The 71,566-nt window shown below is 40.4% G+C and overlaps 3 protein-coding genes across 9 annotated transcripts; all 3 read right to left on the reverse strand.

Annotated features, from left to right (window-relative positions):
- Window positions 1–7,157: 7,157 nt before the first annotated feature.
- On the reverse strand, window positions 7,158–14,482 carry LOC127556754 (zinc finger protein 345-like). Its single transcript, XM_051990165.1, has 4 exons — window positions 14,323–14,482; window positions 13,332–13,471; window positions 11,670–11,796; window positions 7,158–9,926 (listed from the first exon to the last, which is right to left on the reverse strand). The coding sequence occupies exons 2-4, from the start codon at window positions 13,362–13,364 to the stop codon at window positions 7,669–7,671; spliced, it is 2,418 nt and encodes an 805-aa protein (XP_051846125.1). The 5' UTR covers window positions 13,365–13,471; window positions 14,323–14,482; the 3' UTR covers window positions 7,158–7,668.
- Window positions 14,483–16,152: 1,670 nt separating this feature from the next.
- On the reverse strand, window positions 16,153–49,661 carry LOC127556776 (zinc finger protein 664-like). 7 transcript variants are annotated; one of them, XM_051990203.1, is made up of 4 exons: window positions 47,897–48,572; window positions 42,930–43,056; window positions 24,038–24,102; window positions 16,153–16,251 (listed from the first exon to the last, which is right to left on the reverse strand). In XM_051990203.1, exons 1-4 carry the CDS (start codon window positions 47,927–47,929, stop codon window positions 16,186–16,188), a joined length of 291 nt encoding a protein of 96 aa, XP_051846163.1. In that variant the 5' UTR covers window positions 47,930–48,572; the 3' UTR covers window positions 16,153–16,185. The 7 variants fall into 7 exon arrangements, with proteins under 7 accessions (XP_051846163.1, XP_051846164.1, XP_051846161.1 ...); XM_051990204.1 differs by lacking the exon at window positions 16,153–16,251 and adding an exon at window positions 16,278–16,374; XM_051990201.1 differs by lacking the exons at window positions 16,153–16,251; window positions 24,038–24,102 and adding exons at window positions 34,134–35,789; window positions 48,952–49,661 and having other exon boundaries at window positions 47,897–48,031.
- Window positions 49,662–59,400: 9,739 nt separating this feature from the next.
- LOC127556760 (zinc finger protein ZFP2-like) lies at window positions 59,401–68,037 on the reverse strand. Its single transcript, XM_051990171.1, has 3 exons — window positions 67,593–68,037; window positions 64,157–64,283; window positions 59,401–61,571 (listed from the first exon to the last, which is right to left on the reverse strand). The coding sequence occupies exons 2-3, from the start codon at window positions 64,278–64,280 to the stop codon at window positions 59,485–59,487; spliced, it is 2,211 nt and encodes a 736-aa protein (XP_051846131.1). The 5' UTR covers window positions 64,281–64,283; window positions 67,593–68,037; the 3' UTR covers window positions 59,401–59,484.
- Window positions 68,038–71,566: the final 3,529 nt, after the last annotated feature.

A 71,566-nucleotide genomic window follows, 5' to 3' on the forward strand; every position in this document is an offset into this window, starting at 1 on the left:
CCCCAAGCAGTTAATCTATCTGGTGCCTCCCATTCACCACTTTCAGCATCTCTCCACATGATCTAGAGATTATATTGGAGCTGCTAGCACTGGACACTGCCCTTCTGTCGAGTTAAAAAGCTTGTATTCTCCCCAATTGTAATCCCTTTCTCCCCTCTGATTGCTTCGCTGCTGATTGATCATATCAGGGTATGAATCTTCTAAAGATTCTTTGGGAGTAACCTTGACTGCCATCATGCCCCAACTGTTTTTGTTTTAAGGTCTTGGAGCTGGACCCTACCTCTCATTTCCCTGGGTCAATCTACAATCTTAAGCCCAGTGGAAGCCCTTATTGCATTTTGGACATAGGGTTTTGGGTCTTGTTCTTTTACCCTGTTTTCTCACTCTATCTCTTTTCCTTTTCCCTTTTCCTCTCCCCCTTTTTAATGAGGTGAGAGAAGATTTTCTATAAAACAATATGTCAAATATTTTCTCTTTGAGTCAACTCTGATGAGAGTAAGATTCACACAATGTTTCTCCCCCTCTCTAAATTCCCTCAGATATGATCATTTTCCTTTGTCTCTTCATGGGATGTAGTTTCCCTCTTTTTATCCCCCTTTCTCCTTTTTCTGACAGTATCCCTTTTCCATTTCTACTTACATTTTTTGTTATATCAGTAAAATTAAATTATACGTAGTCTTTTTGTATACCACAACAGAAATACAGTTCTCAAGAGTTCCTTTTACCTTTTCTGCTTCTCTTGAGTCCTATGGTTGGAGATCAAATTTTTTGTTTAGTTCGGGTTTTTTCCTTAGAAATAAAGGGAATTCATCTGTTTCATTAAATGTCCATCTTCTTCCCTGGAAGAAAATGTTCAGCTTAGCTGGGTAGTTTATTCTTGGCTAAATTCCAAGTTTTTTTGCCTTTCAGAATATCAGATTCCAGGCCCTTCGATCCTTTAATGTTCTCACTCTATCTTTATGCCAATGTTGAGCTTTTCGATGTCCTACTTTACCACATTGAAAGCATTGGTGAATCTCTCTGGAAGTCCCTTGCCAAGAGGGATCCTCTCTTCCCCGGTTCTGCTTCATAACCTGGGTATAAAAGACATTTGTGCCCACTATGGCATAGAATCTTATGATCTCCTATAAAAGAGCATCCTTATATAGTCCCAGAATAATTCTTGTACAAACCTCATTAGCATTTTCTCTAGCAAGTTCTCTAGCATTATTCCTGTTGCTGCATTTTCGCCAATAGTTCATATGACAGCTGTCTGCAGATGTCCCACGAAATCAGCAAAGGGTTCATTTGGATTTTGCTCTATTTTCCTGAAGGCTTCCCCTCTATCTTTTTGGCCTAGAAGGGAGCTCCATGCTTCGATAGCAGCAGCAATTTTCTCATATTCTATCAGAGGGTAATTAATCTGTGTTAAAGTGTCTGCATACTGACCTTTACCGTTTTCAAGTGTTTAATGATTTCCAAATCAAAAGGAGTGTATCTTCTCCTTTCTTGACTTGAAGTGTCAAACTCTTGAATAACAGGGTATGCTTCTATTCTTAAACCAGATATATCCAGTCCTTCTTTTTAACTTTAACTAGTGCCTTTATCTCTCCTGTACATATTTCCAAGTCAATTGTTTTTCTGAGGAGATTTTAAATTGTTTTCTTTTTTTTCCCTTCTTTTGTTTTATTGTTTCTTGATTTCCTATAAAGTCATTAGCTTCCAAATAATCAATTCTAATTTTCAAGGAATTCTTTTCTTCAGTCAACTTTTCTATTTTTTTTTTTCCAATTTGGCTATTTCTGATTTTTAAGGAATTCTCTTACCCATCAGCTTTTTGTATTTCTTTTTGCACCACTCTCAATTCTCTTTATTCTCAATTCTCTGTATTCATCCTGCTGGCCATTTCTTACAGAACAATAATATTCCATAACATTCATATACCACAATTTACCCAACCATTCTCAAATTGATGGGCATCCATTCATTTTCCAATTTCTAGCCAGATGTCCCATGTCCATCCATACAAACAGGGCTGCCACAAACATTTTGGCACATACATGTCCCTTTCCCTTCTTTGAGAAATAAGCCCAGTAGAAACACTGCTGGATCAAAGGATATGCACAGTTTGATAACTTTTTGGGTATAATTCCAGATTGCTCTCCAGAATGGTTGGATTCGTTCACAACTCCACCAACAATGCATCAGTGTCCCAGTTTTCCTGCATCCCCTCCAACATTCATCATTATTTTTTCCTGTCATCTTAGCCAATCTGACAGGTATGTAGTGGTATGTCAGAGTTGTCTTAATTTGCATTTCTCTGATCAATAGTGATTTGGGACACTCATATGAGCGGACATAGTTTCAATTTCGTCATCTGAAAATTGTCCTTTGACCATTTATCAATTGGAGAATGGCTTGATTTCTTATAAATTAGAGTCGATTCTATATATATTTTGGAAATGAGGCCTTTATCAGAACCTTTAACTGTGAAAATGTTTTCCCAGTTTGTTGCTTCCCTTCTAATCTTGTCTGCATTAGTTTTGTTTGTTCAAAGGCTTTTTAATTTGATGTAATCAAAATTTTCTATTTTGTGATCAGTAATGGTCTCTAGTTCATCTTTCATCACAAATTTCTTCCTCCTCCACAAGTCTCAGAGATAAACTATCCTATGTTCCTCTAATTTATTTATAATCTCATTCTTTATGCCTAAATCATGGACCCATTTTGATCTTACTTTGGTATACAGTGTTAAGTGTGGGTCCATGCCTAATTTCTGCCATACTAATTTCCAGTTATCCCAGCAGTTTTTGTCAAATAATGAATTCTTATCTCAAAAGTTAAGATCTTTGGGTATGTTAAACACTAGATTGCTATAGCTGACTATTTTGTCTTGTGAACATAAGCGATTCCACTGATCAACTAATCTATTTCTTAGCCAAATACCAAGTGGTTTTGGTGACTGCTGCTTTATAATATAGTTTTAGGTCAGATACAGCTAGGCCACCTTCATTTGATTTTTTTTTTCATTAATTCCCTTTGAGATTCTTGACCTTTTGTTCTTCCATATGAATTTTGTTGTTATTTTTTCTAGATCATTAAAATATTTTCTTGGAAGTCTGATTGGTATAGCACTAAATAAATAGATAGTTTAGGGAGTATTGTCATCTTTATTATATTCGCTCGGCCTATCCAAGAGCACTTAATATTTTTCCAATTATTTAAGTCTGACTTTATTTGTGTGGAGACTTTTTTATAATTTTGCTCACATAATTCCTGACTTTCCTTTGGTAGATAGATTCCCAAATATTTTATGGTATCAACAGTTATTCTGAATGGAATTTCTCTTTGTATCTCTTGCTTTTGGGTTTTATTGGTGATATATAAAAATGCTAAGGATTTATGGGGATTTATTTTGTATCCAGCTACTTTGCTAAAATTATGAATTATTTCTAATAGCTTTTTAGTAGAATTTCTGGGGTTCTCTAAGTATACCATCATATCATCTGCAAAGAGTGATAGTTTGGTTTCCTCATTGCCTACTCTAATTCCTTTTATATCTTTCTCGACTCTTATTGCCGAGGCTAGTGTTTCTTTTTTTCTTTTTTTTTTTTTTTTTTTAAATTTTTTATTTAATAGTTACATTATATTGACACTCATTTCTGTTCCGATTTTTTTTCCCCTCCCTCCCTCCACCCCCTCCCCTAGATGGCAAGCAGTCCTTTATATGTTGGATATGTTGCAGTATATCCTAGATACAATATATGTTTGCAGAACCGAACAGTTCTCTTGTTGCGTAGGGAGAATTGGATTCAGAAGGTATAAATAATCCGGGAAGAAAAACAAAAATGCAGATAGTTCACATTCGTTTCCCAGTGTTCTTTCTTTGGGTGTAGCTGCTTTTGTCCATCATTTATCAATTGAAACTCAGGTCTCTTTGTCAAAGAAATCCACTTCCATCAAAATATGTCCTCATACAATATCGTTGTCGAAGTGTATAATGATCTCCTGGTTCTGCTCATTTCACTTAGCATCAGTTCATGTAGGTCTCTCCAAGCCTCTCTGTATTCATTCTGCTGGTCATTTCTTACAGAACAATAATATTCCATAACATTCATATACCACAATTTACCCAGCCATTCTCCAATTGATGGGCATCCATTCATTTTCCAGTTTCTAGCCATTACAAACAGGGCTGCTACAAACATTTTGGCACATACAGGTCCCTTTCCCTTCTTTAGTATTTCTTTGGGATATAAGCCCAATAGAAACACTGCTGGATCAAAGGATATGCACATTTTGATAATTTTTTGGGCATAATTCCAGATTGCTCTCCAGAATGGTTGGATTCGTTCACAACTCCACCAACAATGCATTAGTGTCCCAGTTTTCCCGCATCCCCTCCAACATTCATCATTATTTTTTCCTGTCATCTTAGCCAATCTGACAGGTGTGTAGTGATATCTCAGAGTTGTCTTAATTTGCATTTCTCTGATCAATAATGATTTGGAACACTCTTTCATATGAGTGGTAATAGTTTCAATCTCATCCTCTGAAAATTGTCTGTTCATATCCTTTGACCATTTATCAATTGGAGAATGGCTTGATTTCTTATAAATTTGAGTCAGTTCTCTATATATTTTGGAAATGAGGCCTTTATCAGAACCTTTAACTGTGAAAATGTTTTCCCAGTTTGTTGCTTCCCTTCTAATCTTGTTTGCATTAGTTTTATTTGTACAAAGGCTTTTTAATTTGATGTAATTGAAATTTTCTATTCTGTGATCAGTAATGGTCTCTAGTTCATCTTTGGTCACAAATTTCTTTCTCCTCCACAAGTCTGAGAGATAAACTATTCTATGTTCCTCTAATTTATTTATAATCTCGTTCTTTATGCCTAGGTCATAGACCCATTTTGATCTTATCTTGGTATATGGTGTTAAGTGTGGGTCCATGCCTAATTTCTGCCATACTAATTTCCAATTATCCCAGCAGTTTTTATCAAATAATGAATTCTTTTCCCAGAAGTTAGGGGCTTTGGGTTTGTCAAACACTAGATTGCTATAATTGACTATTCTGTCTTGTGAGCCTAGCCTTTTCCACTGATCCACTAATCTATTTCTTAGAGGCTAGTGTTTCTAATACGATATTAAATAATAATGGTGATAGTGGGCAACCTTGCTTCACTCCAGATCTTACTGGGAAAGGTTCCAGTTTTTCCCCATTGCATATGATGCTTACTGATGGTTTTAAATATATGCTCCTGACTATTTAAGGAAAAGTCCATTTATTCCTATGCTCTCAAGTGTTTTTATTAGGAATGGATGTTGGATTTTATCAAATGCTTTTTCTGCATCTATTGAGATGATCATGTGGTTTTTGTTTGTTTGGTTATTGATATAGTCAATTATGCTAATAGTTTTCCTAATATTGAACCAGCCCTGTATTCCTGGTATAAATCCTACTTGGTCATAGTGTATTATCCTGGGGATGATTTTCTGTAATCTTTTTGCCAATATTTTATTTAAGATTTTAGCATCAATATTCATTAGCTTTCACAGACTGAGGAATATACTGACAAAAGGCAGAAACTAACTCAAAAGAAGCTGAACGAACCTGGGATGAACTATGTATTCCATACTTCCAAAATTTGTTGTGTGGTAGAAGAGGTTTAAGTTTCAGCTCTACAGAGGAAATCTCACTAGGAGGCAACATGCAAAGCAGTTTCTTTAAAGCCAACAGGGAAGAAGTTAAAATTCGAAAATATTTGGCTTCTCTTTCTTCTTCTGCAATAGTTTGCGGGTCACTAAGTGTATCTGCTGTTTCTTTTAGAAGATGATCCTGTAGCACATTAATAATTTCATCTTTACAAAACACTAATACTTCGGACTGCTTGCTTGGAGGGAAAGCTGCTTCAAATGCTATTTTTGCCGCAATTACAGCTGGGGCAAAAGTATCACATTGTGCTATTAGCCAATATCCCATAAGACTTTTTAAATGAGGTGCCAAGTGTTTCTTTACTTTTAGGACAAGTTTTTCAAAAGCTATTTGTGTGGCTTCTTGAACTCGATGGTCATAATCAAGAGATATTTTGCAATAAATTCTTGGTCAATATGGAAGAACACCTTTTACAATCTCTGCATCTCTTATACCGCACATTGCCCCAAATTCTTGCATAGCTTTTAATTTTGTTGTGACATCTTTCTTGGAAAGTTTTCGTAGGACCATCCGGAAATCAGAATCTACCAGGCTGTCTATTTCAGGATCTGAGATCAGGATGGCTACACCTACTTTTTTGACTTCACCTGAAGCATAGTAGATTTTGCTCCAACCTTTTATCTTTAACCTGCATGTATCTCCCCGCTTCAGGTGTGTTTCCTGTAAACAACATATTGTAGGATTCTGGCTTTTAATCCATTCTGCTAACCGCTTCCTCTTTATGGGGGAGTTTACCCCGTTCACATTTATGGTTAGAATAACCAATTCTGTATTACTTGCCATCTTGTTGACCCCGGTTTATGCTTTTCTCCCTTCTTTCCCCCTTCCCCCTCTTCCCAGTATTAAGCTTGTGAGCACCACTTGCTTCTCACAGCCCTCCCTTTTTAGTATCCATCCCCCCGCCTTAGAGTTCCTCCCCCTATCTTACCCCTTTCCCTCCCAGTTTCCGTATTCCTTTCCACTTAGCTTATTCCTTCCCTTTACACTTTTCCCTTCTCACTTTTCACTGAGGTGGGAGAAGTTTCACCATAGATTGAATATGTCTAAAATTTTTCTCTTAAAGCCAATTCTGAAGGCAGTAAGATACCCACTATATTCATTCCCCTCCATTCTTTCTCTCAGATATAATAGGTTTCCTTTGCCTCTTCATGAGATGTAGTACCCCCACTTTACCCTTTTTCTGGTACAATATCTTTCCACATCTAGTTTCTAGAACAAGGTATACATGTATTCTTTATACATCTTTATAGCCGAAATATAGTTCCCAAGATTAATCTTTAAAAAATATGTTTTTAAAATAAAAGTAAAGCGTTAGGTATAATCTATAAATGTAGCTAGGAGAACTATTGATTCAAGATCTAGATTTAAAAGATAGAAAATGTCATGAAAATAATGTTATGATTTCATGTAATAATTTTTGTAATAATAGCTTCAACACTGGTGAAAATAACAGGAAACCATCAATATCTGATTTCTTTTTTAATTTTGAAATTCATACAAATGAAATCAAATGAACATTTTAAATTTACAGAAAACAGAAAAATATGTCAAGAAACAAATCTGCAAACCCTGAATTTCTTTTTTGAGTTATAATGAATTTAATAAACCATTTTTCAAGGCTTTCTCAGTCCTTCCGTTCTATTGCATGTATCACTATTGAAATAATGCATTCCTTATTATTTTAGATTAGAGGATCAGCGGAGGAACAATCCTATAGCTAGTATAGTTCCCACTGCTAATCTGTCCTATCCAAAATAGAAAAAAAAAAAGCATCAAAAAAAAAGTTTCACAGATACAAAGGCCTTTCTGCATTGATTACATTTAAAAGGTTTCTCTCCAGTGTGGGCTCTCTAATGTCTAACAAGATAAGAGCTGGACATAAAGGCCTTTCCACACTTTATATTTAAAAAGTTTCACTCCAGTGTGTATTCTCTTATGTCTAGCAAGACTGGAGCTGGATGTCAAAGCCTTTCCTCATTGATTACACTTAAATGGCTTCTCTCCTGTATGGATTCTCTGATGTGCAGCAAGACTGGCACTACATGTGAAAGTCTTTCCACACTGATTACATTTAAAAGGTTTCTCTCCAGTGTGGATTCTATGATGTCTAGTAAGATTGGAACTGAATGTGAAAGCCTTTCCACACTGATTACATTTAAAAGGTTTCTCTCCAGTGTGGATTCTCTGATGTCTAGCAAGATCGGAGCTGGATGTGAAAGCCTTTCCACATTGATTACATTTAAAAGGTGTCTCTCCAGTGTGGATTCTCTGATGTCCAGCAAGACTGGCACTACATGTGAAAGTCTTTCCACACTGATTACATTTAAAAGGTTTCTCTCCAGTGTGGATTCTCTGATGTCTAGCAAGATCGGAACTGGACGTGAAAGCCTTTCCACACTGATGACATTTAAAAGGTTTCTCTCCAGTGTGGATTCTCTGATGTCTAGCAAGATCAAAGCTGGATGTGAAAGCCTTTCCACATTGATTACATTTAAAAGGTTTCTCTCCAGTGTGGATTCTCTGATGTGCAGCAAGATTGGCACTCCGTGTAAAATCCTTTCCACACTGATTACATTTAAAAGCTTTCTCTCCAGTGTGGATTCTTTGATGTGCAGCAAGATTGGCACTTTGTGTGAAAGCCTTTCCACACTGATTACATTTAAAAAGTTTTACTCCGGTGTGTATTCTCTTATGTCTAGCAAGATCAGAGCTGAATGTGAAAGCCTTTCCACAGTGATTACATTTAAAAGGTTTCTCTCCAGTGTGGATTCTCTGATGTGCAACAAGACTGGCACTGCATGTGAAAGTCTTTCCACACTGATTACATTTAAAAGGTTTCTCTCCAGTGTGGATTCTCTGATGTGCAGCAAGACTGGCACTGCATGTGAACGTCTTTCCACACTGATTACATTTAAAAGGTTTTTCTCCAGTGTGGATTCTCTGATGTGCAGCAAGACTGCCCTTCATTGTGAAAGCCTTTCCACAGTGATTGCATTTAAAAAGTTTCACTCCAGTATGTGTTCTCTTATGTCTAGCAAGATCAGAGCTGGATATAAAAGACTTTCCACACTGATCACATTTAAAAGCTTTCTCTCCAGTGTGGATTCTCTGATGTAAAGCAAGATAGGACCTCCATGTGAAAGTCTTTTCACACTGATTACATTTAAAAGGTTTCTCTCCAGTGTGGATTCTCTGATGTGCAGCAAGATTGGCACTGCATGTGAAAGTCTTTCCACACTGATTACATTTAAAAGGTTTTTCTCCAGTGTGGATTCTCTGATGTGCAGCAAGACTGGCACTGCATGTGAAAGTCTTTCCACACTGATTACATTTAAAAGGTTTTTCTCTCATGTGGATTCTCTGATGTGCAGCAAGACTGGCACTGCATGTGAAAGTCTTTCCACATTGATTACATTTAAAAGGTTTCTCTCCAGTGTGGGTTTTCTTATGTTTTGCTAGATGGGAGATATTATTAAAAGTGTTTCCACATTGATTGCATATGTAAGGCTTTCCACACTGAAGACTTAAATAAGGCTCCTCTCTAGGGTAGATTTTCTGATAGTTAAGCAGGATTGATCTATAATTGAAAGCTCTCCCACATCCAGTACATTTATGAGTCATCTCTCCAATATGAGCCTTCTGCGGGCTAGCAAGAGCTGGATTCCAACCAAAGACTTTCCCACACTGATCACATCCAAATCTTTTAATTCCAGGACAGTAAAGAAGAGATGAGTGATAAGATGAGGATACTTCACATACATTATGTTCCTCAGGTTCTTTACCAATATGCATTTGCTGATGAGTAAGGAGATTAGAGTTTTGACTGACAGCCTTCTCATCATTACTTATGGAAAGCATTTCTTCAGTATCACTTTTCTGATGGCCATTGAGGCCTGAACTGCACTTCCCAGCTATATCCCATTGATTACCTGGAATTAAAGGCTGTACCTCTTCAGTGAAGCCTTTCTTGTATTCACTACCTTGAAGGTAATCACTTCCTGAGGTCATTTTCTTCCCGTGATTTAGAACAGAAGTCCATCGGAATCTCTTTCCAATTTCACACTGTTTACAATCACTCTTTGGATATTTATCTTCTTTGAGAATAAAATCATGGAATTCCTTGAAATTGAAGTCAAAGGGACCATCATCCATGAATCTTCGCAGGTTGTGTTCTTTCACAAAAATTCCCAGCTTTTTACTCATCTCATTTATTCTGAACCCAGTTTCTACATCTGAAGAAGACAAACATATACACAAACAGACATACACACATGTATAAACACAAATAGGAATGTAAGAATCACTGCAGCTTGTGACCATAGTAAATATACAAAACTTCATAGGTGTACTCACTGCAAGCAATGCTTTTTAATAACCCAAGTCATTTTTAAGAAGAGACAGACTGGAGGCAACTAGGTGGTACAGTGGATAGAGCACCAGCCCTGAAATCAGGAAGATCAAATCTGGCCTCAGACAATTACACTTCCTAGCTTTGTGACCCTGGGCAACAAACTTAACCCCAATTGCCTCAGCAAAAATGATGATAATAATAATAATAAAAGAGAGATAGATAATATGTGACACATGAATCTCAAAGTACTGGACTAATCAGAGAATTATCCGCTCCCAATGAAATATACACATTCAGCAAAGGCAGGGGCCCAAGGCCAAGATGGCTACCTAATACTTAATGACGTACATTAGAATCTTCTTTGTGCCGAAATAGTTTTTCCTAATAAGAGGGAACTCAGCCAAGGCACAGCTGAAAATTATTATAGAGCAGATAAGTAGTCGATGGCTTTTAGAGATATGCTGGATAGTACCACATTTACTCATCTGGGAAAAAAGTAAACATCCAAATGAGTTTGATGAAAATAATGGGGAAATTCAGAAGGTATTCAATGAAAAATGAAAACTCTAAAAGATTTACAAGATTATAAGTAGTTTAGATTACCCATCTCTAGGAAGGCAGTGTTTAACTCCCCTAAAACTAGCAAAGGTTATGGACATGTTGTTTTTTTTGCCCCAGTAAATAAAGACAGATAAAGTTCATTTTTCTTTGCTTTTTTCCCTAAATATCTTAGCAAATAGACCTAATAGTGTACATCCAAATCAAAGGGCATATATAATTTTGTAATTCTTTTGTCATAAATCCATACTGTTTTCCAAATTGAGATCATTTCATAATTTCAGCAACAATATATTATTGTCCCGAACATGATATTAAAATAATCTTTTTGCTTTGCATGTCCCTAATCAATAATAACTTAGAATATTTTCTCATAAGGTTGTAAACAGTTTTAATGTCTTCATCAAAAACTACCTGTTCCTATCCCTTTGAGTATTGAGATGTGAGATCTTCATCTGATAAGTTTTGTCTAGAATAGGGCCCTTTCTTTTTCTCTTTCAATTACCTGCTCCTGCCCCTCACTGTGCCAGAGGTGAAAGTTTTGGAGGCTGAAACCTCAGGCCAAAGCAATGCACCTGGAGCTTGCTCTTGGCTAACTTAACAAAGTCTCCATAGAGTGCATAACCCTTTATTTGAGTCAAATCTCTGTCTAAGGAGATGAGATCCCTGCTAAGATTCTATTAAGGTCTGGATAACTTCTGGAGTTTTATTCACTTTTGCTGCTCAAAATGAATGTGAGACATTTATTTTTTGTTTTAGGGGAGATTATTAGGGAGCTAAGTATTTCCTGTCCTATTGTGCCATCTTACCAGAACCCTCTTCCATTCTTTTAAGCCCATTTTCATGGAATTTATCTAACAAATGTGGCAGTAAAATCAGCTACCTGACTGAGAGTTAATTATATAACTCAAAAAAGTGCAGCCAGCACCATAATGGATGCAGACATGGTACCCTCAGATGATTGAACACCTAATCCAATTTCTAGGATGCAACACAAAATGGATTACTTCTGTGCTCATTTTGAATTAATGAGGAACACCAAGAAAAGAGAGGAAATGGTCCTTACCCAGGGACAGCAGGCTCTGGACATTCTCCAGTGTGACCTCCTTGTACAGCTCCTTCTGTGAAGGGTCCAGGAGCCCCCACTCCTCCTCAGTGAAGTCCACCATAATATCCTTGATTGTCACTAATTCCTAAACCATCAAAAGTCACTTGATTTAGTGCTGAAAGATCCTCCAGAATTCATCTAGTCTAACCCTCATCAAGATAGAAGAGGAAGTTGAAGCAGAAATGGGATTTGCCTCATATATATCAGATGAACTAATAAGACCAAAAATGATCAGTGATGGAAAGAATGTGGGAATCCTGGGACACTAGTGTCCCGATGAGGAAATGAGAAATGATCGAAGGTTTCTGGAGAGCAACTGGGAACTATGAACCAAGGGCAACCAAACTGTGTAAATCTTTAGATCAAATATAGCACCACTAGGTCTGTAATATTCCAAAGAGATCATAAAAAGAGATAAAGGGCCTACACGTGCAAAATTATTCATAGCAGCCTTTTCCTGGAGGCAAAATTGTGGAAAATGAGGGAATTCCCATCAAGTGGGAAATGGCTGAAGAAGCTGTGGTATATGACTGTAATGAAATAGTATTGTAAAATAAGAAATGACGGACAGGCAGATTTCAGAAAGAACTACAAAACCAAATTAATGGAAAGTGAAATGACCAGAGCCAGGAAAAGATTGTATATAGAATCAGCAACAAAGTTTGGTGATCAGTTATGAAGGACTCTGCTCTTCTCAGGAGCATGAGGATCTAAGGCAAATACAAGATTCAAGAAGGAAAAGACTTTCCACACCCTAAATAAAGAGCTGATGGGCTCTACAAGTGATTGAAGAATCTATCTTTTAGTTACTTTATTCTTTTTTTTCTTCTCTTTTGATCTATTTCATTTTAAACAACTCTGATTAATAGGGAAGTATGATTTAAATGACAGCACGGATATACCTAGATGAAGTTGCCCACCATTTTATTAGGAAAGGAGGGAAAGGATGGTGAAAAATTTACAACTCCAATTCTTATAAACATGAATGCTACAATTGGTCATGACATAAAACTGAAAATAATTTAGAACAAACAAGCAAATGTACCTTTGTGTATCTGGCTCCTAACTTCTTTTTACTCTCTCTGAGAAACAACAGATGCTACCCAAAGCCCAGGTCAGGTAAGGAGGAGAGACTGTGTCTGTAACATCTGAGGAAATGTAACCCCCCATTCGCGGAGTCTGTCACACCCTCGAGTGGATAAATAACCCACAGTTTACTCTCGGGCTGGACCCTGAGCTCCCTGACTTTCCCTACCAAGGACCCTGACAATTCCCACAACAGGATCAATGAGATGATCTTTATGTGGCCCCTGGCACACGGCAGACACCACAAGCTCCAAGCTTCTGTCCCCTGTCCTTGGGCCTTTTCACTGGCTTCTCTTCTCTTTGCACCGGCCTCCTCCCTCCCCTCCTGCTTCCTTCCCATCTCAGCTAAATTCTATTTCTAAACATTTATTGACTTGATCTGGGACCTGGCAAAGCAGAGGGACTCAGAGCCCTGGGGGCCGCCTGAGAGGCAGGAAGTGGGCAGCGCCAGGGGGTGATTCCTGCCCTGCCGGGGCCCCTCCCTCTGACAGGAGGAAGCTCCCTGGGCTCCCCCTGGGCAGGGGCCGCACTCACCTGGGACGAGGGGCTCCGGCTGCCGGGGGCCATGTCTCTGGTTCCGGGCTCGGGCGCTCTGCCGGCCGGGCGGGGGAGGGAGAGGGGCCCCAGGGAGGGAGGCCGGGGTCTGAGGCTTCCCTTCCCGGGCTGGTGCTGACCTGCCCACAATGAGAGAGAGAGAGCTCTGAGGGCAGGGAGGTGGGGGGCGGCTGCTCCCCGGGAGGAGGAGGAGACATCTCAGCTCAGAGGAGACACAGAGATCTCGCCTGTGGGGGCAGGGAGACCCTCCCACTACCCCGCCCCCACTAAGGAGCCTGAGCCCCACGGGGCCTTCACCCAATCCCTGGAAGGCCCGTGTGACCTGACCAAGCCCTTGGTCCCTGCCTCAGTTTCTCCATCTGTAACAGGGACCCCCACCTGCCCAAGTCCCAGAAATGACAGATGTCCCAAGACCACCAGGAGGGTCATCGGTCAAGGCGAGGGGCAGGATGGGAGCCCAGTCCCCCTCCTGCCAGGAAACCTCCTCTACCCCCGGCCTTCCAGGCAAAGGCAAAGGACGGGACAACGTTCACACTAAGCTGCAGGTAGAGAGCGCTCCCCGTCCCCCAGGCCCGGCCCTCAGTGCCTCATAGAGAGATCTCCCGGAGGGGAGGGGCTGCTCTCACCGCTTTTTGCACTGGAGGAAACTGAGGCAAACGGTGTAAAGCTACAGACCCTCCTCCCTCCCCCAAGTGTGCAAACGGCCACTGGCGGCTGCTGAGGAGACCCCGCAAAACTGGGGGCTCAGTGGGGGAGGGGTCAGTTGGGTTCCGCAAGGAACACTCAGCAGTGCCCGCCCCCTCCCCCCAAGCCACAGGGATGCACAAGCACGCCCCGCCCCCCTCTCAGCCCATGCAGGTGAATTAACTCAGGGCCAAGGCCCCAGGTACCCCCCCCCCCACGCGCACACGCAGCTCAGTTACACGCCCACGCGCAGCTACCGCACTTTTGCACCTCCCCCCACGCGCACCCGCACTCGGAGCCTGAACAAGCGCACCCCGAGCTGCAGACTCCGCCACCAGACCGGCCCGGAACGGCCGCGGAAGGGGAGGAGCCTCAAGAATGGAAGCAGAAGTCCCGGCCCGCGCCTCCGAGAGACGCCCTCCTCCCTCCCCCTCCCAGCCCAGAAAGAAGAACCGAAATAAACCTGGGAGCCGGGAAGCAGCGCCTGCGCCCCAGGGGACTCCCGGCATGCCCTGGGGCTCAGCAGCCCGGGGGCGGAGGCGGGAGTGACGTCACCAGGCGGCGTTCTTTGACGCCGCGAAGACTTTTTCCCGATTCCGTTTTTTCCTGGCTCCGTCCCTCCTTTTTTCCTGGAGGTTCCCAATCCTTTGGGGAGGAGCGGGGGATGGAACGTGGGGCTCCGTACAGGAAAGAGACCCGGATGTGATCGGAAATTCCCGATGGGAAAGTGGACATAGAAGTTCTGTGTTCGATCATTTGCATAATTCCAAATGAGGGCTCGGGCCCCCCCTTTTCCCGGGAGGGGCCACGGGACCTGCGCCCTTCCCCCATCCCGCCCTTCAGTGAGGGGCACAGGGAGAGACCCTGCCCATGCTCAGCCCTCTCAGGCCCCGCCGCGGGTTTGATGCCGTTTCTGTTCCTTTGGACATTTCCCCCGGGGCAGCCGCTCATCCCTCCGTCCGTGGGGGGAACTGAGCCTCCCTCCAAGCTGCCCCCCTGAAACGCGGGTCTCTGGCCCCCCTTTAAGCGCCTCCTTCAGCCCCGTTGAGAAGGGGGTAAAACCCCCACGCGTGTTTTTACTTTTCACGTCCGCGCCGGCGCTTTTAGAGCAAAGTCCTTTCCTCAGCGCGGAAGATCCGGGGCTAAGAGGCTGTATCGGCCCCTCCCGCTTGGGGGAGCCAGGAGCTCCTGGGAGGGGGGGGAGGTTTCTGGCTAACTGCGAATCTCCCGCAAATGCTTCTTTCAAAGCCCGTCCGGCAAATCCCGGCCTTGGCGCGTCCGGCGGGTGGTGGAACCGGTGGGATCTGTAGCAGGGACGTCCTTGTGCCTCCGCCCAGCGCCGGGGCAGGGCCCGCCCGTGCCCAAGCTCCTCGGCGGGAAAGGAAAGCGGGCCCTGAGACCGCCCGGCTGAGGCCTTCTCCTAGGCCGGGAGCCCCTGACTGGGATGGGGCCATTGCAGAGCATTTCCTTGAGACTGTAACTAATATTATTTCTCCAGTTTGAATCCGGGGATGGACGAGGACCAAGAAGAACCGGAGAACCACAAATGCCCGGGCCCCCATTACACACTTTCTCCACCCACTTCTACAAATGTCACCTCCCTCCAAGCCTCGGGGTTGGGCTGGTACCTGATTAACCCCCTGGGCCCCCCCATTTCCCTCTTCTCCCCTCAACATCCGGATCCTCATGGGAAGGGGAAGGGCCCTGAGGCACAAGGAAGGCAGGAGATTAGGAAAGAGGCCAGGGGAGCACTGAGGGGGGAGGCTGTGGGGGAGGTCACACCAAAGCCCAGGATGCTCTGGCTTTTTGTTTTAACATCAGTAAGGGCGGCCCCACCCTCCTGGAACTTTTCCAGCTGCGGGGACGGGTGGGCAGGGAGGGGCTGCAGGGTCCAGGAGGGTCCTGGGCTGCAGAGTGGGGCCTTAGGGCGCAGACTGACACCCGTCATCCAGATGCTGGAGCACAGTGGGAATCACCTTGTTCTTGGCCCCTGAGCTGGAGAGGAAAGTGATGGGGTTCTAGTGGCAGTCAGAGAGTTATATGAAGCCTTCTTGTCAGTGCACGTCCTTCATGAAAGAATTCACCAATCCCAAGAGTTTAAGTGGCAAAAAGGGAAGTTAATTGTTGGCACTGCAGGAATCTGCTTTTGCTAGGAAGACTCATTTCCAAGTGACAAAGTCCTGCCAGGGAGATAAACAAGGGGAGTAGAGAAATCCTGGCAGAGAGATAAAGAGGGGTTAATGCTGATGAGACAATGTCTTCACAGGGGGCAGGGGCCTTTGCAGGCAGCTTATGCAGAAGAGGTTCATTGGCCTGCCATGGTCCTGCTTTTGGGCCTCTGCAAAGAAATGAGCCCCAGATTGCCCCTTTTAAAAGGGATCTGAGACTGAAGGTTCACTTGAATGAGATCACTGCCCCTAGGCCTAGATTTCTGGTTGAATGAGACCACTTACTGGGAGTGGTCCTGGACTCAACTCAATAGAGGGTGCAACTAGACCCACCAAGATAACACAGTGAAAACACTTTATCCTGATTCCCTGAGATGGGCTTATCCCAGAGGAGAATTTCTCAAAAGGGAACATTTTCAATGAAAATGACCCCAAAAGGCGTGTGCACAAATGCGCCCAAACTAGCAGCCCTGCCTGCACAGATGTGTGAACACACACACACACACACACACACACACACACACACACACACACATATATATAAGTACTCAATGCCAAAGTCTGTCATATCACAGCCAGTCAGAGCCAGGAAGAGTTTGGCTCCTGCAAGGCTGTCACCGGGTGGGTCCCATCATCCCCAGAGTCGATCACAACCCCAGGGGTACGGCCAGAGGCAGAGAGGCAGCCAGGCGGGATGGCAGTGAACGAGACAGGGGGCTGAAGGTCTCAAACATGATCTGTGTCATCCTTTCTTTCCTTTGGGCCAGGGGCCTTCTGTAAGCAGCTCAGGGGGCTCTTTGGTGGTTTCATGGAATATATTATAGAAAGCATGGCCCCAGCTCTCCACACCCCTCCAGTTGGTGATTATTCCCTGTTCACTGGAGTATTTCGGGGTCAGAACTCCTCCCGGCTCTCAGCCTAATCCTCCACTGAACTTCTTCCCGGCCCTCACCCACCATGACATCCTGATGTCTAGGGTGCCCACAATGGAAGCAGAGACATGCTCAGGGGCACTGCCTCCTTTACGTGCCGACTCTGCCCATTCTGGAGCCAGGGTCAGCAGTTGGAGAGCAACATCCTCACCCATGGGGAGCCTGGAAGGGCCAAGTTAAAACCCTGCAGAGAGAAGTGGAAGGCACCTCCAGGGAGGGAGGAGGCAGGGAAAGGCTGGAGAAAGGGCTCTGGGATCTCTGAGGTTCTGGAAGGGCACCTTGGAGAAGGAAAGCCTGGCATGGGAAAGCTCTGCTGCTGCCTCCTGAGTGACTGTCATTCCGCTTTCATATCCCTTTCATGCCTTTGGAGAAACCATTTCTTTCTCAGTCCCCTGTTCCTCAGGAGTTAAGCTGGGCCCCCGAGCGCTCCATCCCCACAGGGGCCATTTCTGTTCTCTGCCAGGCTGCTTTTTGCTGTTTCCAACCCTGAGTAGTTCTTAGTAAGTACTGGCCTCCTCGGGGAGGGCTTTGGAGTAAGTGACCACGAGTCACGCCTCCCGTCTTCCTTGGTCCTTCTCATACCCAATTCTCTCTGTTGCCCAAGACCTTTCTTCCTCAGTGTTCTGCCATAACTGTAGATCTGGTTCTGGGATCTCAGTCCCAGAATATAGGGAGAGTGTGGGGGTAAAGGGCACAGGGCTCTGCTGTGGATGGGAGCACTAACTTAGAGGGGGAAGGGCACAGGGAAGCCCCTGAGGCCCCCCTCTCCATTTCAGAGAGGAGGTGAGGGAGACAGACTTGTTCCTTGCCCAGAGTTACAGAGTATGAAGCATCAGAGCCAGGATGGGGCTGCAAGTATTGCCTGATCCAGTTCCCTGTTCATTCAAGTAACGGCTTTCTTCAGAATATCAATTAGACTCAAATGTCCTCATGTTTTAGCAACTCTGAGACCAGGGACCCAAGGAAAGAGAATCATAAAAACAGCCAGGATTTCCATAGTGATTTCATGTTTGCAAAGTGTTTCATAATTACTGTCCAATGTAATCCTCATCTCCACTCTGGGAAGCACAGGCCCTTGTTCTCCCCATTCTACAGATGGGAAACTCGGGCAGGATCAGGTTACATGACAGACCTACATACAATGTGCAGCCAGGAGGGGCCAGAGAAGGAACTGGAACTCGGCCCTTGGGGATTCAAACGCAACATTTAATCCAGGTTGCCACTGAGTGGTTTACAGATTACAGAATTTCATGTCTGGTTAGCAAAGCATTTTCACAAGGATATTTTGTGGCAGAAGCCACAGAAAACAAAGCAAACACCAAGTAATTGGGGAATGGCTGAAGGAATCATAGTTTATGATCATCAAGAAGATTGAAGAGCGATGACAAATATTAGGATTTGAGACAAAAACCATTATATATACGGAGTTTTATGCACAGTGAGAAAGCTTACTGAGCACCCCCCTTCAACCCTGCATCAGTATTAATCAGTCCATTATGATTTTATGGTAGCCAAGGACTGTTCCTGATTTTTCATTTAGTAATATTTAATAGTCATTTGATAGTAAGGACAACGATGAGCAGTTCACTGTTGTAGGAATTATGTAGGAATGGACCTTCTATTAGAGGCTTTGGGCAGGCTTCAGGCTTGTATAATAGAAACTATTTCTATAACAGGCACGAGGCCAACTTGTATAACTTCACTACTGTGAGAATAACAACAAGAACTCTGTCCATCCTGTTTCCCTTCAGGCCAACCTGTCATGGTGGAAAACCCCCAAGTTCTCCCTGAAATGTTCTTGGGGATGTGCGATCTGCACTTGCCCAACCCCAGGAATGGCTCATCCATCTCTGATCACTGAAAGGCCCCATCTTCCCTGGCCCAAGCCAAGGGGGGACATCATCCAGTTTATGACCATCTAGTCAGTGGATAGGTTTCCAGCACTGGCCATCCTGAAACCCTCTGGCCCTGAGGGTATCCATATTTTAGCCAAGGCATTTTACAGTAACCAATGAAATGCTGTTCTATTGATAGGATACTTGTATTCCTGTAACAGAGGCCTGAAAGGAGAACCTCAGATGGGAGAGCCAGGTCTGGGGGCTAGTTAGTTAGGAGAGAACCAGGCTCCTCTAATAAAAGGTTTGGGCTCAGAACTTTGCCTCAGTTTCTCCTGTACATTGTTCTGTGTGATTACCCTCCCTCATAACAGGAAGGAAAATTGGGCTATTTCGTGAATATTTCATTCTGCTGAAAGTCTAATGAAGGCTGGGCTGCAGAAGGAGGCTTTCCCTTGTGAATGAGATCCCCAAGTTTCATCTCCAGCAGGATTTCTCCAGAGGACAGTCAAGTATCAGCTCTAGGAGAAGCCCTTCCTACAAGCACGACCTTTATCCATCTTCCTTCCACTACAATAAGGTTGTCTGCTGATCCTCCTCCTCTAGGGAAAAGCACAGCCACATGAACCTATTTCTAAGATTTTTCAATGAATCCTCAGAGGGAAAATAAGAGATGATCTGTGGTTGAAAGCTTTTCCCCACTGAGCGCCCAGAGATCTGCTGCTCAATGTGATCTCTCCCATAGGGAAAAATTCCATTTGAGTGTCTTTGCTTATCCATGACCATGATCAGATTTTGTCTGACGTGAACTCTGAGGTGGGAAATAAGAGATGATTGGTGCTGGAACCACTTTGTTCATGTGCATAAGGTCTCCCTCAAGTAGGGACCCTCTTCTCTTAGATAGGCTAAGAATGGTAAGTCAAAGCTGGACTATATTCACCCACTTATGAGGGTTGGCTCCAGTGTGGAATTCCTGGTGCAAAGCAAGACTGGCTCTAGTTATGAAAACTTTTCCACATTGAAAACATTTAAAAGGTTTCTCTTCAGTGTGGATTTGCTGATGTCTAGTAAGATGGGAGCTCCATCTAAAAGCCTTTCCACACTGATTACATTTAAAAGGATTCTCTCCTGTTTGGATTCAGCAAGAATTTTCCTCTTGGTGAAAGCATTTACACATTGATTACATTTAAAAGGTTTCTCTCCAGTGTGGATTTTCTGATACAACGTATTCTGGGGAAGAAACCATTAGCAGTGATCACTGAGGAGAGAACAAAGACATTTCCTAGCAAATTTCCTATGAATCTAAAATGAAATCTCAACAAGATGGAAGGAGGAAAAGAATTTTAAAGAGAATCTGGCCTCAACTGGTTGGCATGAGACTTTTTCCAGATACCTGATGAAGCTTTATCTCTTCTCATAAGGTTAGCTTGTTAATGGAATATGTTTTGTGAGAAAAGATTAATTGGGACACTATCTGTTTCCCAGAAATTCAGTTCTGTGCTTGCAGTCCCTAGGTAGGTCTCAGCCAGGAGGTCAGAGAGGTCAAGCAGCCAACTGGACTCTAAGTGCCCAGGCTCCAAGGAACTAGAAGGGGCCTTTGATGTCACATTCTTGCCCTGATTCCTGCTTCACTCAGCCCTCTAGAGCCCATCTAGAGGTCAGGTTGACCTAGCTGAGGAGACCTTTGAACCTGCTCAATCCTTATTCTGGGACTGTTTCCCATTCATTATTTTTTGCGACCCAATCCAATCTCTTTCCTTCTTTAACTCTGGGAAGTACAATCATTTCCCCCAAATCTTATGAGCCACACTTTTCGCATCTAGTACTAAGAGTTTTCCTAAGTGAATTTTGGAAAAAACATCACTGACTTCATTTGATGTTATGCTGCTCTTCTTTTATCAATGTACTAGATGTCCCCTTCAGTATCTCTTGTCCCCAATCACTGAGAAAACTCAGAGCACTCACTTCCAGTCCTGTTACTGTCTAAAAAGGCAAAAAGGATTTAGCAAATGTTACCAAACTATCTGATTAATACAGCAGTTGTTTTTTTCTTTCTGTGTTTTCCTGTTCGGACATAAATAGCTATGCTAAAGATTTCATAGTTGAACTTTCAATTCACATTTTCTTCTTTTGGTGAAGATGTACTTTTCAAGGAAAGCAAAATGATGGGAAATGAGCTTTACTGCAATTATCTCTGATGAAGGCCATATTTCCCAAATATATAGAGAACTGAGTCAAATGTATAAGAATAAAAACCGTTCCTCAACTGAGAAATGATCAAAGGAAATGAACAATTTTTAGATGAGGAAATCAAAAATAATATAGGAAAATGAAGTGCTCTAAATCATTTTTGATCAGGGAAATGCAAATAAAAACAAGTCAGAAATACTCCCTCACATTTATTAGATTAACTAATAAGAAAAATAATGATCAATGCTCAGAAGAATGTGGCAATACTGGGATATTAGTGCACTGAAGAGGAATTGTGAAGTGATCCAAGCTTTCTGGAGAGGAGCTCTGGACAAAGGGCAACCAAACTGTGCAAATCTGTAGATCTACCAATAGCACCACAAGTTCTGTATTATTCCAAAGAGATCATAAAAAGAAGAAAAGGGCTTATATGTGCAAAAGTATTCACAGCAGCCCTTTTCCTGAAGGCAACATTGTGGAAATCGAGGGAATTCCCATCAATTAGGGAATGGCTGAACAAACTATTGTTTGAATTGTGTATGAATATAATGAAACACTATTATACAATAAGAAATGATGAAGAGGGAGATTTCAGAAAGAACTAAGAAACAAAACTAATGAAATCTGAAAAGAGCAGAGCCAGGAAAATATTGAATACAGAATCGGTGGCTAAGATGACAGGAAAAAATAATGATGAATGTTGGAGGGGATGCGGGAAAACGGGGACACTGATGCATTATTGGTGGAGTTGTGAACAAATCCAACCATTCTGGAATTATGCCCAAAAAGTTATCAAACTGTGCATACCCTTTGATCCAGCAGTGTTTGTATTGGGCTTATACCCCAAAGAGATACTAAAGAAGGGAAAGGGACCTGTATGTGCCAAAATGTTTGTAGCAGCCCTGTTTGTAGTGGCTAGAAACTGGAAAATGAATGGATGCCCATCAATTGGAGAATGGCTGGGTAAATTGTGGTATAGGAATGTTATGGAATATTATTGCTCTGTAAGGAATGACCAGCAGGATGAATACAGAGAGGCTTGGAGAGACCTACATGGACTGATGCTAAGTGAGATGAGCAGAACCAGGAGATCATTATACACTTCGACAACGATACTGTATGAGGATGTATTCTGATGGAAGTGGATTTCTATGACAAAGAGACCTAACTGAGTTTCAATGGATAAATAATGGACAGAAACAGCTACACCCAAAGAAAGAACACTGGGAAACGAATGTGAACTATTTGCATTTTTGATTTTCTTCCCGAGTTATTTTTACCTTCTGAATCCAATTCTCCCTGTGCAACAGGAGAACTGTTCGGTTCTGCAAATATGTATTGTATCTAGGATATACTGCAACATATTTAACATATATAGGACTGCTTGCCACTTTGGGGGGTGGGGGTGGAGGGAGGGAGGGGAAAAAACAAAACATAAGCGAGTGCAAGGGATAATGTTGTAAAAAATTACCCTGGCATGGATTCTGTCAATACAAAGTTATTATTAAATAAAATAAAATTTAAATTAAGAATACAGAATCAGCAACAGAGTATGATGATCAACTATGAATAACTCAGCTCTTCTCAGGAGCACAATGATCTAAGGCAATTATAAAAGACTCAAGAAAGAAAAGGCTTTTTTTCTAAATAAATAAAATAAAGAACACTAAATAAAGACCTGATGGACTCTGAAAGTAATTGAAGAATATATCTCTAAGTCACTTTATACTTTTTTTCTCCTCTTTTGATCTGTTTTATTTTTCACAACTCTGATTAATAGGGAAATAAGTTTTAAATCATAGCACTTTATGCCTATATCAAATTGCCCACCATTTTAGGAAGAAAGGAGAGAAAGGGATGAAGAAAAATTTCCAACTCAAAATCTGATAAAGATGAATGCTACAAATTGTCATGACACATAATTGAAAATAACATAAAACAAACAAGCAAATGTATCTTTTTGTATCTGGGTCCTAACCTGATCTTAGCTAAAACTTCTTTATAACTGGCTATGAGACCCAACAGATCCCACCCAAAGCCCAGGCAAGGAGGAGAGACTGTGTCTGTGACATCTGAGGAAATGTAACCCCCCAGTCATGGCGTCTGTCACACCCTCCCGGGGATAAATAAACCACAGTTTACTCTCTGGCTGGACCCTGAGTTCCCTGACTCTGACTTTCCCTACCAAGGACCCTTGACAATTCCCACAACAGGATCAATGAGATGATCTTTATATGGCTCCCGGCACGTGGCAGACACCACAACACCGGCCCCGGCCTTCTCACACCTTAGTCTTCCTCTCTGCCCCAGGGACTTTGGCCTCCTGGCTTATGCTTAACCAGGACCCTCTGTCCCCTGACCCTGGGCCTTTTCACTGGCTTCTCTCCTGTTTGCAACGGCCTCCTCCCTCCCCTCCTGCTTCCTTCCCATCTCAGCTAAATTCTCCCTTTCTGTAACAGCCTTTCCTGGTCCCCAAACTGCTGAACCTTCTCTCTGAGAGTAGCTCCCATCTACACTGCCCAGCGCAGGTGTGGACACAGCTCATAAGATGTTTTCTCCCCTGGGAGCTCCTTGAGGGCAGATCTGGTATTTTTTCTTTACCTTCCTCTGCATCCTCAGGGGTTCCCATAGAGCTTGGCACAGAGATGCTATTTTCTAAACATTTGTTGACTTGATCTAACTCCAAAAAGGAGAGGGACTCAGAGAGCCCTGGGAGCCGCCTGAGGGGGCAGGAAATGGGCAGCGCCAGCAGGGCGATTCCTGCCCTGCTGCCAGCCCTGCCGGGCCCCCCTCCCTCTGACAGGAGGAACTTCCTGGGCTCTCCTTGACTCCCCCTGGGCTGATGCTGCTCAGCTCTGGGGAGGGACTGAACTCACCTGGGAAGAAGAGCTCTGGCTGCCATGGGCCACCTCTCTGGTTCTGGGCTTGGGTCCTCTGTCAGCTGTGATAGGGAGAGAAATGGTCCTCAGAGATGGAGGATGGAGTCTGAGCCTGCCCTTCAGGAGCTGGATGCTGACCTACCTGAATGAGACAGTGAGTTTTCAGGACTGGGACAATCAATGGTCCTGTCCCACCCTCAGGGGAGAGGTTATGTACCCCAGGAGGGAGCAGGGAGGGTCCGCCTGGAAGTGAGCTGGGTCTGAGCAAGAAGAGGACTTGCCTCCCTCCCTAACTCCTTCCCTTTGCTCTTATGCCCTCCCCGCAAGCCTTTGGGCTTTGGGATCCCAGGTGGGATAAGATCAAGAGCAGCCTCAATGACCCTTGTCTTTGAGCTCTCCCTCTATCTGCTACTCCCTGAAACGCTCAAAAACTCCTTCAAGAAAAATTCTCCTTGAATCCATCCTCTGTGAGATGCACCCCAAGGCACCAAGATAAAGTGGTTGATCTTGGTGAGACTACTTGAAGCATTCAATTCCAAGATTTTCTACCCCTATTTTTTTTTAATGTCTTTTAATATTTTATTTTATAATAACTTTATATTGACAGAATCCATGCCAGGGTAATTTTTTTTACAACATTATCCCTTGCACTCGTTTCTGTTCCGATTTTTTTTCCCCTCCCTCCCTCCACCCCCTCCCCTAGATGGCAAGCAGTTCTATACATGTTAGATATGTTGCAGTATATCCTAGGTACAATATATGTTTGCAGAACCAAGCAGTTCTCTTATTGCACAGGGAGAATTTCTACCCCTATTATTGACTCAAAACTACTCCCAGTGAGTGGTCTCATCTAGGCCTGGGGTCAGTGACAGCACTGTGGGAATCTTATTCAATGGAAACTTCTGTCTCCGATTTCCTTATAAAAATGGCAACTTGGGGCTCAATCCTCGCACAGGACCTAATATACCACGCCAAGGAAACTCTCTTTTCCTGGCATAGCAGCCTCTGCCCACTGGGATAACATTCTCTTTCAGCGTTACCCTCTCTTTATCCTCACCTATTTCTCTCTTTTTTTTTTTAATATTTTATTTTATTTTATTTTACAATAAATTTATATTGACAGAATCCATGCCAGGGTAATTTTTTTTTTTTTTACAACATTATCCCTTGAACTCGTTTCTGTTCCAATTTTTCCCCTCCCTCCCTCCACCCCCTCCCTAGATAGCAAGCAGTCCTATGCAGTATATCCTAGATACAATATATGTTTGCAGAACCGAACAGTTCTCTTGTTGCACAGGGAGAATTGGATTCAGAAGGTAGAAATAACCCGGGAAGAAAAACAAAAATGCAGATAGTTCACATTTGTTTCCCAGTGTTCTTTCTTTGGGTGTAGCTGCTTCTGTCCATCATTTATCCATTGAAACTCAGTTAGGTCTCTTTGTCAAAGAAATCCACTTCCATCAGAATACATCCTCATACAATATCGTTGTCAAAGTGCATAATGATCTCCTGGTTCTGCTCATTTCACTTAGCATCAGTTCATGTAAGTCTTGCCAGTCCTCTCTGTATTCATCCTGCTGGTCATTCCTTACAGAACAATAATATTCCATAACATTCATATACCACAATTTACCCAACCATTCTCACTGCTGGATCAAAGGGTATGCACAGTTAGATAACTTTTTGAGCATAATTCCAGATTGCTCTCCAAAATGGTTGGATCCGTTCATAACTCCACCAACAATGCATCAGTATCCCAGTTTTCCCACATCCCCTCCAACATTCGTCATTATCTTTTCCTGTGATCTTAGCCAATCTGACAGGTGTGTAGTGGTACCTCAGAGTTGTCTTAATTTATCTTAATTTCTCTGATCATAGACTGTTATAAAGTTTTAACTAAGATCAGATTAGGGCCCAGATACAAAAAGGTACATTTGCTTGTTTGTTTTAAATTATTTTCAATTACATCATGACAATTTGTAGTATTCATGTTTATAAGATTTCGAGTTTAAAATTTTTCTCCATCTCCTTCTCTCCTTTCTTCCTAAAATGGTAGGCAATTTGATATAGGTATATACATGCTATCACTTAAAACCTATTTCCCTATTAATCATGATGTGTATGCTTCAATCATTTTTAGAGTCTATCAGTTCTGGATAGCCTTTTCCTTCTTCAGTCTTTTATAATTGTCATAGACCATTGTGTTCCTGAGAAGAGCTGTCATTTATACTTTTTGCTGATTCTGTATACAATCTTTTCCTGGTTGTGCTCATTTCACTTTGCATCAGTTTGGTTTTTTACTGTTTTCCAAAATTTTTTTCTGCCTGTTCATCATTTCTTATTGTACAATACTATTTCATTAAATTCATATACCACAGCTTGTTCAGTCATTCCCCAATTGATGGGAATTTCCTCGATTTCCACAATTTTGTTTCCGGGAAAAGAACTGCTATAAATATTTTTGCACATGTAGGCCTTTTCCCTCTTTTTGTGATCTCTGGACTAATACAGACCTAGCGGTGGTATATGCTAGCTGTAAAGATTTGCATAGTTTGGTTGCTCTTTGTTCATAATTCCAAGTTCTCCAGAAAGCTTGGATCAGTTTACATTTCCTCATCACTACATTATTATCCCAATTTTTCCACTTTTTCACATTGATGATTTTTATTTTTTGTCCTATTAGTTAATCTGATAGATGTGAGATGTACTTCTGCGTTGTTTTTATTTTCATTTCTCTAATCAAAAGTGATTTAGAACACTTCAATGGTGTTCATTTGTTAGGCAAGCTCTTGAAAAACATGCTTAAAAAACGGGGAGAGGATTCTCGTAAGATGACACAATAGGACAGGAAATACTTGGTTCCCTAGGAATCTCCCCCGAAACAAGAAAAAATATACTTCAGAATTCATTTTGAGCAGCAAAAGTGATGAAAACTCAAGAAGTTGTCAGAACCCTAACAGAGTTTTAAGAAGGATCTCATCTGCCTACTAGAGATTTGAAGTGTTAGTTAGGCACTCTAGGCAGACTCTGGTAAGTCAGCCAACAGAAGCACTGGGAGCAGCTGGGTTGGCCTGTGTTCTCAGGTTCCAAAGCTTTTATCTCTGACACACTGTGGGGTAGGGTCAGGCAACTGAAGAACAAAGGGCCCTGTTCTCTGACTAGACCCCATATCCTGCTACGCTGACCAGACATGGTTCCAGGCTGGAGCTGTGACTAAGGAAGAAGCCCACAGCTGTTAAGTGCTGTAGTGAAGGAGCAAGGATTCTACTGGCCGTGGGCACTTGCAAGAGAGCAAAGAACCTCGTCTCCATATCTGGGCAGAGAAGTCTACTGAAGTTTGTGGCTGGAGATCCTAGGGAGTGGGAGCATTTGCTGGGACAGTGTGGCTGGGTACCCTGGCCTGGATTCAAGGGTAGGGAGGAGTGCCTAAGGTTGGGAACTAGAAAGAGCCAGGCAAGTGACAGTAAGAAGGATCTCAATCCTGGGGTATCCTCCCCCATACCTCAGGACAAGGAGCTGATACTAATAAAAGTGGCTTAAAATAAAATAAAAGTAAAGCGAGTTTGCAAAGAAAAAATTATCTAACCATAGATAGCTACTATGGGGATACAACTAATCTGTTCATACTCAGAGAAAGAAAGTAAAGTTAAGAAAAGGGACTCCAACTTCCAAGAAAAATATCAAATGGTCACAAGCCCAAAAAGATTTCTTAAAGGAACTTAAAAAGAACTTCAAAAATCAAATAAAAAAGATTGAAGAAAAATTCATAACTAAGTATGTAAGTAAATAAATAACAGCAATCCAATAAAATCAAACTAAAATGTGAAAAGAAAATAACCAAGTAGAAAAGAAGATCTCAAAACTTGTGTAAAAATAACTTCTTAGCCAATAGAATTGGGCAAGAGAAAGCTAATGACATTATCAAGAAATACTAAAATAATAACAATAGAATGAAAAAATAAAAGAGAACAGAAATATCTCATTAGAAAAAGAAAGGATAATTGAGAATAAATCAAGCAGTGATAACATAAGAATTCTTGGATTACTGGAGAGTTATGAATAGCAACAAGAAAAGCATCTAGATGCAATTTCAAAAAATGACTAAGAAAAATTGTTCTGAAATTCTGGAACAAGAGAGTAAATTAGATGGGGGGAGGGGAGAAGGGGGCAGGGAAGAGATGTACAATTCACCCTCTAAAAGAGATCTCAAGATAAAAACTTACAGAAATTTCAAAGCTGCAAGATAAAGGAGAAAATAGTAGAAGTCTCTTGCATATCACCATTTTTTCAGTATCCTCTTCTCCTAAAGAAATCTGCCCTTTGTCAAAGAGAATGGCCATTGAGAATTATTCACAGGGAGGCAGGGGAAGCAGAGGCTGTGTAGCCCTTAGAGCTAGGTTAGATATTTGCACATCAGAGACACCAAGGTCATCAGCTACATCTTGAATCATCACCAGCTGTCTGGACTACAGAAAAGAGTGTGAGGTTGATGACATCCAATTTTCCACTAGTCCCCCCCCCAAAAAAAATTCTCAAGGTATTAAAAGAAGAGGAAATGGAATATCTACATATTTTTATTGTACAAAAAGAAATTAAACAGGTCCTAAATGAGTTTCTTAAGGAAAAAGCATCAGGACGAGATAGATTCACATGAACATTCTACAAACACTTAAAATGCCATCTACTTCCAATATTAAATAAATTATTTCAAATAATAGGCAAAGAAGGGGTACCACTAAACTGCTAGGTATTGATACTTAAACCAGAAAGAATAAAAAATGAGTAAGAAAATTATAAAACAATTTTAGTAAAGATATAAGTACAAAATTTTAAAATGTGACCTAGGAGATTACAATATATTGCAAAAATGATACAATGTGATCAACTGGGATTTATATCAGGAATGCAGGGCTGGAATTATAGAAGGAAAATTATTCACATAATTGATTATAACTATAATTTTAAAAAACCTTGGGATTACAGCAACAGCTGAAGCAAAAACTTTTAGTAAAATATAACACTCAATTCTATTAAAAATCTGTTGGAAGTATAAGTACAAATAGATTTTTTTCCTTTTAAGTTGAAAAAAAACAATGTTACCTAAAGCCATCAGCGGGCATTATTGGTAATGGGCAAAAGCCAGAATCCTTTCTACTAAAATCACATGAGAAGTAGGGATTCCACTGTAATTAAAAGTATTCAATATTGTATTGGAAATCCTAGCAAGAGTAATAAGACATTGAAAAGAAACTATTTCTTTTTGAAGACTATCTATTGGTATGTAAGGAATTAAAAAGACTCAACTAAAGTTAAACATTTAATAATTTTAGCAAAAAATTAGAATACAAAATAAACCCACATAAAACATCAGCATTTCTCTATATTATCAACACAGCCCTGACAGAAGAGATAATAAGATAGTATAGTATAAATATAGATAGTATAAATTTCCTAAAAACACCTTAAGAGCTAATCCAGGAAGTACATGAATGGAAAAAAAAACCTTATAGAAATAAAATCATATTTAAATAACTCAAGAAATATTAATTGTTCATAGGTAGATAGAGCCTGTGTAATAAAAGTAACAAATCTTACCCAAGTTAATTTATAGATTCCCTAAAATTCCAATTAAATTACCAGAAAACTATTTTACTGAACTCAAAAGAATAATAGCAAAATTCATCTGTAGATGAAAATGCTATAGAAAACTTTTCAGATAAAGATTTAATTTCTCAAATATACTAAAATCTATAAGAATATCAAATGTCTTTTCCTAATTTATAAATGCCCAAAAGATATAAATGGGCAGTTTCCCAATGGAGAAATCAAATTTATAATCATGTGGGAAAATGCTCTAAATCATTATTGATTAGAGAAACTAGTTAAAAGCAACCTTGAGATCATTTTACACTATCAGATTGGCTAAAATAATTGAAAGGGAATGTAACAAATATTGGAGGGAATGTGGAAAAATTGGGATCCAAACTTCTTATTGCTGGTGCAATTTTGATGGGATCAAGCAAAAAGTAAACTGTAATTATGCCCAAAGACTTATGAAATTGCCTATGCCCTTTGACCCAATGATGCCAACATTAGATCTGTTTCCCAAGATCATTAGGGGAAAAGGAAAAGAACCTCTATATTCTAAGATGTTTATAACAACTCTTTTTCTGGTTGCACAGAATTGGAAATTGAAGAAATATCTCTTAACTGGGGAATGGTAGAACAAGTTGTGGTATATAATTGTGATGGAGTTCTACTGTACTAGAAGAAAATCATGGAAAGGCTTGCATGAAATAATAGATTGAAATAAGCAGAGCCAAGAGAATGCAATATAAAGTAATAGGAGTATTTAAGAACATCATATATATGTAACCATATATATATGGAGGGAAGGAAAAAAGGAAACTACAAAGAAATTTACATAACTTTCTTGTGTGTTGAAAAGGAATATCGAGTGTTTCATGTGCCCTTACTATATCTATATCTATATCTATACACACACACACACTATATTATAAAAACGCTTGTTTCATTTCATGAATAAAAATTAAAATAACCTACTGATAATAACAATAAAAAAATCTTATCTTTAACAGAAAATTAGGTCAGTAGAATGGAATAGAAATAAAATACATTGTGGCAAATTATTATAGGAATCTTGTGCTAAAAAATATAGAGCGTTAAGTTTTTGTGATAAGAATTCATTACCTGGTAAAAATTATGGGGAAAACTAGAAAGCAGACTGGAAGAAATTGAACATACAGTAATATCTTATGATATTTACTAAGAAAGTCAATCTAGATTTAAAAGGGGACATAAGAAAATTTTAAAACCTCAGAACACATTGACGATCACACTCATGAATAATTTTAAAATTTATGAATGAGGGGGGCAGCTAGACAATGAAGTGGATGGAACACCAGTCCTGAAGTCAGGAAGACCTGAGTTCAAATCTGACCTCAGAAGCTTAACACTTCCTGTGTGACCCTGGGCAGATCACTTAATCCCAATTGCCTCAGCAAAAAAAAAAAAAAAAAAATTATGAATGAATAAGAGACAGAGCGCATTATAGTGTATGAAATGGGTAATTTTAAATACATTTAGTTAAAAACTTTTGTACCAAAAAGTCTAATTTAGCCAAATCACAAGAAAAGCAAAATATTACGAACATATTTTTATACATAATTTTTAAGATAAAGATTCCATGTCACGAATATATAAAGAAATTTGTCAAACGTATAAGAATATGAATCATTCTCTAATTGAAAAATATTCAAAAAATAGGAACAGGTAGTTTCTAATGAAGAAATCAAAACTATTTACAGCCATATGAGAAAATGTCCCAAATCATCAGTGATTGGGGAAATGCAAAGTAAAAACACCATTATGATATCATTTTAGGGACACTGATATATTGTTGCTGAAATTATAAACTGATCCACTCAATTTGGTGAACAATCTGGAATTATGAACAAAGATTTATAAAACTGTATATCCCCTTGACCCAAAGATACCACTATAAGGTCTGCTTCCCAAGATATTTTTTTAAACAGTTCTTTTATTTACAAAACATATGCATGGGTAATTTTTCAACATTGACCCTTGCAAAGCCTTCTGTTCCAAATTATCCCCTCCTTCCTCCCACCCCTCTCCCAGATGGCATAGTCCAATACATGTTAAATATGTTAAAATACATGTTATATCCAATATATGTATACATATTTATATAGTTCTCCCGCTGCACAAGAAAAATCAGATCAAGAAGGGGAAAAAAAAACTGGGAAAGAAAACAAAATGCAAGTAAACAACAACAGAGTGAGAATGCTATGTTTTGGTCCACTGTGACAAAGAGCTAGAAATTGTAGGGATACCATCAATTGATGAATGAGTAAAGAGGGATGTAATAAGACCTGAGATCAATGGTTAATAGATTCAGCAGTGGTTGATGATGGTACGTGCTCAGAGGCTACTTGTGCAAAGAGACCCTTCCTGATTCCCCAGTTATTACATCATGGCCCTGTTGGAATCCTTACAAAGTGTTAACTCATTAGAGTTGATAAAGACAATAATTATCTAACTTAGCATGGTACTTAGTAAATTCTCTAACTCACTAATGTATTTAAGTACTCATTGGAGTTCACAAGTATGGGAGATTCACAAAGTTAACTTTGTAACTTTGTGTATTCACACCTTCCTTAATCCCTGCCTCAGAGGAGGAGTCAGCCTTTTACACCCAGCATAAACAGAGCTTCAGTGAGCCAGTCAGGGCAGTTCAGAAGAAGCCCACTCTCGGAGGTGCAACCAGATTCATTCTTCCCATCTCACAACGCTGTGGTGGCTGGCCTCCTGCACCAAGGCCGGTCTGAAAGGCTCTCCAGAAAGCTGCCCAGCCCCAGGCAAGGAGACAAGACTCAGAAGGAGCACTCTGGGAGGAAGCCCACAAGCCCACTCTCAGAGGTGGAGTCAGACTCATTCCATTTTCTACCTTTGTGCTGGCTGGAGGCTGAAGGACAAACCTTTGGATTTGGAGACATTTGGAGGGAGCTCTTGGAACCAAGCAGAAAGATAGGCCACCAAGAAAACTAATCGGGCTATTCTGGAGAAAGCAATAAAAGATCTGAACTTTTAACACCTGGCTGCATTTGAGTGATTATTACTTGGAACGGAAACTAAGGGTGCCTCCAGAAAATCTCCCCAAGAAACCTGCCCCCAGAGAGAATTATTGTAATTTAAAGACCACATCTCCCCAAACCCAACCCACTTTACACAGATGTCCCTGTTACCTATGTCAGGTCCCCCAAGGTTCATGGTCATGCATTAATGGCCTCTTCTGCCTTAGTGTGTCTTCCCCCTTGGAGATTACTCAGTCCCTTTTTCTTTATTAAAGCTCATATGGATTAAGCCTGCCACAAGCAGCGTAATATTTATTATTTTTTCTTTGCCTCTGAACCTGCAGATCATCTAAATTTACAATTTCTTTTGCAACACCTCACCATGACCCCAATATATTTTTGGGGTCCTAAACTCCATCAACTCAATATGTGGTGACAGAATTCCACTGCACCAACTAGCCGCCCCATCACAACTTGACTTTTATGGAAATTTTTTTTATAATTTCACTTGTAATTTCTTCATTGTGGGTGCAAATGATGGAGAGAACCTAAAAATCAAAAATCTTAAAAACAAATGTAAAACAAAAGGCTTAAATGTAAGTGGGAGAAAATATTAAAAAAAAAAAAAACTTTTGTAAAAAAAGAAAAGGGAAGCCAAAATACCTCCCAAGTCCTAAAGCCTTAAGGAACATAGAAAATGGAAAAGAGCTAACTCAGTTGTAAGTTCCATGAATCCAAAAATAAAGGGTTTGAATAATGAAAAAGATAAAGAAGAGAAATAGGGAAAATTTTTTTCAGGGAAAAGGCACAGAAAAATGAAATTAATCATTTAAAGGATAGGAAATGAGAAGGAAGGTGGCTCAATGGATAGCGCACCAGTCCTAAAGTTAGGAACACCTGAGTTCAAGTCTATTCGAAGACATTTAACACTTCCTAACTGGGCAAGTCACTTAACCCTGATTGCTTTAGCCAAAAAAAAAAAAAATTATATATATATAGGAATGTGTGTGTGTGTGTGTGTGTGTGTGTGTGTGTGTGAGTGTAGGAAAGGGGACTCTTCCTCAATTTGGAATGAATGTCACTGAAAAAAAGAAGACAAGAGCAAAATGCTCAAGATTACAATAGAAAACATTCATGGCATCTTCTAAGTAAGAACTGCTCAAGAATATATTTGACACAATACATTTTGGGATTAGACAGTATTGGAATTTTGCAATGATTATTAAAATTTATAATGGGAAGATTTCCATTTTTTGTCATTTTTTATTTCAGGTAGGTAAGAGAGGTACAAGATTTTTTTCCTATAAAAATATTTGGTTTTAAAATAAAAGTAAATTGTTAGGTATAATCTACAAGTGTAGCTAGGAGAATTCTTGATTAAAGATATAGATTTAAAAGATAGAGAATGTCATGAAAATAATTTTATGATTTCTTGTAATAACATCCTCAACACTGGTGAAAATCACAACAGGAAACCATTAATATCTGACTTCTTTAATTTTGAAATTCATACAAATGAAATCAAATGAACATTTTAAATTTACATAAAACAGAAAAATATATCAAGAAACGAATTTGCAAAGCCTGAATTTCTTTTTTGAGTAGTAATGAATTCAATAAAACATTTTTCAAAATGTCCTGTCTTATTCTATTACATGTATCATTACTGTAATAATAATTACTGTAATAATACCTTATTATTTTAGATTAGAAGATTAGAGGAAGGACAATCCTATGGCTAGTACACTTCCCACTGTTATCCTCTCTTACCCAAAATAGAAAAAAAAAAAAAAAAAAAACCAACACTTTCCAAAAAAAAAAGGTTTCACTCCAGTGTAGATTCTCTGATCTCTGGCAAGACGGAAGCTGAATCTAAAACTCTTTCCACATTGATTATATTTAAAAGGTTTCTCTCCAATGGATTCTCTTATGGTTAGCAAGACAGGAACTCTGTGTGAAAGCCTTTCCACAGTGATTACACTTTAAAAGTTTCTCTCTAGTGTGGACTCTCTGATGTTCTGCAAGCCTGTAATTACTTATGAAAGCCTTTTCACACTGATTACATTTAAAAGGTTTCTCTCCAGTGTGGATTCTCTGATGGTTAGCAAGACAGGAACTCTGTGTGAAAGCCTTTCCACAGTGATTACATTTAAAAGGTTTCTCTCGAGTGTGGATTCCTTGATGTCTAGCAAGATTGCCCTTCACCGTGAAAGTCTTTCCACAATAATTACATTTATAAGGTTTCTCTCCACTGTGGATTCCCTGATGTCTAGCAAGATGGGAGCTCCATCTAAAAGTCTTTCCACATTGATTACATTCATAAGCCTTCTCTCCAGTGTGGGTTTTCTTATGTTTTGCTAGCTGGGAGAGACCTGTAAAAGCTTTTCCACATTGATTGCATATGTAAGGCTTTCCACACTGAAGACATAAATAATGCTTCTCTCTAGGGTGGATTCTCTGATGGTCAAGCAGTAATGATATGTAATAGAAAGCTCTCCCACATTTAGTACATTTCTGAGACACCTCTCCAGGATGAGCCTTCTCTGAGCTAGCAAGAGCTGGATTCCAAACAAAGGCTTTCCCACACTGATCATATGCAAATCTTTTAATTCCAGGGTGATAAGGAAGAGATGAGTGATAGGATGAGATTGTTTCACATACACTATGTTCATCAGGTTCTTTTCTAATATTCATTTGCTGATGAGTAAAGAGATTAGAGCTCTGACTGACAGCCTTCTCACTTTTATTACTTATGGAAACCATTTCTTCAGTATCATTCCTCTGATGGCCACTGAGGTCTGAACTCCACTTCACAGCTATATTCCTTTGATTACCTGGAACCAATAGCTCTATCTCTTCAGTAAAGCATTTCTTGTATTCACTACCTTGAAGATAATCATTCCCTGAGATCATTTTCTTACAGTGATTTAGGATAGAACTCCATCTGAATCTCTTTTCAATTTCATCCAATTCACAATCACTCTTTGGAAATCTATCTACTTTGAGATTCAAATCATGCAATTCCTTCAAACTGAAGTCACAGGGATCATCTATGAACCTTTGCAGGTCATGTTCTTCCACAAAAATTCCCAGCTTTTTATTCATTTCATTTACTGTGAACCCAGTTTCTACATCTGAAGAAGACAAACATATACAAAAAATGACATACATACATACATAAACACAAATAGCAATGTTACATAAGGGTCACTGCAGCTTTTCACCAAGCTAAATATACAAAACTTCATAGATGTACTCAGTGCAAACAATGGCTTTTAACAGCCCAAGTCATTTTTAAAAGGAGACAGATTGGAGGCAGCTAGATGGTGTAGTGGATAGAGCACCAGCCCTGAAATCAGAAGAACTGAGTTCAAATCTGGCCTCAGACACTTAACACTTGCTAGCTTTATGACCCTGAGCAAGTCACTTAAACCCAATTGCCTCAGGGAAAAAAAAATAATAATAATAAAAAAGAGAGAGAGAGAATATGTGAGATGTCCATCTCAAAGTACTGGACCAATCAGAGACTTATCATCTCCCAATGAAATATACACATTCAGCAAAGGCAGGGGTCCAAGGCCAAGATGACTACCAAACACTTAATGACAGATTAGAGTCTTCTTTGTGCTGAAATAGTTTTTGCTAATTTAGAGGGAAAACTGAGCCAACAAACAATTGAAAATTGTAGAACAGATAAAGAGTAGACAGCTTTCAGAGATTTGTTGGATAGTACCACATTTACTCATCTGGGAAAAAAGTAAACACCCAAATGAGTTTGATGAAAATAAAGGGGAATCAATTGGAGAATGGCTTAATAAATTATGGTATATGAATATTATAGAATATTATTGTTCGGTAAGAAATGACCAATAGGATGATTTCAGAAAGGCTTGGAGAGACTTATACAAACTGATGCTGAGTGAAACGAGCAGGGCCAGGAGATCATTATATACTTCAACAACAATACTATATGATAATCAATTCTGATGGACATGGCCCTCTTCAGCAACAAGATAAACCAAATCAGTTCTAATGGAGCAGTAATGAACTGAACCAGTTACATCCAGCGAAAGAACTCTGGGAGATGACTAAGAACCATTACATTGAATTCCCAATCCCTCTATTTTTGTCTGTCTGCACAGGCAGGCTAACTGTACAGTATTTTAGAGTCTGATTCTTTTTGTACAGCAAAATAACGATTTGGACATGTATACTTATTGTGTATTTAATTTATACTTTAATATATTTAACATGTATTGGTCATCCTGCCATATAGGTGAGGAGAAGGGGGAAGAAGGGGAAAAATTGGAACAAAAGGTTTGGCAATTGTCAATGCTGTAAAATTACCCATACATATAATTTGTAAATAAAAAGCTATTAAAAAAAATAAAGGGAAATTCAGAAGGTATTAAATGAAAAATGAGAACTCTACAAGATTTACAAAATTACAAGTACTTTAGATTATCCATCTCTAGGAAGGCAGTGTTTAACTCTCCCAAAAGTATAAGCAAAGATTAGACATGTTAGATTTTTAGTCCAGCAAATAAAAGCAGATAAAGTTCATTTTTACATTTAGTGTAACAAGTCAAAACTCTTTTATGATGCTCTGAAGTTTATTTATGGACCAAAGACCTAAGCTGCCCAATGCTGACAGAGCTACATTGATTAGTGATAAGGGTATGATAATGGAAGAGATGAGCTGAACTGTTTCATAAAGTTCTCAACACACATCATCAACCACTGCTGAAACTATTAACCATTGATTGTAAGTCATTCTCCATTGTAAGGGTCCATTAGAGAGGTCAGGCAAGCACTACTGAGATATAAGCAGCCAATAGGAGGTGGAAAATTCTTTGACCTTGCTTGGGGCAAGATAGGCCACCTGGCAAAATTCTGTAGGACCAGGAAGAGAAATAATACCGTGGTTCAGGGAAACTATCGAGGGGATCCCATGAGGAACCCAAAAATATACTAGATAGATTAGGATCAAATTTTGATGAGAAATATTTACAGTATTTGGTGAATGCAGTTGGGGGTTTTAACATTAACCCATGGACTACTGCACATGTTGAGGCCAACCTAAAATGGAGATAGATTAGTAATCGAACTCTCAGACTATGCACCTATGATTATACATACTATGATATATGGAACCATTTAACTTAAAGGGAGATCATCCAATTGCTAAAGCACTCCCATTACATTCTTTTGGTGAGGTGAATTTTACTCAAGTGATTGGGTAAGAAAAAAAAACATGTGTAATATTTATATAGAAAACAGGCCATTCTTAGGAATGACTGATCCAAGAGTTGATATATCTGTTATAAAAATTGACTGGCCTCTTGAATGGCCGATTCAAATTCAAATAGTAACAGTTAATGGAGAAGGCTTTATGGCCCTAGCCAAGAAATACTCGTGGTGTCTTGAGGACACCAATTGCTATAACATTCAGAAAAATTTTAAAAACACAGCTCAGTTAGTCTAAGCAGATATTGCAGTTAGAAAGAGTGGAATTTTATATCTATAGAACTGTAAGGATAGTCTTTGGAGAGTTGGAACTCCCCTTTGCTTACCTCATGGATTTTTTTTTCCACAAGTTGGCTTAATTGCCCAACCCCCTACAAGTATTTATAAAACAGTGTTTATTTATAGAATGATTTGGGAAACTGCTGTCTTAATCACTAATATAGATAGTGTGTGATCTATGACCCAGGAAGAGAAGCAACATCAGATCTATTGATTCACACTCCTAAAATACAATTCAGTATTAGTAATTCAAACTTTGACTTAGGCAAAAAAATTTAAGGCTAGTATGGACTGAAGCTTTCATAGCCAAGTGTCCTTTGCTCATTATCTGTATGAATGGCAGACCATTGAAAAGGTTGGTAGATACAGATGTAGATAGTGCAACCATTAGATGTGCCAGCTGGTCTTGTAATGGGTTAAAGACCACAGCAAGTACCTATATGTCTGGCATAACAGGAACTATAATAGCTAAAAATAGTGCTATCTCTTGGGAAATGGAAATTTAAATATAAGACAGAAAAATTTATTTTACAGTTGAAAGGTCCCCCATTAATCAGTGGGGAAGAGACTTCTTAAAAGATGAAAAAATTCAAATTTCATTAGGCATAAGACAGAAAAGATTTAACGAAGGACATTTACAAGCTTCTCTAAGCTCTTGGAATCCCCTTGACTTTGTTATAAAAAGGAAATTTGGGGAATGGAGAATGTTTATTGATCCGAGAAAATTAAATGGACACATGGAGACAGCAGAAGTTCTTCAGCTTGGGCTTCCACCTTCTCCATTGCTTGAGGAATGATCTTTTAAGATTAAGAATTTTATTTCTCTAGATAAGGAGGATATGAAGAAATGTATCGTTCCGGTGCCCAGCATTAATTCAGCTGAGCCTTATAAAGGATTTGAATGGACGGCCTTGTCACATGGCCTAAAGAACAGCTCTACTTTGAATCAAAGGCATGTGGCTGATGACCCTGCCCTTGTGAAAAAAGTATCACCAAGAATTAAGGTGGTACTACCTTTAAGAGGAAATGGTGCTTTAAACTCACAATACCAGCTTTAAAAAGAAGCTCTAGAGGCTCTAAAAGAGATTGAATTGGTTTCATCTAATATGGCTGAAAAAATAACTAAAAAAGTATTGAAAATATCAAATTTTGTTATAAAAAAGGCACCCATAGAAATCCTTCATCAAGGAGACAACATGAAGTGGGTGAACTTCCCAGCACAATCAGATAAAAAACTTACATTTTACCCAGTGTTTGTGGTTAGAATTTCAATAAAAGCCATTGAGAAAGTAGTAAAATTATCTGGGACAAGACCTGGTGAATTATATCTCTCTCATACCAGTGCACAAATTGATGCATATTGTGAAACCATCCCAGAGTGGAAAAGTTTATTGGCTACAGCTCTAAGCCTTGCCCATGGGTATGTAAAAATAATTTTTGATTCAGCTTATTCAATAGATGTTCAATAGATGTGGTACAAAGAATTGCCACAGCTCAAAATTTATAGTTTTTAATATATATTATCAGCTCTTTAAAGAATTTCGAGGGTGAGTGAGAAAGCACTCAGATAAACATTATATCCTACACACCCATTTTCAGAGTGGACTTTCAAATCATATCTTTTATAATGAGGCTGATAGTGTCTTATATTTGCAAATTGTGATAACTATAGGGAAGCTAGGAGCATGGCAAAAGGCTATACAGCTTATCTTTCTTTTCACTCTCCTATGCTCCCTATAGAACAAAACCCTTATGGTTTGAAATTTAATGTGTTAAGACCAATGGACATTACTCATTTTAAAAGGCAGAGCATCCATGTTACTGTGGATATACATTCTCAATTCTTCATGGCTTCACTCCAATCTGGAGAAGCAGTAAGGCATGTGAGCAACCATATTTCCATTGTAGGAATCTCACATGCATTTAAGAAAAGTTATGAATTGGCTTACAAATTTTCTGCCGTTAGGTCTTTTTGCACTGAATTTGACTTTGCCCATTCCATTGGCATTTCTTATAATCCTACTAGCCAAGTCATTACTGGACAGATTATTCATATACCCAAGATGTTATCTTTTAAACAAGAGATGGGAATTTTGGGATATGCCCGAGATGTGGCAATTCATACATGGGATTACTTACAATTTAAAATTTATTTTGATTTTACATTTTTAAACTCTTTTGCTTTTACTTTTAAAATTATTTTGATTTTACATTTTAAAATTATATTGGTTTTACATTTTAAAATTATTTTGGTTTTACGTTCTTAAATTATTTTGATTTTACATTTTTTAATTATTTTGGTTTTACATTTTAAATTCTTTGGATTTTACCTTAGCAACGCACTTCTGGTATACACAGAAAGTGCAGCTAAGTGACAGATTGACTGACTTTTGTTTGTCTTTTTGAGAAGAACTTTCTTCTCATAGTGATGTGGAAAGGCTTGGATGGCATTTGGAAAGGCCCAAATTGGTCAGGGTTTGGGGCCCCAGGTACATTCTTTTCATTCTAGATGCAGACCTAATAGCAGAGGAATGGATCCCCACCAGAGACATTTGTGACCTGGGGATCCAAGAGAAGTACCAGACAACAGCCCAGAGGGACCAGCCAGATGTCGGCATCCCTCCCGACGCTGATGGCAGCCATGTCCCTCCTGACCGTGACACCAGAGACAGCAGGCACAGCTCCAGTGCAGCAGATGAAATGGACTGTCTTGGGTTATAAGCAATATAAACAGACTGTAAATGAACAATGGGCCTGCTTGCTTCCCCCATGGCTACTGGCCATTTGGTGGCCTGGGGAGAGGCTTTGCCCTGTGCTTTCTATTTAAGGGCTATGCTTTTAAATTAGCGGGTGAAAAACCAACATGCCCACGCGTTAATATTATTGAGACAATGTCACGGGACATGACTTTGCTTATGGGCACCTTTGTGTTTTGCACCTTTATCTGTGATTTCTTTCAAAAGATGTATACAAGTGCACTAGAATTGTGACAGACTAGAATTGTGGCAACTGTACTAGAAATGTGAGAATTGTGACATCCTATCTCATTGACATCCTGCCTCTTTGGTATCTTCTCTCCTTGGGCATGTGAGGGGGTTAATTGGACTGTTGCTTCCTGCCTCTTTGAGCACGGTACTCAGTGCTCTTGTTGATCAAGCCAACTACAGCTGATGCTAAGTAGCTTGACATGGAACGATCGGTGCCTGCTTTGAAAGAAAGGGGACTGTAAGGTCCATTAGAAAGGTCAGGCAAGCAGGAAGTGGGCCAGTGGTCTCAAGGTCCCCGGATGTGATTGGAATTGAGTACTTAGGGACTTTCTTCTTGGGTAGGACCTCCAGCCATGGCGGGAATCCCAAAATCTTACTCTGAGATCTGTCAAGTTCGGGAGATAATTTTCATCATTGATTGGCTAGTGCCTGTGACCTCGTAGACAAGATATAAGCTTGGAGCAGGAAGCACTCTCTTTGCCAGCTGTCTTTTTCCACCTGGAGCTTGGTTTGGAGAGATACTAGGAGTGCAAGAGGTCATAGAGTGAGGTGTAGACTACGCGAATAAAGTCTAAGGCTTGTTTGCCAAAACTCTCGGGTGCTCTGTTGTGTTCAAATTGTGTCCGTATGAGATAGCAGGAGGACTTCTGAGGACCTCAAAACCGAGGTAAGATTGATCTTGTATTTACCAGAGAACCTTCTGATTGGGCCTAGGAATCGGGGAGATTAGCCATGGTTGAGTGCAAGAAAGGCCTCAACACTCCATTTTAGCCATTCATGAATTGATGGCATCCCTACAGTCTCTGGCTCTCTGTTACCCAAAAAAAGAGCTCTTATCAATCTTTTAAAACACATAAATTTGCTTCTTTTTTCCCTAATTATCTTGGCAAACAGACCTTATATTGTACTTTGGAGACAAAGAGTATATAGTTTTATAAGTCTTTTGCCATAATTCCAGATTGTCTCCAAATTGAGCGGATCAGTTCATAATTTCAGCAATATATTAGTGTTCCCAACACGATATCAAAATGGGGTTTTTGATTGCATTTCCCTAATCAATAATAATCAATAATCTCATATGGCTGTAAACAGTTTTAATTTCTTCATCAGAAATTACCTGTTCCTATCCCTTTGAATATTTGAGACAGGAGATCTTCATCTGTGAAGTTTTCTTTAGAACAGGGCCCTTTGTTCTTCAATTACCTCACCTTGCCCTTCACCTTGCAAGAGCTAAAAACTTTGGAGGCTGAGACCCCAGGCCAATGCAGATGCCCCCAGGGCTTGCTCTTGTCTAACTTAGCAGAATCAGCCTAGAGTACATAGAACTTCATTTCGGTCAAATCTCTACTTAGGGAGAGGAGATCCTTCCTATGATCCTATTAAGGTCCTGTCAACTTCTGGCATTTTAGTGACAAATGCTGCTCAAAATGAATTTTGAGGCATTTGTTTTTTGTTTTAGGGGATGGTCCTCGGGAGCTAAGTATTTCCTGTCCTATTTTGCCTCTCCCATTCTTTTTAGCATGTTTTCAAGGAATTTACCTAACGAATGTGGCAGTAATGTCAGCTACCTGACTGAGGGTGAATTATGTAACTCAAAAAGGCTCCAGCTAAGACCAAAATGGATGGAGACTTGGTACACTCAGATGACTGAGTGCTCAATTCAATTTCTGGGATGCAACACAGTTTGTTTCATTTCTGTACTGTTTGTGCTCATTTTGAACTGATGATGAACACCAAGAAAAGAGAGAAAATGGTCCTTACCCAGGGACACCAGATTCTGGACATTCTCCAGCGTGACCTCCTTGTAGAGCTCCTTCTGAGAAGGGTCCAGGAGCCCCCACTCCTCCTCAGTGAAATCCACCACAATATCCTTGATTGTCACCAATTCCTAAACCATCAAAAGTCACTTGATTTGCTGCTGAAAGATCCTCCAGAATTCATCCAGTCCTACTCTCATCAACTTAGAGGAAGAAGCAGAAGTAGAGATGGGAATTGCCTAAAACTCATAAAACTCTTAGGAGTGTCAGAGCCCAAACTTGGAACCAGGTATTAAGAGCCCAGTGGAATATTGAGAAAAGCATTTTCTATTTCAAATGAGAGTCATGTTGGATAATAAAAGTTGGGGAAAATATCTTAATATAAAATGCTTCCCTCAAAAGAATCAGGGAGAATAAATGAATTCTATAGAACCTGTAGAGGTGAAAGAGAGAAGTTGATGAGACATTCCTCCCCACAGGAGTGTCTTAAGTCATTACATATGAAAAAAAAATTCTATGAAGAGTTTGTTAGAACCTCGTAAATCTGTATTCTGGGGAAGAAATCATAAGCAGTGATTGCTGAGGAGAGAACAAAGAAATTATCTAGTAAATTTCCTATGATTCTAAAATGAAATCTAAATTAGATGGAAGCAGGAAAAGAATTTTAAAGGGAATCTGGCCTCAACTAGCTGGTATGAGACTCTTCCCAGACAAGTTGATGAAACTTCATCTCTTCTCATACAGTGAGTTTATTAATGAAATGTGTTTTGTGAGAGATGATTAATTGGGACATTAACTGTCTCCTAGAAATCTGTGCTTGCACTCCCCAGGTAGGTCTCAGCCAGGAGGTCAGAGAGATCAGGAGGCCGACCTGGACTCGTAAGTGCCCGGCCTCCAAGGAACGAGAAGGGGTCTTTGACACCACATTCCTTGCTCCTGATCAGGCTATCCTGGCTGGGGAGATCTTTGAATCTGTCCAATCCTTATTCTGTGACTGCTTCCTGCTCATTATTTTTTGCCACCCAATCCCAATTTCTTTCCTTCTTTAACATACAATCATGTCCTCCAAAGCTTAGGATCCAGACTTTTACAGATCTAGTACTAAGAGTTTTCAAAGTGAATTTTGAAGAAAACATCACTGACTTCATTTAATGCTATGCTGCCATTCTCTTATCAATGTACTAGATGTCCCCTTCAGTATCTCTCGTCCCCCAAGCACTGTGAGAAAACTCAGAGCACTCACTTCCGGTCCTGTTACTGTCTAAAAAGGCAAAAAGGATTTAGCAAATGTTGCCAAAGTATCTGAGTAATAGGGCAGTTATTTTTTTTTTCTTTTTTTTTGTTGTTGAGGAAATTGGGATGAAGTGACTTGCCCAGGTTCACACAACTAGGAAGTTTTAAGTGTCTGAGGCCAGATTTGAATTCAGGTCCTCCTGACTTCAGGGGTGGTGCTCTCTCCACTGTGCCACCTAGCTGACCCAGTTATTTTTTTCTTCCTGTGTTTTCTAGCTCTGACAGAAATAACTATGATAAAGACTTTTGAAACCTGAATTCCCAATTCACATTTTCTTCTTTTGGTAAAGATGTACTTTTCAAGAATGATGGGAAATTATTTTTCCAGCAAATTTCTCTGATGAAGGCCACATTTCCCAAATACATCAGTTCTCTAGAACTAAATCAAATGTATTACTGTTCCTCAACTGAGAAATGATCAAAGGAAATGAACAGTTTTTAGATGACGAAATCAAATAGATGTAGGAAAATGAAGTACTCTAAATCATTTTTGATTAGCAAAATGCAAATAAAAACAGCTCAGAAGTACCAGCTCACATCTATCAGATTGACCAGTAAGACAAAAAATCATCAATGCTAGAAAGAATGTGGGAATACTGGGACCCTAGTGCACTGAAAAGGAAATGAGAAGTGATCCAAGGTTTCTGGAGAGCAACTTAGAAACATGAACAAAGGGCAAGCAAACTCTGCAAATCTTTAGATCTAACAATACCACCACTAGGTCTATATGATTCCACAGAGATTACAAAAAGAGGGAAAGGACCTACATGTGTAAAAATATTCACAGCAGCCCTTTTTCTGGAGGCAACATTGTGGAAATTGAGGGCATGAATCCTATCAACTGGAGAATGGCTGAACAAGCAGTGCTGTAGGAATATAATAAATTGGTATTGTAAAATAAGAAATGATGAAGAGGCAGATTTCAGAAAGAACTACAAAACCAAACTGATGCAAACTGAAATGAGCAGAGCCAGGAAAAGATTGCATACAGAATCAGCAACTGAGTGTGGTGAGCAACTATGAAGGACTCGGCTCTTCTCAGAAGCACAAGGATCTAAGGCAATTGTAAGACTCAAGAAGGAAAAGGTTTTTTCCTAAATAAAGAACTGATGGACTCTGAAGGTGATTGAAGAACGTAGCTTTTAGTTACTTTATTCTTTTTTTCTCCTCTCTTGATCTTTTTCATTTTTCACAACTCTGATTAATAGGGAAATAAGTTTTAAATGACAGCATGTTTACAGCTACATCAAGTTGCCCACCGCTTTAGGAAGAGCGAAAAAGGGATGGAGAAAAATCTAGAACTCAAAATCTTATAAAGATGAACGTTGCAAATTGTCATGACATGAAATTGAAAATAATTTCAAACAAACAAGCATTCGGGTCCTAACCAGATCTTAGCTCAGACTTCTTTATCTGTCTATGAGACCAACAAATCCAACCCAAAGCCCAGGTCAGGTAAGGAGGAGAGACTGTGTCTGTGACATCTGAGGAAATGTAACCCCCCAGTCATGGCGTCTGTCACACCCTCCCGGGGATAAATAACCCACAGTTTACTCTCTGGCTGGACCCTGAGCTCCCTGACTCTGACTTTCCCTACCAAGGATCCTGACAATTCCCACAACAGGATCAATGAGACCATCTTTATGTGGCTCCCGGCACATGGCAGACACCACAACCCCCACCCCGGCCTTCTCCCACCTTAGTCTTCCTCTCTGCCCCAGGGACGTTGGGCTCCTGGCTTATGCTTACTTTTTTTTTTTTTTTTTTTTTTTTTTTTTTTTTTTTAAATTTTTTTTATTTAATAATTACATTATATTTACACTCATTTCTGTTCCGATTTTTTTTTTTCCCCTCCCTCCCTCCACCCCCTCCCCTAGATGGCAAGCAGTCCTTTATATGTTGGATATGTTGCAGTATATCCTAGATACAATATATGTTTGCAGAACCGAACAGTTCTCTTGTTGCATAGGGAGAATTGGATTCAGAAGGTATAAATAATCCGGGAAGAGAAACAAAAATGCAGATAGTTCACATTCGTTTCCCAGTGTTCTTTCTTTGGGTGTAGCTGCTTTTGTCCGTCATTTATCAATTGAAACTCAGGTCTCTTTGTCAAAGAAATCCACTTCCATCAAAATATGTCCTCATACAATATCGTTGTCGAAGTGTATAATGATCTCCTGGTTCTGCTCATTTCACTTAGCATCAGTTCATGTAGGTCTCTCCAAGCCTCTCTGTATTCATCCTGCTGGTCATTTCTTACAGAACAATAATATTCCATAACATTCATATACCACAATTTACCCAGCCATTCTCCAATTGATGGGCATCCATTCATTTTCCAGTTTCTAGCCACTACAAACAGGCTGCTACAAACATTTTGGCACATACAGGTCCCTTTCCCTTCTTTAGTATTTCTTTGGGATATAAGCCCAATAGAAACACTGCTGGATCAAAGGATATGCACATTTTGATAATTTTTTGGGCATAATTCCAGATTGCTCTCCAGAATGGTTGGATTCGTTCACAACTCCACCAACAATGCATTAGTGTCCCAGTTTTCCCGCATCCCCTCCAACATTCATCGTTATTTTTTCCTGTCATCTTAGCCAATCTGACAGGTGTGTAGTGGTATCTCAGAGTTGTCTTAATTTGCATTTCTCTGATCAATAATGATTTGGAACACTCTTTCATATGAGTGGTAATAGTTTCAATCTCATCCTCTGAAAATTGTCTGTTCATATCCTTTGACCATTTATCAATTGAGAATGGCTTGATTTCTTATAAATTTGAGTCAGTTCTCTATATATTTTGGAAATGAGGCCTTTATCAGAACCTTTAACTGTGAAAATGTTTTCCCAGTTTGTCGCTTCCCTTCTAATCTTGTTTGCATTAGTTTTATTTGTACAAAGGCTTTTTAATTTGATGTAATCGAAATTTTCTATTCTGTGATCAGTAATGGTCTCTAGTTCATCTTTGGTCACAAATTTCTTTCTCCTCCACAAGTCTGAGAGATAAACTATTCTATGTTCCTCTAATTTATTTATAGTCTCGTTCTTTATGCCTAGGTCATAGACCCATTTTGATCTTATCTTGGTATATGGTGTTAAGTGTGGGTCCATGCCTGGCTTATGCTTAACCAGGACCCTCTGTCCCCTGACCCTGGGCCTTTTCACTGGCTTCTCTCCTGTTTGCACCGGCCTCCTCCCTCCCCTCCTGCTTCCTTCCCATCTCAGCTAAATTCTCCCTTTCTGTAACAGCTTTTCCTGCCCCCAAACGGCCGAACCTTCCCTCGGAGAGTAGCTCCCATCTACACTGCCCAGCGCAGGTGTGGACACAGCTCAGGAGCTGTTTTCTCCCCCGGGGAGCTCCGCGACGGCAGGATCTGGTTTTTTTTTTCTTTACCTTCCTCTGCATCCTTGGTGGTTCGCCCAGAGCTTGGGCCAGAGGAGCTGTTTTCTAAACATTTATTGATTTGATCTGAGACCTGGCAAAGGAGACAGGACTCAGAGAGCCCTGGGAGCTGCCTGACAGGGCAGGAAATGGGCAGCGCCAGGGGGTGATTCGGGCCCTGCTGCCAGCCCTGCCGGGGCCCCTCCCTCTGACAGGAAGAAGCTTCCTGGGCTCTCTTGGGCTCCCCCTGGGCAGGGGCTGCTCACTCTGGGGAGGGGCTGCACTCACCTGGAAAGAGGGTCTCAGGCTATCAGGGGCCATATCTTTGGTTCCGGGTTTGGGTCCTGTTCCAGCTGCCCTGGGGAGGGAGGGGGGCCCCAGAGGAGGGTGGAGTCAGACTTCTCTGCCCAGGCTGATGCTGACCTGCCCACAAGGAGAAAGAGAGAGCCCTGAGGGCAGGGAAGGTGGAGAGAGGCTGCTCCCCAGGAGGAGGCCCAGAGATTTCAAAAAGGAGGCAGAGAGGTCCCCTGTGGGGGCGGGGAGACCCTCCCAGGACCCCAGGTCTGGACACCAAGATCTGCGTACTGCGGTGAAGGGCAGCCCTGGGAGCATGAGGCCCATGGGGTCCCGATCACAAAGCCTTCACCCAAATCCCTGGAAGGCCACTGTGACCCTGGCCAAGCCCTTGGTCCCTGCCTGCCTCAGTTTCCCCATCTGTCACGTGGGACCCCCACCTGCCCAAGGCCCCAGAAATGACAGAGGTCCCATGACCACCAGCAGGGAAATAGCAGAGCCCCAGTCCCCCTCCTGCCAGGAAACCTCCTCCACCCCCACTGTTCCAGGCAAAAAGAAAGGACGGGGCAGAGTTCACAGGACGAGCTGCATATAGAGAGCACTTCCTGTATCCCAGGCCCGGCCCTTAGTGTTTTACAGAAGGGATCTCATGGGAGGTAAAGGGGAACAGGCTGCTCTCACCCCCTTTTCGCACCGGAGGAAACTGAGGCACGGGTGTAAAGCCATGGAATCCTCACCTTCCCCAAAGTGTGAGAAGCCCCACTGGCGGCCGGCGAGGCGATACTGGGGGCTCAGCGGGGGAGGGGCCAGTTGGGCTCCCCAAGAAACACTCCGCAGTGCCCGCCCCCCCCCAAGCCACAGGGAGGCACAAGCACGCCCCGCCCCCATCCCATGCAGGGGCAATCTCAGGGCTCCGGCCCCAGTGCAGCCCCGCCCACGCACACTCAGGCACACCCCCCTCCCCCCACGCACAAAGCTCAGTTACACGCCCCCGCGCTTAGCTACTGCATGTTTGCTTTTCCACGGGCGCCCCTCTCAGGCGCGCGCACCCCCACGCTCGGAGCCGCACTTCCGCGCCAGATTTCCACACTGCTCAAGATCGCCCCGAACTGGCGCGGAATGGGAGGAGCCGTAAGAAGGAAAAGGGACGTCCAAGGCCGCGCCTGCACCTCTTGGGACTCCCGGCATGCCCTGGGGCTCAGCAGCTCAGGGGCGGAGGCGGGAGTGACGTCACCAGGCGGCCTTCTTTGATACAGTGAAGACTTTATCCCGATTCCCTTTATTCCTGGTTCCGTCCCTCCTTCTTTCCTGGAGGTTCCCAAGCCTTTGGGGATGAGCTGGGATGGAACGTGGGGTTCCGTACAAGAAAGAGACCCGGATGTGATGGGAAATTCCCGATGGGAGAGTGCATGTGGAAGTTCTGTGTTCGATCATTTGCATAATTACAAATGAGGGCTCGGCCCCCCCTTCTCCTGGGAGGGGCCTCTGGCCACGGGACCTGCGCCCTTCCCCCCTTCAGTGAGGAGGGACAGGGAACCCCTCTCTTGCTCAGCCCTCTCAGGCCCCGCCGCGGGTTTGATGCCGTTTCTGTTCCTTTGGACATTTCCCCCGGGACAGCCGCTCATCCCTCCGTCCGTGGGGGGGAGTGAGCCTCCCTCCAAGCTGCCCCCCTGAAACACGGGTCTCTGGCCCCCCTTTAAGCGCCTCCTTCAGCCCCGTTGAGAAAGTGGTAAAAACCCCCCGTGTGTTTTTACTTTTCAAATCCGCGCTGGGGCTTTAAGAGCCAAGTCCTTACTATGCTCAAAATGAAAATTAATAGAACAAGGGCTAGTTTGCCTATCAGATTTTTGGAGACGAGAGAAGTTTTTGCACAAACAAACCAACACAACTAAAATTAGAAAGCAAACAAAACACTAGGTAAAAATTTCAGACCCGTGTTTCTCATAGAGACCTTATTTCTAATTATATGATGAATTGAGTCAAATTTATAAGAATTCAAGTCATTCACCAATGTTGGAGGGATTGTGGGAAAACTGGGACACTGATACATTGTTGGTGGAATTGTCAACGAATCCAGCCATTCTAGAGAGCAGTTTGGAACTATGCTCAAAAAGTTATCAAACTGCATATCCTTTGGCCAGTAGTGTTACTAGTGGGCTTATATCCCAAAGAGATACTAAAGAAGGGAAAGGGACCCATATGTGCAAAATGTTTGTGGCCGCCCTGTTTGTAGTGGCCAGAAACTGGAAAATGAATGGATGCCCATCAATGGAGAATGGCTGGGTAAATTGTGATATGTGAATTGCATGGAATATTATTGTTCTGTAAGGAATGACCAGCAGGATGAATACAGAGAGGCTGGAGATACTTATATGAACTGATGCTGAGTGAAACGAGCAGGACCAGGAGATCATTATACACTGCAACAAGATTATACAATGATCAATTCTGATGGATGTAGCTCTTTTCAACAATGAGATGATTCAAACCAGTTCCAACTGTTCAGTAATGAAGAGAATCAGCTACACCCAGAAAGAGAATTATGGGAAATGAGTGTGGACCACAACATAGCATTCCTACTCTTTCTGTTATTGTGTGCTTGCATTTTGTTTTCCTTCTCAAGTTTTTTTTTCCTTTCTTTCTAGATGCCATTTTTCTTGTGTAGCAGATAACTGTATAAATATGTATACATATATTGAATTTAACCTATATTTTAACATTTTTAACATGTATTGGACTACCTGCCATTTAGGGGAAGGGGTGGGGGGAAAGAAGGGAAAAGTTGGAACAGAAGTTTTTGCAAGGGTCAATGTTGAAAAATTACCTAGGTATATGTTTTGTAATAAAAAGCTATAATAATAATTTTTTAAAATTAAAAAAAAAGAATTCAAGTCATTTCCCAATTGATAAACAGTCAAAAGATATAAACAATTTTTAACTAAATTAAAGCCATCTATAATCATATGAAAAAATGCTGTAAATCACTATTGATCAGGGAAATGCAAATTAAAACAATCCTGGGGTACCACTCCACACATCTCAGATTGGCTAAGATTACAGCAAAAGGTAATAAGTGTTGAAGGGTTAGTGGGCAAACTGGGACACTAATGCTTTTTTGGTGGAGTAGTGAACTCATCCCACCATTCTGGAGCAATTTGGAGCTATACCCAAAGAGCTATAAAACTGTGCATTGCCTTTGAGGCAGCAGTGTTATTCCTGGGTCTGTATCCCAAAGTCTCAAATGTGCAATAATGTTTGTAGCAGCTCTTTATGTAGTGGCAAGGAATTGGAAAATGAGTAGATGCCAAGCAGTTGAGAAACGGCTGAACAAGTTGTTGTATATGAAGATAATGGAATGTTATTGTTGTATAAAAAATGGTGAGTAAACTGATTTTAGAAAGCCCTGGAAAGATTTATACAAACTGATCCTGAGTGAAACAAGCAGAACCAGGAAAACACTATGTACAGAGCTAGCAAGAATGTGCAATGATCACCTGATGAAAGACTTGGTTCTTCTCAGAGGTGCAGTGATCCAAGGGAATCTCAACAGACTTTGAATAGAAAATGCCATCTACATCCAGAAAAAGAACTATGGAAATTTAATGTAAATCAACACATGCTATATTCATTTCTTTTTTCTGTTGGTTTTTTTTTTTCCCCTCTCCCATTGTTTTTCCCTTTTGTTCTGATTTCTCTCCCAACATTATTTATAAAGCAAAGTGTATCAAAAATTAGTTAATTTTTTTAAAAAGAATTTTTCCTGAAGAATCCTTTTCCTGAAGCATTAGGCTCACTTTTGCTGGGTAGGTGATTCCTGATCATAAATCTAGCTCCATTATTGTCTAATACATTATATTCCAACCCCTTTTGTAATGTTCAGACTAGCTCTCTGGAGGACCTCAGGATCAGCCCAAGTCCTTGGTTTTAGTGGAGGAGTGAAGAAAGCAGGAGCGTCACCATGTGGTGGAATCTGGGGTCTGGAGTCTGGTGCCTGAAGTTTTCTCTGAGAGCTGGAGCTGAGAGAGTCTTCTGTGTCTGAAACGTCCTTTAAATACTCCAATACAATGATATCACTACATCACACTGAGCATCAGCAACTGTAGCCATTACTGCTCAAGTGCCAACTACAGTAGCATTACATCACCACAGCACATTAAGTATATGTACTTAAGTAATTGCATCATTAGGTAGAGAATCATTATCTCATCAATCATATTGAGTCTTAAGTACACCTTTTCAAAGTACTGGCCCGCTATATCCCCTTTAGTTCTTTAATGTGGAAGCAGACAGATATTTTGTCATCCTGACTCTGGTTCCACTGTACTTGAATTGTTTCTTTCTGGATGCTTGCAATATGTTCTTGACTTTGGAGTTCTAACATTTGGCTATGATGTTCCTAGGAGTGTTCATCTTGTGTTCTCTTTCAATAGGTGGTCAGTAGATTTCTTTCAATTCAGTAGAAATTAAATAGAATATCAGGACAGCTTTCCTTGATAATTTCTTGAATGAAGATGTCCAGGTCCTTTTTTTTTTTTCTTTTGATCATGGTTTTTTGGTAGACCAACAAGTTAAATTATCTCTCCTTAAGAACAACAAGAATAGAAAATAAGTATACAGTCCAAGGAAAATGTAAATAATTAAATTATCCCATCTTAGAAATTATAAGAAAAAAGCAGGAAATAAACTATCTCTATTGCATATATTTCCAAATCAGTAGTTTTTCTGAAGAGATATTTTCCATTGTTTTCTATTTTTCCTTCTTTTGGTTTAGTTTTATTATTTCTTGATTTCCTATAAAGGCATTAGCTTCCAATTGCTCAATTCTGATTTTCAAGGAATTCTATTCCTCAATGAACTTTTGTATCTATTTTCCAACTTGGGCAATTTTGCTTTTTAAGAAATTCTTCTCATTAGCTTTTTGAATTTCCTTTTGCACCAATCTCAATTCTCTTCCCATTTTTCCTCTATCTCTCTTGCTTGATTTTCAAAATCCCCTTTTGATATTTCAGATGGCCTCTGACCAATCCTTGTGTTTCTTGGCGGCTTTGGATGAAGGAGTTTTGACTTTGTTACCTCTTGAGTATGTGTTTGGATCTTCCTTGTCACCACAGTAACTTTCTATGGTCAGAATCTTTTTCTGTTGTTCATTATGCCAGACTATTGCTGGCCTTTTAACTCTTTGTTTAAGTATTGCTCTCTTTCCAGGGTACAGAGTGCATTGTCCCATGCTTCAGGGGTTTTTGGCAGCTGTTTTCAGAAATCCTTCTAGGAATCTGAGCACAAGCACTATTTCCTACTCTGGACCTGTAAGGAGTGTGTTCCCACTCTACTGTGGCTGTAAGTTCTAATATGCTAAAGCAACAGAGGCTTTCCTTGGAGCTAGGAAAGAGATGTCCTGTGGGCCAAGTACAGAAGCTGCCACCACCACAGTCCATGCTTTCCATCTCCACTTCTGGTTTCCTGATTTCCCGAAGCACTCTAACCTTAGGGATAAATCTTTGTTACTGATCTTCCAAATGGTCTTTGGTGTCTCTGGGTTGAGAGTTCTGGAAACTGCCAGTATTGCTACTGATTCAAAGGCTATGGGCTGGGGCCTGGGCTGCACTGGTGCAGACCTGCACAAAAACTGCACATTGAACTCACAGATTGATTGGAAAATGGCTCAAACTCTTATAAATTTGAGTCCATTCTGTATTTAGAAATGAGGCCTTTATTGGAACCCTTGAATGTAAAAATATTTCCCCAGGTCATTGCTTCCCTTCTAATCTTCTCTGCATTGGTTTTGTTTGTACAAAAACTTTTAAACTTAATATAATCAAAATTATCCATTTTGTATTCACTAATATAATCCAGTTCTTCTTTAGCCACAAATTCCTTGATTTTCCACAGAACTGAGATGTAAACTATTGAGGACCACGCCAAAGTATGAAGCCCAGAAAAAGCCTGTAAAGGATTAAAGGTGACTGTGCCATTAAAGAGCAGGTTGGATTTTCTGTAGCCCCTCTAGCTGTGAATAATAACACAATTGAAGGAATCGAAAATCAGCCTTTCTTGACACAGATGTTGCTTGTGAACTAAGAATAAAATAAATCAGAGGCTAGAGGGAAGAGGAGAGAGGTCAGAGAACATAACTGCCTCTCAGTCTCTTTGTATCATCATCCTCTCACATGAAAAGATCTATTCTGCTGATGAAAATTAGATCCCCAAGCAGCCCCTAGAAAGTTACTCTTGTAACAGTAAACTATCTTTTTTTCTTCTACTTTGCTTAAAATATCAATATGTCTAAATTATGAGCCTATTTCAATCTTATTTTGGTATACAGTATCAGATGTATAACATTGGTGTGGGTCACTGCCTACTTTCTGCTATATTATTTTCCAAATTTTCCAGCAGTTTTTGTTAAATAATGAGTTCTTATCCCAAAAGTTGCGGTCTTTGGTTTTTATCAGCCAGAACAGAGAAAGAAAATTACAGACCAATGTCCCTCGTGAATATTGAAGATTTTAACTATAACAATAACACAGAAATTAGAACAAGTTATCAGCAAGATAATATATTATGACCAAGTGGGATTTATTCCAGGAATGCAGGGCTGGCTCAATATAAGGTAAATTATTGCCACAATTGACAATATCAATAACAAAACTAATAAAATCATATGATGATCTCAATAGATGCAGAAAAAGCTTTTGACAAAGTATATCATCCACTCCTATTAAAGACACTAGAGAGCATAGAAATAAATGGAGTTTTCCTTAAAATGATAGGCAGCATCTATCTAAAATCATCATCAAGCATTATCTATATTGGAAATAAGCTAGACACATTTCCAATAAGGGCAGGGGTGAAACAAAAATGTCCATTATCACCACTATTATTCAATATTGTATTAGCGAGTTTAGTTCTAGCAATAAGAAAAAAGCAAAAATAAAAGATATTAGAGTAGACAATGAAGAGATAAAACTATCACATTTTGCAAATTATATTATGGTATCCTTAGAGAATTCTAGACAGTGATCCAAAAACCTGCTTGAAACAATAAACAGGTTAATAAAGTAAACCCACACAAATCATCAGAATTTCTACGTTACTGACAAAGCCCAGAAGTAAGAAGTAGAAAGAGAAATTCCATTTAAAATAACTGTAGACAAATAAAATATTTGTATATCTACCTGCCAAGACAAAGCCAGGAACTTCAATAAAATCACAATACACTTTTCACACAGATAAAGTCAGATCTAAACAAATGGGAAAATATCAATTACTCAAGAGTAGATTGAGCTAATTTAATGAAAATGACAATTCTATCTAAATTAGTCAATTAATTTACTTGTTCAGTACCATACCAATCAAACTCCTACCAAAATTAGGAAAAAATAATAACAAAATATATCTAGTCAATAAAAGGTCAAAAAGATCAAGGAAATTAATGGAAAAAAAAAAAAAAAGACAAGAACCTAGTAGTACCAGATCTAAAACTCTACCATAAAACAGCAAGCATCTGAACTATATAGTTTTGATGTAGTAGATCCATGGAATATGGTAGATATAAAGGACACAATAATCAATGGCTATAATAATTAACTGTTTGATAAAACCCCCAAACTCCAACTTTTGGGATCAGAACTCAGTATTTCACAAAAAACTGGCAAGAAAACTGTAAAACAACAGATCAGATATTTGATGTAGATCCACATCAAAACAAGAGTAAAACAAGGTTAAAATGGGTACATGATTTAGGCATGAGGGGAATAGTATAAGGAAATCAGGAGAACAAGGGATAGTTTACCTAATAGATATTTGGAAAAGAGAGAAGTTTTTGAACAAACAAAATCAACACAGCTAATATTATTTTTCCTTTTCTTTTAAATTTTATTAAACCTTTTTATTTACAAAATATGCATGGTAATTTTTCAATACTTACCCTTGCAAAACTTCCTTTTCCAAATTTTTCCCTCCTTGCCCCAATTCTCTCCCCTAGATGGCAGGTAATACATGTTAAATATGTTAAAATATATGTTAAATTCAATATATATTTGTATCTATCTATCTATCTATATATATATATGTATATGTGTATACACACACACTTATACAGTTATATTGCACAAGAAAAATCGGATAAAGAAGGAAAAAAACCTGTGAATGAAAACAAAATGCAAGCAGATATCACAAAAGAGTGAAAATGCTATGTTGTGGTCCACACTCAGTTTCCACAATCTCTTTTTGGATGTATATGGAGCTCTTCATCAATGAACAATTGGAACGGGTTTGACTCATCTTATTGCTGAAGAGAGCCATGTCCATCAAAACTGTTACCACCTATCACCTCTAAGGTGCAGCTTTGTTATCAGTAAAAATGAGGAACTTAGCTTCCCAACTAGGCTGTGTACAATGTGAAGTTTGCTACCAGCAGATTGGTTGGAGCAAATAAGCTGTTAGCCTGCACAGAATCTCATACAAACTTCTTTGTTTTCATGAAAATAAATCTTCCCCCCACCTCTCACCTTCCAGCCCCCAACCAGAGTTAAAAAATAATGGACTGAACTATAATTGAGCAATTTGTTACAAGACAGGAACCTAAGAAACTAGAATAGTGGAGGTGTCTTTGATAGAAATAGGATAGGAAGGAGAAAGACTTGAGGAAACAGTTCCATATTATTTTATAAAATAGATCATTGAATTCATGAGATTTGATGAGACTATTGAAAGTGTTTAGAAAGAGAAGAGTAGAAGGCCCTAAATTTTGTGGGAAACTCCTTAGTTAGAGGTTGGGGAGGGATGATGATCCAACCAAACAGGACCAGACAGGAAGCCTGTCAAGAGTAAGTTAAGTCAGAGAACCAAGAAAAGCAAGAGATTCCAAAAAGGGATTGGGTTGGCTGGTGTTTTCAAAGATGGAAGACATAGTTTTTTTTCTGATCCATGTTTTCCCAATTTTGCCAATCAGAGGTACCAGAAGTTTCCTCCAAGGACCTAGAAAGAGCTCAGAAAGAGCCTCACGCCAATTTGGGAGAATTGCTCCAAAGATGAGTTGAACTCTTCCTTCCTGATGCTTCTCCAATCTATTTCTACCCCCCTTTGACTACAGCTCCTAGATGTCCTCAGGAAAAAAATTCAATCCCCCTTGTTGGGCCCTCATCAGCATACTGGCCTCCCACTCACTCTTGCCCTTCAGTAATAATCGATCTTCCTACTTGGTAACACAACCAGGACTGTTCCTGTGCCCCGGGTGCTGCCTGCCTTCCCCCTCTGCCTCCCTTCTGTGCTCTGCTCAGAGGCTACTTCTGCAAAGAGGCCCTTCCTGATTCCCCAGTTATTACCCCTCTCCCCAGACCCAACCCACTTTACACAGATGTCCCTCTTACCTGTGTCAGGTCCCCCAGAGTTCGTGGTCATGCCTTAATGGCCTCTTGTGCCTTATGGTGTGTCTTCCCACTTGGCCGTTGCACAATATCTTTTTCTTTATTAAAGCTCACGTGGATTTAGCCTGCCACCAGCAGCATAATTGTAATGGGCCAGAACTGTGGAGAAGTGAACTTGAAACTAGGATGCTTACAAGGTGTTAATTCAGTGGAATTGATGAGACTATGGTTCTCTAGTTTAGCATGGTGGTTAACAGTTCTCTAGTTCTATGATTAAATTAGTCTTACAAGAAATAATGGTTCCCTAGTGATATAATGATTGGCTTATACGCAGTATGATGAATGCATTTAATTGTAAAAGAGTATTTAAAAGGTCAGAGTAAGACCTAGAGACAGACTCAGATACAGACTCTGAAAAGATAGACCACTAGAGGCTGGAGCTCCAGCCCTCGGCCTCAGAAAGACATTCCATTTTCATCAGCCTCATGGTGGCTGATCTGTCCTTCTGCTTCTCCCACTGAGACTAAGACCCACCTGAAGGACTTCCAGAAAGCTAGCCAGGCCACAGGCAAATAGACTGACTGTGAAGGAGACAAAGACTTTTGGACTTTATCCCTGGCTATTCTTGTGGTGATTACTCTGCTGAAACAAAGGCTGGTCCCAAGACCTTCAGAAAGCTAACCAGAACATTACACATAATAAAAGCTTTGCCTCTGAAGCTGGAAGTCATATAAACTTACAATTTCTTTTGAGATACCTAGCCATAATCCCAATATATTTTGGGGGTCCTAAACTCCCCAGTATGTGGTAACAGAACCCCATCACATTTGATCTGGTGCTCTTTCCACTACACCAACTAGTTGCCTCCTTCACAACTTGACTTTTAGGGAACTGTTTTGCATAATTTCACTTGTAATTTCTTCATTTTGGGTGAGAATAAGAGAGAGAACTTAGAACTCAAATATCTTAAAAACAAATGTAAAAATATAGGCCTGGAAGTAACCAGAGAAAAACAATTATTTTTTTAAAAAAGAAAAGGGAAGCCAAAATACCTCAAAGGTCCTAATGATTAAGGAACACAGAGAATGAAAAAAGTTTAACTCAGTATAAGTTCCATGAATCCAAAAATAAAAGGTTTGAATGAGAAAGATAAAGAAGAGAAGTAGGGAAAAACCTTTTCAAGGAAAAGGAACAGAAAATGAAATCAATCATTTAGAGAACAAGAAGGGGGGGCAGCTAAGTGGCTCAATGGATAGAACACTACTCCTAAAGTCAGGAAGATCTGAGTTCAAATCTGTCCTCAGACACTTAACACTTCCTAGTTGTGTGACCCTGGGTGAGTCACTTAATCCCAATTGCTTCAGCAAAAAAAAAAGAAGAAGAAGAAGAATAGGAAAGGGGATTCTAGCTCAATTTTGAATGAATGTCACTTAAAAAAAAAAAAAAAAAGACATGAGCAAGATACCAGAGATTAGAATGTAAAAGATTTATGGCATCTTCTAATAAGAATTGCTAAAGAATATATCTGACGCAAATATATTTTGGGATTAGACAATACTGGAATTTTGCATTGATATATATTGGGAAGATTTGCTTTTTTTTGTCATTCTACATTTTAGTTACGTGAGAGAGGTACAAGGATTTTTTCCCTCTAAAAATATTTCTTTTTAAAATAAAAGTAAAATATTAGACATAATCTACAAGTATAGCTAGGAGAATCCTTGATTCAAGATCTAGATTTAAAAGATAGAGAACGTCATGAAAATAATTTTATGATTTCTTGTAATGAATAGTGTCTTCAACACTGGTGAGAATCACAATAGGAAACCATAAATATCTGATTTCTTTTTTAATTTTGGAATTCATACAAATGAACACTTTAAATTTACACAAAACAGCAAAATATGTCAAGAAATAAATTTGCAAAGGTTAAATTTATTTTTTGAGTAGTAATGAATTCAATAAAATAGTTTTCAAAGCTTTCTCAGTCCTTATAGTCTATTGCATATATCATTACTGTAATGCCTTCCTTTAGATTAGAGGATCAAGGGGCAGGACAATCCTATGGCTAGTACATTTCCCACTGCTATCCTCTCCTACCCAAAAAATAAAACAAAACAAAAAATCAATAATCATCAAAAAACAAGTTTCATTCCAGTATGGATTCTCTGATGTCTGGCAAGATGGGAACTGGATCTGAAATTCTTTCCACATTGTTTACATTTTAAAAGGTTTCTCTCCAATGTGGATTCTCTGATGTTTAGTAAGATGAGAGTTGCGTTTAAAAGCCTTTCCACATTGATTACATTTAAAAGGTTTCTCTCCTGTGTGGATTTTCTGATGTCCAGCAAGATTGGCAATCTGTGTGAAAGCCTTTCCACATTGATTACATTTAAAAGGTTTTTCTCCTGTGTGGATGCTCTGATGTGTACTAAGATTAGAGGAGGATCTGAAAGCCTTCCCACATTGATTACATTTGAAAGGTTTCTCTCCAGTGTGGATTCTCTGATGTGTAACAAGACTGGAGGAGAATCTGAAAGCTTTCCCACATTGATTACATTTAAAAGGTTTCTCTCTAGTGTGGATTCCCTGATGTGTAACAAGACTGGAGGAGAATCTGAAAGCCTTTCCACAGTGATTACATTTAAAAGGTTTCTCTCCAGTGTGGATTCTCTGATGTTCTGCAAGCTGGTAATTATATATGAATGTCTTTCCACACTGATTACATTTAAAAGGTTTCTCTCTAGTGTGGATCCTCTGATGTTTAAAAAGACTGGAGGAGAATCCAAAAGCCTTTCCACAATGATTACATTTAAAAGGTTTCTCTCCAGTGTGATTTCTCTGATGTAAAGCAAGATTGTAACTCTGTAAGAAAGCCTTTCCACATTGATTACATTTAAAAGGTTTCTCTCCAGTGTGCTTTCGCTGATGTAAAGTAAGATTAGAACTTCGTGTGAAATTCTTTCCACACTGATTACATTTAAAAGGTTTCTCTCCAGTATGGATTCTCTGATGTAAAACAAGACTGGAACTCTGTGTGAAAGCCTTTCCACACTGATTACATTTAAAAGGTTTCTCTCCAGTGTGCTTTCTCTGATGTAAAGTAAGATGGGAACTTCGCGTGAAATCCTTTCCACACTGATTACATTTAAAAGGTTTCTCTCCTGTGTGGATTCTCTGATGTGCAGCAAGATTTGAGTTGCATCTAAAATCCTTTCCACACTGGTTACATTTAAAAGGTTTCTCTCCAGTGTGGATTCTCTGATGTTCTGCAAGCCTGTAATTACATATGAAAGCCTTTCCACACAGATTACATTTAAAAGGTTTCTCTCCAGTGTGCTTTCTCTGATGTAAACCAAGATTGGAACTCTGTGTGAAAGCTTTTCCACAGTAATTACATTTATAAGGTTTCTCTCCAGTGTGGATTCTCTGATGTGTAGCAAGATGGGAGCTCGATCTAAAAGTCTTTCCGCACTGATCACATTCATAAGTCTTCTCACCAGTGTGGGTTTTCTTATATTTTGCTAAACTTGAGATATCTGTAAGAGTTCTTCCATACTGATTGCCTATGTAAGGCTTTCCACACTGAAGACATAAATAAGGCTCCTCTTTAGGGCGGATTCTCTGATGGTCAAGCAGGAATGATCCATAATAAAAACTTCTCCCACATTCAGTACATTTATGAGACACCTCTCCAGTATAAACCTTCTGAGAGCTAGCAAGAGCTGGATTCCAAGCAAAGCCTTTCCCACACTGATCATATCCAAAGCTTTTTATTCCAGGGTGGTAAGGAAAAGATGAGTGATAGGATGAGGTTGCTTCACATACATTATGTTCCTCAGATTCTTTTCTAATATGCATTTGTTGATAAGTAAGGAGATTAGAGTCCTGACTGACAGCCTTCTTACTTTTATTATTTATGAAAAGCATTTCTTCAGTATTGCTTTTCTGATGGCCATTAAGGTCTGAACTACATTTCACAGCTATATCCCACTGATTACCTGGAACCAATGGTTCTAACTCTTCAGTGAAGCATTTCTTGTATTCACCACCTAGAAGATAATCACTTTCTGAGGTCATTTTCTTACAGTGATTTAGGATAGAAGTCCATCTGAATCCGTTTCCAATTTCATAAAATTCACAATCACTCTTGGGGTATCTATCTACTTTGAAAATAAAGTCATTCATTTCTTTCAAATTGAAGTCACAGGGATCACCATCCATGAATCTTTGCAGGTCATGTTCTTCCACAAAAATTCCCAGCTTTTTACTCATCTCATTTACTGTGAACCCATTTTCTATATCTGAAGACAAACAAATATATATACACAAAAAGAAATACACATATATAAACACAAATAGTAATGTCATCAAAAGTCATTGCAGCTTATCACTAAACTAAATATATAAAACATCATAGATCTACTGAGAGCAAACAATGTACTTTTTTTTTTAAAAGAAGGGACAGATTGGAGGCAGCTAGGTGGTGCGGTAGATAGAGCACCTGCCCTGAAATCAGGAATACCTGAGTTCAAATCTGGTCTCAGACACTTAACACTTGTAGCTTTGTTACCCTGAGCAAGTCACTGAACTCTAATTACCTCAGCAATAAATACATAAATAAAATCAATCAATTAATTAATTAATAAAAAGACACAGATGATATGTGAGATGTACATCTCAAAGTACTGGACCAATGAGAGACTTATTCTCTCCCAATGAAATATACATAGTCAGCAAAGGCAGGGGCCCAAGGCCAAGATGACTACCAAACACTTGATGCCAGTAGATTAGAATTTTCTTTGTGCTGGAATAGTTTTTACTAATTTAGAGGGAAAACAGTGAACACACAGTTGAAAACTGTAGAGCAGACAGTAGTAGACTGTAATAGACTGCTTTCAGAGATTTGTTGAATAGTACCACATATACTCATCTGGGAAAAAAGTAAACATCCAAATTGGTTTGATGAAAATAATGGGGAAATTCAGAAGGTATTAAATAAAAAATGATTTAGAAGATGAGAAGTACTTTAGATAATCCATCTCTAGGAAGGCATTGTTTAACTCTCCCAAAAGTATAAGCAAAGGTTACATGTTGGATTTTGGGCCAAGTAAAGAAGGTAGATATATAAAGTTCATGTTTATATTGAGTGTTACAATCCAAAGCTCTTTTATAATGCCCTGGACTATTTATGGACCAAAGACCTATCTAAGCTGACCAATGCTGATGGAGCTACATTGATTAGTGATAAAGATATGATAATGGAAGACATGGGCTGAATTATTTCATAGAGTTCTCAACACTGCTGAAGCTATACCATTGATCTTAGGTCATATTCCATTCCTCTTTAGCCATTTATGAAGTGCTGGCATCCCCAGTCTCCAGCTCTTTGTCACCAAAAAGAGAGCTGCTATCAATCTTTTAAAACATATAAATTTGCTTCTTTTTTCCCTTAATTATTTGGCAAACAGACTCTATAATGTATTTTGGAGTCAAAGTGTATACACATTTTTATAACTCGTCATAATTCAAGATTTTTCTCCAAATTGAGTGGATCAGTTCATAATTTCAGCAACAATATTTTAGAGTCCCCAACATGATATTCGAAATGGTGTTTTTGATTTGCATTTCCTTAAAAAATAGTAAGTTAAAATATTTTTTCATAAGGCTGTAAATAGGTTTAATTTCTTCATCAGAAACCTGTTTCTGTTCCTTTGAGTATTTGAGACATGAGCTCTTCACTTGAGAAGTTTTCTAGGACAGGGCCCTTTGTTCTTCTCCATCAGTGTCCTGCCCCTGCCCCTCACTGTACCAGAGGTGAAAACTTTGGAGGCTGAGACCCCAGACCAAAGCAGATGCCTCCAGGGCTCGCTCTTGGCTAACTTAGCAGAGTCTGCCTAGAGTGCATAGCCTTTCATTTGGGTCAAATCTCTACCTAGGGAGATGAGGTCCTTCCTGAGATCCTGTTAAGATCCTGACAACTTCTGGAGTTTGGTCACTTTTGCTGCTCAAAATGAATTGTGAGGCATTTTTTGTTTTAGGGGAGATTCTTGGGGAGCTAAGTATTTCTGTTCTATTGTGCCATCTTACCAGAACCCTCTCCTGTTAGGATTTTTACAAGGTACTAAGTCACTGGAATTGATACCAACAATAATTACCTAATTTAGCATGGTATTTAACAGTTCTCTAGTTCACTAATGAACTTAATACTTATTAGAATTCATAGAGTTCACACCTTTCACACCTTTAAGAAAGGATATATAAGCTAGAAGCCTCAACCAGGATTGAGTCCAGGAGATTCACAAGTCGAACACACAAGCCCACTCTCGGAGGTGGAGTCAATTCATTCCATTTTCCATCCCTGTGCTGGCTGGAGACATTGGGAGGGAGTAGAGGCAAAGGACTAGCAGCAAGAGCTTTTGGAACCACGGAGAGAGATTGGCCTCTAAGAAAGCTAATGGAGCCTAAGAAAGGAGACAAGACTTAAAAGGAAACAATAAAGGATCTGGACTTTAACTCCTGGCTGAATTTGAGGTGAATATTACTCTGAACTGAAACTAAGGCTGCCTCCAGAAGCTCCGCAAGAAACCTACTCCCATAGAACATTATATTTTAGAGAAAAACATTACACTCTCCATTCTTTTTTTAGCAGTTTTTCAGGGAGTTTACCTAACAAATGTGGCAGTAAGGTCAGCTACCTGACTGAGGGTGAATTATATAACTCAAAAAGGCTGCAGCCAGGACCAAAATGGATGGAGATTTGGTGCCCTCAGATGACTGAGCACTCAATGCATCTTCTGAGATGCAACACAATTTGGATCACTTCTGTGCTTTGTCCTCATTTTGAACTGATGATGAACATCAAGAAAAGAGAGGAAATGGTCCTTACCAAGGAACAGCAGATTCTGAACATTCTCTAGCATGACCTCCTTGTACAGCATCTTCTGAGAAGGGTCCAGGAGCTCCCACTCCTCCTCAGTGAAGTTCACCATAATATCCTTGATTGTCACCATCTTCTAAACAATCAAAAGAGACTTGATTTAGTGCTGAAAGATCCTCCAGAATTCATCTAGTCCAATCCTCATCAACTTAGAGGAGGAAACTGAAGCACAGATGGGAATTGCCTAAAACTCATATAAGCTTTAGGAGTGTCAGAGCTTACACTTGGAACTAGGCATTAAGAGTCCAATGGAATATTGAAAAAAGCATTTTTCAATTAAAATGGGAGACATATTGGATAATAAAGTTTTGAAAAATGTCTTACTATAAAATGACTCTCCCAATGGAATTAGGAACAATGTATGAATTCTATAGAATATGTGGAAGTGAAAGAGTTAAGATGATGTGACATCCCTACCAAGAAGGATCATAAGTAATTATATTTTTAAAAAAATTCTATGAAGTTTGTGAGAACCTGGTAAATACTATGTATTCTGAGGAAGAAACCATGAGCAGTGATTAATGAGGAGAGAACAAAGAAATTATCTAGCCAGTTTCTTATAGTCTAAAATGAAATCTAAACTAAATGGAAGCAGGAAAGAATTTTAAAGAGAAAATAGCATCAACTAGCTGGTATGAGACTTTTCAGACAAGTGATGAAGCCTTATCTCTTTTCATAAGGTGAGCTTATTCATGGAATATGTTCTGTGACAGATAATTAATCCGGACACTGTCTCCTAGAAATCTGTGCTTGCACTCCCCAGGTAGGTCTTAGCCAGGAAGTCAGAGAGATCAGGCAGCCGGCCTAGGAATAAGAAATGGCCTTTGATGTTAATTCTTGCCCTGATTCCAACTTCACTCAGCCCTCTAGAGCCCATCAAGAGGTCAGACTATCCTGGTTGGGGAGACCTTTGAAACTGCCTAATCCTTATTCTGTGGCTTCCCACTCACTATTTTTTGCTACCCAGTCCCAATCTCTTTCCTTCTTGAACTCTGGGAAGTACAATCCTGTGCCCCAAATCTTATGACCCAGACTTTTACACATCTACTAGTAAGAGTTTTCCTAAGTGAATTTTGGAGAAAACATCACTGATTTCATTTGATGCTATGCTGCTCTTCTTTTATCAATGTACTAGATGTCCCCTTCAGTATCTCTCGTCCCCCAATCACTTTGAAAAAACTCAGAACACTCACTTCCAGTCCTGTTACTGTGTAAGAAGGCACAAAGAACTGAACAAATGTTGCCAAAGTATCTGATTTAATAAGCAGTTATTTTTTTGTTCTTGTGTTTTCTTCCTCTGACATAAATAGCTACGATAAAGACGTTACACTTGAACTCTCAATTTTCTTCTTTTGGTGAAGATGTATTTTTCAAGGAAAGCAGAAAGATGGGAAATGAGCTTCACTGCAAGTATCTTTGGTGAAGATCATATTTCCCAAATATATAGAGAGAGAACTGAGTCAAATGTGTAAGAATAAAAACCATTTCTCAAGTGAGAAATGATCAAAGGAAATGAACAGTTTTTAGACGAGGAAATCAAAAAGATGTAAGAAAATGAAGTGCTCTAAATAAGTTTTGATTAGCAAAATGCAAATAAAAACAACTCAGAAGAACCACTTCATATCTAGCAGATTAACTAATAAAACAAAAAATGATCAATGTGGAAAGAATGTGGGAATAATGGGATACTAGTGTACTGAAGAGGAATTGTGAAGGGATCATCAAGCTTTCTGGAGAGGATCTCTGAACTATGAAAAAAGGGCAACAAACTGTGCAAATCTTTAGATCTATCAATAGCACCTTTAGGTCTGTATTATTCCAAAGAGATTACAAAAAGAGAGCAAGGGCTTACATAAGCAAAAATATTAATAGCATCCCTTTTCCTGGAGTGACACTGTGGAAATTGAGGGAATTTCCATCAACTAGGGAATGGCTCAACAAGCTGTGGTATATGAATATAATGAAATAGTATTGTTAAATAAGAAATGGTGAAGAGGCAGATTTCAGAAAGAACTACAAAACCAAACTGATGCAAACTGAAATGAGTAGAGCCAGGAAAAGCTTGAATACAGAATCAGCAACTGAGTGTGGTGATCAACTATGAAGGACTCTGCTCTTCTCAGGAGCACAAGGATCTAAGGCAATTAAAAAAGACAAGAAGGAAAAGGCTTTTCACACACTCAATAAAGAACTGATGGACTATGAAAGGATTGAAGAATATATCTTTTAGTTACTTTATTCTTTTTTCTCCTCTTTGAACTGTTTCATTTTTCACAATTCTGATTAATAGGGAAATATGTTTTAAATGACAGCACGTATATACCTATATCAAGTTGCCCACCATTTTAGGAATAGAGGAGAAAAAGGGATGGAGAAAAATTCACAACTCGGAATCTTATAAAGATGAATGCTACAAAATGTCATGACATGAAATTGAAAAGAATTTAAAAGAAACAAGCCAATGTACCTTTTTGTATCTGGGTCCTAACCTGATCTTAGCTAAAACTTCTTTATAACTGCCTAGGAGACCCAACAGATGCTACTCAAAGCCCAGGTCAGGTAAGGAGGAGAGACTGTGTCTGTGACATCTGAGGAAATGGAACCCCCCAGTCATGGAGTCTGTCACACCCTCCCAGGGATAAATAAACCACAGTTTACTCTCTGGCTGGACCCTGAGCTCCCTGACTCTGACTTTCCCTACCAAGGACCCTGACAATTCCCACAAAAAGATCAATGAGACCATTTTTATGTGGCTCCTGGCACACGGCAGACACCACAACACCCGCCCCAGCCTTCTCCGCCTTAGTCTTCCTCTCTGCCCCAGGGACGTTGGGCTCCTGGCTTATGCTTAACCAGGACCCTCTGTCCCCTGACCCTGGGCCTTTTCACTGGCTTCTCTCCTGTTTGCAACGGCCTCCTCCCTCCCCTCCTGCTTCCTTCACATCTCAGCTAAATTCTCCCTTTCTGTAACAGCTTTTCCTGCCCCCAAACGGCCGAACCTTCCCTCGGAGAGTAGCTCCCATCTACACTGCCCAGCGCAGGTGTGGACACAGCTCAGGAGCTGTTTTCTCCCCCGGGAGCTCCGTGAGGGCAGATCTGGTTTTTTTCTTTATCTTCCTCTGACCCTCAGTGGTTAGCACAGGGCTTGGAACAGAGGAGCTGTTTTCTAAACATTTATTGACTTGATCTGAGACCTGGTAAAGGAGAGGGATTCAGAGCCCTGGGAGCCGCCTGAGGGGGCAGGAAATGGGCAGCGCCAGGGGGAGATTCTGCCCTGCTGCCGGCCCTGCCGGGGCCCCTCCCTCTGACAGGAGGAAGCTTCCTGGGCTCTCTTGGGCTCCCCCTGGGCTGAGGCTGTTCAGCTCCGGGGAGGGGCTGCACTCACCTGGAATGAAGGTCTCTGGCTGCCAAAGGCTCCAGGCTTGGGTCCTGTTCCAGCCGGGCTGGGGAGGGAGAGGGATCCCAGAGAGGGAGGATGGAGTCTCACACTTCTCTGCCCAGGCTGGTGCTGACCTGCCCACAATGAGAGAGAGAGAGCTCTGAGGGCAGGGACAGTGGGGAGAGGCTGCTCCCCAGGAGCAAAAGAAGGAAGCAGAGAGGTCACCTGTGGGGGCAGGGAGACCCTCCCAGGATCCCCAGTTCTGGACACTAAGATCTCCTGCGCACTGAAGGGAGGGGATGCCCTGGGAGCATGAGGCCCATGGGGCAGGATCACAAAGCCTTCACCCAAATCCCTGGAAGGTCAGTGTGACCCTGGCCAAGCCCTTGGTCCCTGCCTGCCTCAGTTTCTCCAACTGTAACATGGGACCCCACCTGCCAAAGGCCCCGGAAATGATGACAGATGTCCCAAAACCACCAGGAGGGAAATCAGTCAAGGAGCGGAGCTGGCTGGGAGACCCAGTCCCCCCTCCCCCTCCTGCCAGTTAACACCCCCCTGTCCTCCAGGCAAAAGGAAGGACTGGGCAAAGTTCGCACTAAGAGCTGCATGTAGGGGGCGCTTCCTGCATCCCAGGCCCTGTATTTAGTGCTTTACACAAGGGATCTCATGGGGGGAGAAAAGAGGAGGGGCTGCTCTCACCCCCTTTTTGCAGTGGCGGAAACTGAGGCAAACGATGTAAAGCTCCAGAATCCTCACCTTTCCCCTAAGTGTGCAAAGGGCCCCTGGCGAGCAGTGAAGAGACCACACAAAACAGGGGGCTCAGTGGGGGAGGGGGTCAGTGGGGTTCCCCAGAAACACTCAGCAGGGCCCGCCCCCCAACTCACAGGGATGCAGTCACGCCCCTCCCCCCATCTCCGCCCTCACAGGAGAAATCACTCAGGGCCAAGGCCCCAGGTGCAGCCACGCCCACGGGCAGTCACGCGGCTCAGTCACACGCCCCCACGCACAGCTGCTACAATTCTGCACAACTTATCCACCGGCTCCCCTCTCAGGCGCGCGCACTCCCACGCTCGGAGCCTGCGCACCCACCCCCGACTTCCAGACTCCGCCACAAGACCGGCACCCACCTGGTGCGGAAAGGGAGGAGTCTTAAGAAAGACGAGGGACGTCCCAGGCCGCGCCTGCGCACACACGGCCTCCTGCCCTCCCCCAGTCTCAAAGCACTGAAGGAAAAACAGAAAGAAACCCGGGACCTAGAAAGCAGCGCATGCGCCCTATGGGACTCCCGGCATGCCCTGGGGCGCTGCAGCCCAGGGGCGGAGGCGGGGAGTGACGCCACCAGGAGGCCTTCTTTGATATGAAAACTTCTATCTCTCTTCCTTTTATTCCTGGCTCGGTCCCCACATTCCATGCCCAGCTCATCCCCAAAGGCTTGGGAACCAAAGCGGGACCAAGGACCCAGGAGGCGTGTGAGGGGCGTGACGTCACTAGAGGCATTCTTTGATTCCTTTTATTCCTGGCTCCGTCCCCCCTTCTGTCCTGGAGGTTCCCAAGCCTTTGTGGATGAGCTGGGCTTGGATTGTGGGGCTCCGTACAATAAAGAGACCCGGATGTGATCGGAAATTCCCGAGGGAAAAGTGGACGTGGAAGTTCTGTGTTCCATTTGCATAATTACAAATGAGGGCTCGGCCCTCCCTTCTCCCGGGAGGGGCCACGGGACCTGCGCCCTTCCCCCTCCCCCCCTCAGTGAGGGGCACAGGGAGAGACCCCGCCCATGCTCAGCCCTCTCAGGCCCCGCCGCGGGTTTGATGCCGTTTCTGTTCCTTTGGACATTTCCCCCGGGGCAGCCGCTCATCCCTCCGTCCGTGGGGGGGAGTGAGCCTCCCTCCAAGCTGCCCCCCTGAAACACGGGTCTCTGGCCCCCCTTTAAGCGCCTCCTTCAGCCCCGTTGAGAAGGGGGTATGGTACAAAGCAAGTATTTGTTGTTACTTTTCAAGTCTGGTGGTTTTTTGTTTTTTGTTTTAGTTTTTAAAATAGTTTATTATTTTCTTCTTCCAATTAACGAGCATCTTATTCATTTGCGCATTTCACTACTTCCCCATTAAATAATTTTTTTCTTAAAATGAAAAATAAAGCCTTTGATACATTGTTGTATTATCCAACTAAACAGATCCCATATTAGTTAGTCCCATGTTAGTTATTAGAGTAAATGGGATGTTTCATTTTCATACTTTTGGATTCTCGACTTATCATGGTGTTGTTCTGAGTCCCAATGTCTTTCAAAGCTGTTTTTCTCTATTTCTGTAAAATTCTATTATCATTATATAAATTATTCTTTTTATGTTCATTTTTCTCCGCATCAGTTTATAGACATCTCCGTTTACTCCAAAATCTTCCATTTCATCATTTCTTATCGCACAATAATCTAATATTAAATTTATATCTTTATCCATTCTCCAAAAAGGGAACACTCCCTTAGGTTCCAATATGAAAAGAACGACTATAAATATTTTTCTCTATGTAGCTCTTTGTCCTCTTTCTTTGATTGCTTTGGAATATAAGTCTAGTATTGGGATAGCTGGTCAAAATATGCCCATTTTGATAATCTTGTGGGCGGAGTACCCAATTGCTTTCCACAGTGGCTCAACCAATTACTAGCTCTACCAGGAATGCGCAACAGCATGTAATTTCCCATAGTCCCTCCAAAACTTAATCATTTTTGTTTTGGTCATCTTTGCCAATCTGGTTGGTATGAGAACTCAAAAATGTTTTAATTCATGTTTCTGTAATTATTAGTGATTTAGAACAGGCGTGTCAAGCAAAAACCCACCGTACTACCAAATTCAGACCAAACCAGATTAAAATGTCATTAGAAAATATTTAACAAAATAAATAAAAATATAATAAAATATAGATCAATATGCATTTTGCAGGGATCTTGAATAGGATCCAGTGCTATTTCTATATGAATCTAAAATATGAGTCATTTAGAGCATTTTTTCATATCATTGGAAATAGCTTGGATTTCTTCCTTTGAAAGCTGTTATGATCTTTTGATCATTTATCTACTGTCGAAGGGTTTTTAGTTTTATAAATTTGAATCAATTTTTTATATAATTTGGATATAAAAACTTTATCAGAGAATCGTGTGCAAAGAATCCAGTGACCTATTTTCTAGTTTTTACTGTTATATTTACTTGCACAAAACATTTTATCTTACATAATCAAAATTGTCATTTTATTTTCTGTGATTCTCTTTATCATTTGTTTATTATTATATATCTTCTATTCATAGATCTGAAAGGTAATTTCTTCCTTGTGTTCTAATTTATTTATGTATTTTATTTGTTCTTTTTCTCTTTTTTCCTTTTTTTGTTATAGCTTTTTATTGACAGAACATATACATGGGTAATTTTTCAACATTGATCCTTGCAATCATTTCTGTTCCAACTTATCCCTTCCTTCCCTCCACCTCCTCCCCTACATGGCAGGCAGTCTCATACATGTTAAACATGCTAAAGTATATCTTAAATACAATATGTGTGTATATATTTATGCAGTTCTCTGGTTGCACCAAAAAATCGGATTTAGAAAGGTAAAAATAACCTGAGAAGAAAAACAAAAATGCAAGCAGTCCACACTCATTTCCCAGTGTTCTTCCTCTGAGTATAGCTGGTTCTGTTCATTATTCATCAAATGGAACTGAATTGGATCTTCTCATTGTCGAAGAGTGCCACTTCCATCAGAATTGATCATCATGTAGTATTTTGTTGAAGTGTATAATAATCTCCTCATCCTGCTCATTTCACTTAGCATCAGTTCCTGTAAGTCTCTCCAGATCTCTCTGAAATCATCCTGCTGGTCATTTCTTACAGAATAATAATATTCTATAATATTCATAGACCATAACTTATTCAGCCATTCTCCAATTGATGGGCATCTATTCAATTTCCAGTTTCTAGCCACTACAAACAGGGCTG

The sequence above is a fragment of the Antechinus flavipes genome, chromosome 3 (assembly GCF_016432865.1).
Source record: "Antechinus flavipes isolate AdamAnt ecotype Samford, QLD, Australia chromosome 3, AdamAnt_v2, whole genome shotgun sequence".
NCBI lineage: Eukaryota > Metazoa > Chordata > Mammalia > Dasyuromorphia > Dasyuridae > Antechinus > Antechinus flavipes.

What these genes read in the sequence shown, in the direction of transcription:
- LOC127556754 (XM_051990165.1), bottom strand. Translation starts at nt 13,364, where the DNA reads ATGGCCCCCGGCAGCCGGAGCCCCTCGTCCCAG. An exon ending in GCCGGAGCCCCTCGTCCCAG is followed by an intron (nt 11,797 to 13,331) that starts GTGAGTGCGGCC and finishes TTGATGGTTTAG; the next exon opens with GAATTAGTGACAATCAAGGA. An exon ending in CCAGAGCCTGCTGTCCCTGG is followed by an intron (nt 9,927 to 11,669) that starts GTAAGGACCATT and finishes TGTCTTCTTCAG; the next exon opens with ATGTAGAAACTGGGTTCAGA.
- LOC127556776 (XM_051990201.1), bottom strand. Translation starts at nt 47,929, where the DNA reads ATGGCCCCTGATAGCCTGAGACCCTCTTTCCAG. An exon ending in GCCTGAGACCCTCTTTCCAG is followed by an intron (nt 43,057 to 47,896) that starts GTGAGTGCAGCC and finishes TTGATGGTTTAG; the next exon opens with GAATTGGTGACAATCAAGGA. An exon ending in CCAGAATCTGGTGTCCCTGG is followed by an intron (nt 35,790 to 42,929) that starts GTAAGGACCATT and finishes TGTCTTCTTCAG; the next exon opens with ATGTAGAAACTGGGTTCACA.
- LOC127556760 (XM_051990171.1), bottom strand. Translation starts at nt 64,280, where the DNA reads ATGGTGACAATCAAGGATATTATGGTGAACTTCACTGAGGAGGAGTGG. An exon ending in TCAGAATCTGCTGTTCCTTG is followed by an intron (nt 61,572 to 64,156) that starts GTAAGGACCATT and finishes GTTTGTCTTCAG; the next exon opens with ATATAGAAAATGGGTTCACA.